This window comes from Zea mays, chromosome 4 (assembly GCF_902167145.1).
Source record: "Zea mays cultivar B73 chromosome 4, Zm-B73-REFERENCE-NAM-5.0, whole genome shotgun sequence".
Taxonomy (NCBI): Eukaryota; Viridiplantae; Streptophyta; class Magnoliopsida; order Poales; family Poaceae; genus Zea; species Zea mays.
The window spans coordinates 181653846-181724925 of NC_050099.1; the positions used below are offsets into that span (position 1 = coordinate 181653846).

The 71080-nt window shown below is 51.5% G+C and overlaps 2 protein-coding genes across 2 annotated transcripts; one reads left to right on the forward strand and one right to left on the reverse strand.

The window, feature by feature from the left end:
• Window positions 1–44871: 44871 nt before the first annotated feature.
• Window positions 44872–48361, forward strand: LOC100272705 (uncharacterized). Its single transcript, NM_001147158.1, has 5 exons — window positions 44872–45527; window positions 46157–46277; window positions 46760–47008; window positions 47227–47380; window positions 47541–48361. Exons 1-5 carry the CDS (start codon window positions 45090–45092, stop codon window positions 48064–48066), a joined length of 1488 nt encoding a protein of 495 aa, NP_001140630.1. The 5' UTR covers window positions 44872–45089; the 3' UTR covers window positions 48067–48361.
• Window positions 48362–49454: 1093 nt separating this feature from the next.
• On the reverse strand, window positions 49455–52218 carry LOC103654203 (subtilisin-like protease SBT1.4). Its single transcript, XM_008681035.4, has one exon. It carries the CDS (start codon window positions 51975–51977, stop codon window positions 49635–49637), a length of 2343 nt encoding a protein of 780 aa, XP_008679257.1. The 5' UTR covers window positions 51978–52218; the 3' UTR covers window positions 49455–49634.
• Between the last annotated feature and the right edge of the window lie 18862 nt (window positions 52219–71080).

The window sequence follows — 71080 nt, forward strand, 5'->3', positions numbered from 1 at the left end:
TTTATCATTTGCATTGCATGGGTTTATTATTAATTTTGTTCTATTACTTTTATTTAAGGTTTGGTATTTACTTACATTTAGTAACTGCTAAGAAAATTTTGACCAATTACTTAAAAGCAATGCTCAGCTTTAACCTCTTTCATTGATTAGCCTTACACATCACATGAACTCCCACCTTTATGAGTTCATGTCCACTGGTTCCCCACAACTTGTTGAGCTATGATCATGTGTGAGCTCACCCTTGCTATCTCACACCCTCCACAGGAGAAGAACAGGTGATTCAGGAGGAGCCACAAGGCGAGGAGTTTGATCTGATCTAGGTGGCGTTTCTCAGTTGACATTGGCACCAACGACGATCCTTAGTTCGTTTTTATCTTTTATTTTGTAATAAGACTTCCGCTATGTAATAATACTCTGATGTTTTGTGACATTTATCTCTATACACTCTGTTATTATATATGTTGTCTTCTTGGCGCATGTATGAGATGCACTTGGCTTTGTTCCTTAAAGCCGGGTGTGATAGAAGTGGTATCAGAGGAAATGTTGACTGTAGGACGAAACCTAGATAGAAATGGACAAAACCCTTACATACTTACCTTACTTTGATTCATTCTATACTTACCTCATCTTGATCCTATGTCATCTTTTGCTTCTCCACTCTGATTACTCTTATCCTTTCTACTCTAAGACAAGATGGATTTCACACCTTGGAATCCTACATTTATGACATTTCTAAGAGATAGGGAATCTAAGACACAAAAAATTAAAACTATTTTCTCTATTTAAAAAATGTTGGTTGATTGTTCTGATGATAAATGTCTGATTTGCTTCTTTGATTGATTGAAATATTATATATGGACATCTTAGCATGTACCACCATAATGTAATGAATTAGCTATGGTAGGTAAAATATTAATCGGCTTAGTTAATAAATCCCCCAAAAGTAACATGATTCGTAACTACCTGCCTTGTCTACTATTCTCTTACCATATGTATCTAACTCAGATGGTCAATACCAGGAGGGGTGGTGCAATTGATTTGCCTCCTAATCGACACACTCGGAGGATATTTAGACAACCCCAGCCACAACCAGCAGAGATGAATCCTCCTAATCCTCCACCAGGCGGGGTTGACCCACTGATTGCAGCTCAGATGAGGATGATGCAACAAATGGCGGACACTATGGCGGATATGTGTGCTCAAATGCAGCAAGAACGCTAGGAGATGCGCCAAGAAAGAGAAGAGATACGCCAGGAGCGAGAAGAGATACGCCAGGAGAGAAGGGCGCAACAGCAGCTGCAACAGCAATTTCAGCAACAGCAGCAACAGCAATAAGTACCATTGCCTCCACCTCCACCACCAGTTCCACCCCATGATAAGCATCGGGAATTCATGAGTCATAAGCCACCGACGTTTCCAAGCTCTCCTGATCCACTGGACGCAGATGATTGGCTGAAATCCGTAGAGAAGATGTTGAACATTGCTCAATGCACTGACCGGGAGAAGGTTTTATATGCTTCTGGATGTCTGACAGGTCCTGCTGCTGACTGGTGGGATTCATATACTGCTGCCCATGATGCTACTGATACTATTACTTAGGCAAAGTTCTGTACACAGTTCAGGAATTATCATATACCTGCTGGATTGATGAAGATTAAAAAGAAGGAATTTTTGTCGTTGAAGCAAGGAAGTATGTCAGTCAGCGAGTACCGCGACAAGTTTATCCAGCTATTCAGGTATGCTCCAGATGAGGTTGCTGAAGATGAGAGGAAGCAGGAGCATTTTATTGAAGGACTTAATGGACCTCTACAGCATGCTCTGGTGGCACATACATTTCCATCATTTCAGAGGCTTCTTGATAAGGCTCTAGCTATTGAACACAAGCGTGTTCAGCTAGGAGATTTGAAGAGAAAGGCTATATCTCAAGGACAAGGAAGCAACAATGTTCGTCCTCGCTACAGTTCACCCCAGGGTACACCAGTTCGCACTGATGGAGGCCAGCGCCCAGTTCAGCAGTCACCACAGAGGACTCCATTGCCTCGACAGGCTACCCCCACTGGCACCTCAACGAAGTTTTTAGGACAGAGTGCAGGCACCACTTGCTTCAAGTGTGGGAAGACTAGACACTATGCAAATGTCTGTCCACAGAGGATTGCTACTACCCCAGTTCAGAATAGGCAGCAAACTCCAGGATCTGGCAAGGGATACTCTATTGCCAAGGTTAATCAAGTCAACGTTGATGCTACTCCGGATGGTGCTGACATCGTACTTGGTATGTTTTACATTAATGCTATTCCTGCAACTATATTATTTGATTCTGGTGCTACACATTCATTCATGTCTGCTCGATATGCCAACACAAATGAGATACCACTACTAAAAATGAAAAAACAATGATAGTAATTACACCTAAAGGGCCTGTTGAGGCAGATCAAATTACACGTAGGTTGACATTAACAATTATGGGAAGAGAATTTGGAGCTACTGCTATACTATTAGAGGCAAGCAGTATAGATATGATCCTTGGTATGTCATGGTTAAGAAAGGCAAAGGCCATTATAGCATGTGGTAGAGGTACCGTAGAACTCACCAGCCCTAAAGGAGAAAGATTTCAAGTTAATATTGCAGTAACCACCTCATCCAAACGTGCAATGTTCTTCATACCTGAGGAGTTTGTTGGTGACAACATCCATGTGGTTAGAGATTTTCCGAATGTCTTTCCATAGGAGTTACCAGGGATGCCACCTGATAGAGAAGTTGAGTTTGTTATTGATCTCTTACCTGGAACTGCCCCTATTTCTAAACGGTCATACAGGATGTCCGTAGAGGAGTTAAAGGAAAAACAGTTAACCGAGTTACAAGAGGCTGGGTACATTCATCCGAGTTCCTCACCTTGGGGAGCGCCGGTTCTGTTTGTGCAGAAGAAGGATGGATCACAGCGGATGTGTGTGGATTATAGATCACTTAACGATGTTACTGTGAAGAACAAGTATCTGTTACCCCATATTGAGGATTTATTTGATCAAATGAGAGGTGCTAGGGTATTCTCGAAGATTGATCTCCGATCCGGTTACCATCAGATGAGGATTAGACCATCGGATATTCCTAAGACAACATTCTCGACCCGATATGGATTATATGAGTTCATTGTTATGTCGTTTGGATTAACCAATGCACCAGCTTATTTTATGAATTTGATGAACAAGGTGTTTATGGAGTATTTGGACAGATTCGTCGTAGTATTCATCGACGATATTCTTATCTATTCCAAGAGTGATAGCGATCATGAGGAACATTTGAGATTGGTGCTACAGAAGCTACAAGATAACCAACTATATGCCAAGTTTAGCAAATGCGAGTTTTGGATTGGCGAGGTGCCATTTCTTGGTCATATTATTTCTAATGGAGGAATTTCAGTGGATCCTACTAAAGTTAAGGAGATAATGGAATGGAGAGTACCCACTACGGTTATGGAGATTCAGAGTTTCTTGGGACTTGCTGGATATTATCGGAGATTTATTGAAGGATTTTCTAAGATTGCTAAGCCTATGACTTCGCTTCTGGAGAAGGGCAGAGAATTTAAGTGGGACGAGAAGTGCCAAAACAGCTTTGATCAATTGAAGAAGAGATTGATGTCACCACCAGTGTTGGTTATGCCAGACTTACAGAAGGGATTTGTCATTTATTGTGATGCATGTGGCCAAGGCTTGGGATGTGTGCTCATGCAAGAGGGACATGTGATTGCCTATGCTTCTCGTCAGTTGCGGAAGCATGAATTGAACTACCCCACTCATGACTTAGAGCTGGCAGCCGTTGTGCATGCGCTTAAGATTTGGAGACATTATATCATGGGGACCAAGTGTCAAGTGTACACGGATCATAAGAGTTTGAAGTATATATTCACTCAGAAGGATCTCAACCTTAGGCAACGCCGTTGGTTGGAGCTTATTAAGGATTATGATTTGGAGATTCACTATCACCCGGGCAAGGCAAATTTGGTTGCAGATGCCTTGAGTCGAAAGGAGCATGTTCATTCAGCTATTGTTGCCCAGCTTCCCGATGAGATTGTTGAGGATTTCAGGAGACTTAACCTGGGGATAGTTTCTCACACTGAAGGAGTTACTATTGATGTAGAACCTACTTTGGAGCAAGAGATCCGCAAAGGTCAGATTGATGATGCTAAAATACAAGAGATTAAGGATTTGATTACTGAAGGTCGAGGTCCAGAATTCACGGAAGATGAGGAAGGCACCGTATGGTTCAAGGACAGAATATGTGTTCCTGATATTGAAAGCCTTCGTGAGACTATTTTGAAGGAGGCCCATGACTCGGATTATTCTATTCATCCTGGAAGTACCAAGATGTATCAGGATTTGAAGTAGAAATATTGGTGGTATGGATTGAAGAGAGATGTGGCTGCACATGTGGCTATGTGCGATGTGTGTCAAAGAGTTAAGGCTGAACACCAGAGGCCAGCTGGACTATTGCATCCACTGAAGATACCCGAGTGAAGTGGGAAGAGATTGTTATGGATTTTATTACTGGATTGCCTCGCACCCAGAAAGGATATGATGCTATATGGGTGATTGTGGATAGATTGACTAAAGTGTCTCACTTCATTCCTGTCAAGACTACTTATAAAGGTTCTCAACTAGCAAAGTTATATATGGCTCGAATTGTGTGTTTACATGCAGTACCAAAGAAGATCGTGTCTGATCGAGGTTCACAGTTTACCTCAAGATTTTGGAGAAGTTTTCATGAGAATATGAATACGAAGTTGAATTTTAGTACCGCTTATCACCCTTAGACTGATGGACAGACTGAAAGGACTAATCAAGTATTGGAAGATATGTTGAGAGCTTGTGCCCTTCAGCATGGAGGAAGTTGGGATAAAAGTCTACCATATGCTGAGTTCTCATATAATAATAGTTATCAGGCCAGTCTGAAGATGTCACCTTTTGAAGCTTTATATGGGAGAAAGTGCAGGACTCCTTTGTATTGGGATCAGACTGGAGAAAGACAGTTCTTTGGGCCTGAATTAATTCAAGAGGCGGAAGAACAAGTCCGTATCATTCGAGAGAATTTGAGGGTAGCTCAAACCAGGCAAAAGAGCTATGCTGATAATAGAAGGAGACCACTGGAATTTGAGGAAGGAGATTATGTGTATCTCAAGGTGTCACCACTTCGTGGAATGAGGAGATTTAAAGTCAAGGGCAAATTGTGCCCTCGCTATATTGGACCATTCTTGATCTTTAGGTGAGTTGGGGAGATGGCATACCAACTCGAGTTACCTGCAAGTCTATCGGATGTGCATAATGTGTTCCACGTGTCTCAACTTAAGAAGTGTCTTCATGTCCCTGAGGAACAGTTACCAATGGAAGAGCTCAGTGTTCAGGGTGATTTGACTTACACGGAGTATCCAATCAAGATTCTTGACACCTTGACTAGAGTTACAAGGAATAAGGTGATAAAGATGTGCAAAGTGCAATAGAGTCACCATGGTGAAGATGAAGCAACATGGGAAAGAGAAGAGGAGCTTCGCATAGATTTTCCCCATCTTTTCCCTCGTTCCTCCTAAATCTCGAGGACAAGATTATTTTTAAGGGGGGTAGTATTTGTAATACCCAATTTGTAAATTGTAAGAGATATACAAATGGAGAAACAATTTCTCGTTAACTATAGTTGAGTTTGACCCTTGTGCATCATCACATGTGTACACCCTAGGTAAAAACAAATAATTAATAACATAAAAGCCACAAAAATATGCATCATGTTGGCTTTTATTTGTATGTGTATTTAATATTAATAAAAGTCATTAATAGAAATGAATTCGAGAATTAATGACTAACTTGAATATTTGAAAATGAGAAATAATCAAGAAAAGGAAAAGAGAAGGAAATAAGTATGGTGAGGATAAAAACAAGTAAATAAAAATATATTGTTCCAGCATTAGAGTATGAGGTTGTATAATGGACTCAAAGGTGAAATTCACATTTAAATTCAAAGTGGATTCAAAATAATCATGAATAAAAGAAAAGGAAGAATAAAACCTAAAAGAAAAAGGTAAAACAGAGAATTGGGTCGGCAGACTCGAATTCAGCCCACTAGGACTTCCCTGCGCGCGGCCCAAACCGACTGTGTGTGGCACGCTGACACCACGGGCCCGCTGTCCATACTCACACCGCATCGCGCGTTCGTTTTCTCTGCCACCGATCTGTGGGCCAATCTGTCAGCTCGTCTCTCCCCACGGGCGCGTTACTCCGTGATGCTCGGGTCTTCACCATGGAAACTGGGGGTGGTTGCGGGCGCCTCAGGACCGACCTCCCCTGGCGCTATAAAAAAATCAAACCCCCCTGCTGACCCGGACCCCTCCACAGACCCTCATCGCCAGAACCAGAACCTTGCCACGTCTCGCAGACCCGCCGTCGTGCAAGCTTATCAATCGGAGGAGAGAGAGGGATTGAGGTGCGCCGCCGTGTGGGATCCCCACTGGTGTTCTCTTTCGGGGCTGGCGATCGGTCAGGGGCTCCTATCAAGCATCTGTGCCATATTGTGGGGTTTGGCGGGGAGGACGGACGATATCGGCGACCGTAATCCTTCACCGACGTCGTGACTTCACCGCGCGCCGTAACCCGAGCTAGGCACTGCCAGAACCTGGGTAAGAAATCGCTCTTCGAGTTCGCCATCCACTTAATTTCAATTCGCACCCGAGATACATAGGAACCGTGTACCGATTAGTGTTGTAGGCATCTCAGCCATGGCGGGCCACCGTATCGCTAGGCACGATCGCCGGAGTTGGCAGCAAGGTAGAAGAACGCTCCCTCACCGTTGATGCGAGGATGGAGGGTTGAGATTAGGTCCCGCGTACCCTTTCACCACGTTTTGATCTGGTTCGTCGATCTGGATCGGACGGACATAGATAGATCTAGAGTAATAAAACCCTCACCGTTTGATTCGGATCCAACGGACGCGATTCCGTACCGGTTCGCATGAATAATGATTTAATCTGGCGCGCCCGTATCTAATCCAACAGCTAGGATCTCGCGATACCCCTTCGGCCTTGTAACTTTGCGTAAGAGACCTCGCGTTTACCCGAAATAAACCCGTCGTCCAGAGCAACAACGCTCTGAGTCTCGGGATTAGTTGTGGAATAGCCCCTGGGTTTCTCTGAAATTGAGGCCCAGTCCAGAGCTGACTTAAATTTGAATAAATGAATTGAAAATAGATTTTTAATATGAAAACAATTACTAGAACTTGATAAATTAATAGAAAATCCATACTTGGTCCAAATTGAGCCATTCCACTTTCTAAATTTTTGTAACTTTATTCTCTATCACTTAGAGCCTCTGTTTTGTCATAAAAACAGTAAGAAAAATAATCTCTCACTTAATCCTATTTTAAGCACATAAAACCTTTGGAAATTCATATCTTAAAATCTATAACTCCAAAAATTATGATTCCTGTTCCTAGGATTTTATTTTAATGTGTAGATTATTACTGTGTATTTTGTTTATATGTTTGGTGTGATGTTAATTTTCTCTATATACTATGCTTGTTTGTATTGTGGCGAGTAGAAGAGCCAATGACTGAGGATCCTGGTGAGCAGCAGATAGAAGTAGCTGAGCAGGAGCTCATTGAAGGCAAGTTGTGCCCTTGACCACTTTTATACCCAATAATATTCTTTAATATCATTTATTCATGTATAGGTTAATTTTGATGGGACCCAATAGGTCACCCTAGATTGTTTATCTCATTACCTTTTTTAACCCTGAATCACTTGGGTAGTTTGCTATTGCTTTAAATGGTTTTGGGATAATCATTTATTATATCTATGTTCCAATTCTTTTGTTATTCTATTTATGTTCATGTCAAGATCATTAATGTTAATTGGAACATAGATCTTAACTTGAGAAACACGTGCCACCACAAGGGTTTCATGGAACGCCCTTGGCTGACTAATTAGGAAAGCTAGTGGAAGACTACCTTACCCGAAAGGGGCAAGGGCAGTAGGGGAGTTGCATGCAAGGAGGTTCTAGGGTTGATTTTGCTGCGATGGCGGTCAGACGGGGGATTCTTGCAAGTGCTCTTCCCATAAACTGTAGTGGGTTTTCGGAAGCTAGTGGAACTTTGTAAAGGCCTCGTAGTGTTGCCCTGCCTCGCCTCCTAGGTAGAGGTGTATGGGAGTCGCGACCCCTTGGCAGATGGGTAACATGACTTGTGGGTAAAGGGTACAACCTCTGCAGAGTGTAAAACTGGTATACTAGCCAAGCTCACGATCATGAGCAGCTCAGGACTCTTTGATGATTAAATTATGGAACTTAAATTCAATTTGTCATTTGCATTGCATGGGTTTATTATTAATTTTGTTCTATTACTTTTATTTAAGGTTTGGTTTTTACATATATTTAGTAACTGCTAATAAAATTTTGACCAATTACTTAAAAGCAATGCTCAGCTTTAACCTCTTTCATTGATTAGCCTTACACATCACATGAACTCCCACCTTTGTGAGTTCATGTCCACTGGTTCCCCACAACTTGTTGAGCTATGATCATGTGTGAGCTCACCCTTGCTATCTCACACCCCCCCCCACAGGAGAAGAACAAGTGGTACAGGAGGAGCCACAAGGCGAGGAGTTTGATTTGATCTAGGTGGTGTTTCTCAGTTGACATTGGCGCCAATGACGATCCTTAGTTCGTTTTTATCTTTTATTTTGTAATAAGACTTCTGCTATGTAATAATACTCTGATGTTTTGTGACATTTATCTCTATACACTCTGTTATTACATATGTTGTCTTCTTGGCGCATGTATGAGATGCACTTGGCTTTGTTCCTTAAAGCCAGGTGTGACAAAGCCCAAGCTCGACAGAAGAGTTATGCAGACAAGCGACGTCAACCCTTGCACTTTCAAGTCGAAGATTATGTCTACCTAAAAGTTTCACCAATAAAGGGTGTATCACGTTTTGGGGTAAAGGGGAAGCTTGCACCCCGGTACATTGACCCTTTTCCTATGCTTGAAAGATATGGACTGGTAGCATACCGACTACAGTTACCCGAAACATTGTCTGCTGTGCATAATGTGTTCCACGTGTCTCAATTGAAGAAGTGTCTTCAGGTTCCCGATCGAACCATTGAAGTAACAGATATTGCCTTAGAACCAGACTTGACATATTCCGAACATCCTATTCGAGTCTTGGATCAAAAGGATAGGATTACCCAAAGGAGAACTCTCAAGTTTTACAAGATATAGTGGAACCAACACACGGAAGATGAAGCTACTTGAGAAACTCAAGACTTTTTAGATAAGAATTTCCCAGGCTTTTTAGCTTCGTGTAAATTGTAAGATGGGTACATTTGTTGTAATAGAGGAATAAACCCCATACCACCCCTGCTTTGTAACAAAAATAAGAAAATAAAAGTATGACACGTTTCCTTTTCCATTACTTGCCCTAGGACTTTTAATCTCGGGACGAGATTCTTTTATGGGGGGAAGGATGTAACACCCCTGGTGTCACTGCCACTAAAACTTGAGCATAACATCATAAGCATTGGCATATCATGTGTTTGTCACACCTAGAGTGCATTCACTAGGCAAAGATTTCAAATAAGTTGTATTGATGTGACATTTCATGGGTGAAACCCTAGGGTATAGTACTTAACCCTAAACTGGGCTTAGAAGAGTAAACAAAGCCTAAACAAAATAAAACTTCAAAACTTATTAGTAATGATCATAAAATGTCACCATTAATGAACTTAAGTGATATCCAAACCCTAGAAGTACCAAAAACCCTAAATAGACCCCTGGAAACCCCTGGACTGAAACCCTAGGGGGGTTATCTGTAAAAGTGTGCACATTTTGGACCCAAGTGCAAAAATCATGGAAAAAGGGTACCTCATGTCAAATGGTTCACATGTTTGAGGATTTACAAGCCAAAAGGTGTGAATTGGGCTTAATTGCAAAAAGCCATTCAATCCCTTTTATAAGACTAAGTCTGAATTTCAGTGAATGGGATCAAGTTTGAAGCCCTGTAATTTCAAAACTATAAGGATTTTGCCATAGGTCAGTACATCAAATTTGTAGAGCTATGTAAGGAGAACAACTTTGCTATAGGGATTAAGCCTTGGTCACATAGAAAATTTGGAGTAAAATGAGCCCAAAGTCGAGCTATCAGACTGCCCTAGGTCTGAACTCAGACTAACAGTGAGATTGGGCAATCTTTGGACTGGGATTCGACCATGATCTAGTGAGTGTTTGGCTATGGTTGCTATAGCAAGATTATAGCTGGATCATCGGGCAACAACTTTGTTGCAGGCAGATTAGCATGTTGTCATGAAAAGGTTTGAGATCCAGGCCCTGTAAATTGGGCTGTCACGCGCATTGAATAGGGATTCCATTGTACAGTGACTGAAAGAGATCGCAGGTTCACCCCCCCCCTTGCCGCCGGTGATCTTGCGCCCAGATCCATGCCAGCGTCGCGATTCACGCCTGGCCGAACACAGATAGCGCTCCTCGGTAAGAAATATCGCGCTGTAGATAAACTCCGGCCACTGTTCTCACCGGCCATCATGTCCCGCCATGGTCAATCGCGCTAGCATCACCGGCGTTCGCCATTATCCGACTAGGCTACGTGCCTCGACGCTTTACCAAGTCGCGGTGAGTCACCATAAACCGCTCTATAGTCCTGGCTCGTCGCCGGTGAGTCTCCCACGGTGAAGGCCACGAATCACCGCGCCAGTGACTAAGTTCCTTCTCCGGTCGCCGCGCGTTGCCGTTAAATTCACTGGTCACCGCTCAAGCATGCTATAAATTGAGCGCACCCACGGCTCCGCTAGGTAAATACGCATCCAGTGCACTAACACCTGCCTCCAATTGTTCACCAGAGCCGTCCAATTTCCCATTTCCCCCAAATCAGCCAAACCACCACCGCGTGAACACCTCGTCGTGGCTAGCTCGTCTCAGGTCCACTCATACCCTCTGCTCTTTTGTTTCAACGTCCTTGTGTGCCCCTGATGCTCCCCGACCCCGTCAATTAAGCTAGGAACCCTTAGATCGCCTGGAACGCGTTAGATTGTCCGTTAATCACACGGTCACCGTGGACAGAGCGCGTTAGAGCTCCGTTAGTGAAATTAATTGAGGGGAAACACTTGTTAAGGCTTGAATTAGGTCTAAGCCGAAGTAGAGCGCCGGTCATTGCATGACCCGGCCGATGGAAGCTCGCCGGAGCTCGGTTCTCCGCCGTCCGCGGTCATGGACTTTCTCTTGTGAAGGATTAGAACATCGGGGGTCTCTGTGTAAATGTTAGTGACCCCTAGTAATAGTGCACGGGACTTTTAATCAGATCTTCAAATAACCAAGGGCCTCTTCACAAAATGAACACCGCGACGCGCGCGGGCGCACGTTCTCCTCGCTTCTGGGTTGACTTAGGCCAGATTCGGCCCAGTACTGTTTATAATTTCTCTTTTTCTTTTTCTTCTGGACTTAGAAAATCCATAGAAAATTCTAAGAAAATGCTAAAAATACAAGACCAATTTTACTAGGTTCCTAATTTTTAATAGTAATTAATAAAAATAGATTCATGATTTTTAGTTCCAATAGGGAATTTTGGGATATTTAAAATAGCCAAAACCCATACTTCTGGAATTTTAGAGAATAATCAATAATTCTAAAATTCACCAATCTTTTAGATAAACTTTAAATATTATTTAGAAGCCTTGAGTAAAATTTGGTATGATTTGAACCATGTTTGGTACTTAGAACCCAAAACCCTAACCCCCTGCCCTATGAACATCACTATAGACTCCAAAAACCCTAGTTTCTCGGAGATCTGTGAAGGAAAGTTATATTCAAGACATTAGATAATATACTTTTATTATCTTTGCATTCTCATGAGCATTACATGAGCATTCATGATTATATATGGCTATGTATAGAAAATGAAGAAGAGATATCTACTACTTATTAAGGCTGCAAGAGTAGTCTTTCTGATTCCCCCTCCCCGCAAAGCCCATACCCATTCCCATTCCCCCGTACAGCCCACGTCTAGCTAAAATTTAAAAAACAAACATGTCCTCAAGGAGATTTGAACCCGTGACCTCTCAAGCAAAGGCCAAGAGTAGCTACCACTACACCACATGTGTGTTTATGTCTATATCTATGACAGGAAACACATCTACTACATCTCTCACTAAGCTCACTTGCTTCCCTTGCACAATGCGTAGTAGTAGATAAGTATCACCGAGATTCTTGAATTAAATTTTTGGATGGAGGTAATATTATTTAAATAAGAGCTTTGCATGCAATTTCTTGAGTTACAAGCGTTCGCGAGGGAGAGAGAGAGAGCCTGTCCGTCAGACCGTTCTCCCGCGCGGCCACCTTTTCGTACGAGGGCCCTGGACCTTCCTTTTATAGATGTAAGGAGAAGGCCCAGGTGTACAATGGGGGGTATAGCAATGTGCTAACATGTCTAGCAGAGAGGAGCCAGGGCCCTATGTACATGCCGACGTGGCTGTCGGAGAGGTGTTGGTGCCCTGTTCATGTGATGTCGTGGCCGTCGGAGGAGCACCTAAACCCTGTAGGAGCACAGCTGTCGGGGCTGTCGGGTCCTTGCTGACGTCTCCTTGCTTCCGTAAGGGGCTGAGAACCGCCGTCGTCATGGGAGCACGCGGGGTGCCATCATTACCTGTTTACCGGGGCGAGCCAGATGGGACGCTGGTCTTGTTCCCCGTAGCCTGAGCTAGCTAGAGGTAGGGTAATGATGTACCCCCCCTGTAACGTGGTCGGTCCGAGCCCAAGGTCGGGCGAGGCGGTGACTCCTCCGAGGTCGAGGTTGAGTCCAAGCCCTGGGGTCGGGCGAGGCGGAGACCGTCTTCCGAGGTCGAGGTGGAGTCCGAGCCCTGGGGTCGGGCGGGGCGGAGACCGTCGTCCGAGGTCGAGGTTGAGTCCGAGCCCGGGGGTCGGGCGAGGCGGAGACCGTCTTTCGGGGTTGAGGTTGAGTCCGAGCCCTGGGGTCGGGCGAGGCGGAGACCGTCGTTCGAGGTCGAGGTTGAGTCCGAGCCCTGAGGTCGGGCGAGGCGGAGCTTCCTATGGCGCCCGAGGCTGGACTTGGCTGCTGTCAGCCTCACCCTGGCGGGTGGCATAACAGTCGGAGCAGGGCAGGCGGCGCTGTTTTCCTGTCAGATCAGTCAGTGGAGGGGCGAAATGACTGCGGTCACTTCGGCCCTGTCGACTGAGGAACGCGCGTCAGGATAAGGTGTCAGGCAATCCTTGCATTGAATGCTCCTGCGATATGGTCGGTTGGCGTGGCGATCTGGCCAAGGTTGCTTCACGGCGAAGCCTGCCCGGGCTGGGCCTCGGGCGAGTCGAAGGTGCGCCCGTTGCTTGAGGAGACCCTCTGGCGAGACGTGAATCCACCTGGTTCTGCTGTCCTTGCCTGAGGCTAGGCTCGGGCGAGGCGAGATCGTGTCCCTTGAGTGGGTGGAGCTTTGACCTGTATTGCGCCCATCAGGCCTTTGCAGCTTTGTGCTGATGGTGGTTACCAGCCGAGTTTAGGAGTCTTGGGGGTACCCCTAATTATGGTCCCCGACAGTAGCCCCCGAGCCTCAAAGGGAGTGTTGGTACTCGCTTAGAGGCTTTGTCACACTTTTTTGCAAGGGGACCGGCCTTTCTCGGTTGCATTTCGTTCCGGTGGGTGCGCGTGAGCGCACCCGCCGGGTGTAGCCCCCGAGGCCTCGAAGGAGTGGTTTGACTCCTTCGAGGTCTTAATGCCTTTCGTGATGCCTCGGCCGGTCTGGTTGTTCCCTTATGCGAACTGGTCGTAGCCCGGGTGCATGGTCAGGTTCCGAGTTCTCGGGCTGGTATGTTGACGCTGTCAACGGTTTGGCCGGAGCCGGGTTTGCGAGAGCAGCCCCCGAGCCTCTGCACAAGGCGAGAGGACGGTCAAGGACTGACTCGGCTTTTTTCATACGCCCCTTCGTCGCCTTTCCGCAAGGAGGAGGGGGGGAAAGCGCCATGTTGCCCTCGGAGGGCGCCGAACATGGTGTCTCCAGTGAGTTGCTAACGGGGTGATCCGAGTGGACGCTTGTGCCCCGTTCGATAAGGGTCGGCTAGTGGCCCAGAGGCGTGCTCCAAAAGTACCTGCAGGTGATTTGCCAGACCCGGTCCCGTTTGATAGGGTCTGAGGGCTCGATGCCTCCCTCTGATGGGATTCCGTTACAAAATCGCTCCTACTGGTCTCGGAAATGTCCTAGGGTACCTCGGGAGCGTAGCCCAAGCCTCGGCCATGTATCGGACGTATCCAGAGTCATCCCTCGCTCTGCATGTTCTAAGGCGGCTGTCGAACCCTTCGGGGGGGCAGCCTTCGAACCCCTGATCAGTAGTGGGCGCGAAGCCCGAGTGGCCTGAGGCGGCTGTCGAACCCTTCCGAGGGGCCAGCCTTTGAACCTCTGACCAGTAGTGGGAGCGGAGCCCGAGTGCTCCGAGGCGGCTGTCGAACCCTTTCGAGGGGCCAGCCTTCGAACCTCTGATCAGTAGGAGGGCTCGGGGCCCGCTTCCTTCGTGGAGAAGGATCCCTTTCGGAGTATCCCCTTTCTCGGTCCCTGTAGCAAGAGAGAGAAAGGGGAAGAGGAAAAGGATACGAAATTGAACGACGTGGCGCACCTTTTTTGACGCGGTCATCATGGTGGAGGTGAAGCGGCGCCCGCTTCGCCTGCCAAAGGTGTCGCCTGCCCTGCCGCGGAGTTAATGCGACGGGACGAGTGGTTCGCGGGGCAGCCGTTGCGCGAGGCGTTCGAGGAACGGAACACAGGCGCGTCGTCTTCACGCCGTGGGAGAGGGCTCCTCTGCTGCTTTAGGAGGGGACGTGAGCCTGCAGACGATTTGACTGCTGCTTCCGCCCGCCTGTCGCCGCCATTACTGCCGGCCCACTTTTGGCCATATCGACCGTCGCGCCTTCTCCTGCGGCTGACTGACCCGTGACTGATGTGCTTGGTTTGGCACTGTTGGGCCATGCGTAGGGTTGCCTCGAGTCGCAGCACCGGTTCCGTAGTCGAGAAGGCGCGGTACTAGCGCAATAGGCGGTGCCGTTTTTCGCTCGTAGTAACCGGCGCGCCGGTTACATGACGTGTGGGCCTGGGCCTTCATGTTGGACGCGTCGAAGTCGAAAGGGTGCGCCCCTATGGTGCAGTTGCATGCCGTCTGCATGGCGGTCTGCCCTTTCACCCGTTGGTTTAGGTGAAGATGGAGGAGTGCTTGTAACCGCTGGGCGGTTACACGCTCCGCGCGCGGCGGTTTGGCTTCTTCTGTCCTAGGCCAGCTCGCATGACGCGTGGGACCCAGCCCCCGTGTCGTAGGGGGAGGACCTTGGAGCTTGTTGGTGAAGACTGAGTCCGTGACGCCTGAGGACGCAAGTGGGGAGAGACACCTTTAAAAAGGGGGCGACCCCCTTGGGTGGCAGCCATGCCTTTGCACTCTCCTCATGCATCGTGCCCTTCCGCCTTCCGAGCCCCTGGATGGGGGCGCCCGCGTTGCTTTCATCTTACTGTTGTTGGAGGAGTGCAACTTCGCAGAGGTTGGCACCTTTCAGCCATCGCTCGGCTTCAAGGATTTTCATCAGGCACCCCGGCTGCATCCCCTCACCAATGGTCACCCAAGACGGTGACCACCAGCTCAATGGTGGGGAGAAGCAAGTCGGCCTGCGACCTCTGCCCCGCCCTCAGCTTCAAGGATCTTCATCATCCTTGCTGGGGCGGAGGGCGAGCTGGGCCGGAGCTCTACCTCCCGTATGGGCCGACATGCCACCTCCTCCTTCAGCATTTAGGGGAGAGAGCTCTCACTGGCCTAGCGGAGGGGGCGGACTTCGACAACGCGGGGCCGGCTGGTCGCAAGCGTCGTCAGCTCCAGCGCGTTGGGCTCGCTGGCTCAGCTGGCTCTGGCTCAGCTTCCGGTGCCCCCTCCCACCGCCGGGCGGAGTATGGCTATCTGCCCACCGTACGGGCGGCTGTTGCGCCGCGCGCACCAGCGGACCGCCCAAGACGTCGCGCGCTGCTAGGGTGGCGTTCGTGTTCTTGGGCTGTCCTGCCCTTGCTCCGGCACGACGCCTCCACGCGGAGGTCGGTGCACGCTCGTCCGAGAGGACTTGAGTGGGGATCTGCCGGTGGGCAGGTGGTTGTCGTTGTCGGTGCTGAGGTGGTGGCAGCTGGAGAAGGCCTCGTCGCCGACGAGATCGTCGGCGCCATCTGCGCTCCGGGCCTCCGGCTCTTTGGCTTTGATAGCTTGTCCTTGCCCCTCGAGTGGGGACGTGGGCGAGGGCCTTGTCGCAGCAGCGTCTGCCCTGAGGTCATCACTGCTGCTGTTTGGCCGCCCGGAGCGGAGGTCGTTGTCGCTGCTGCAGGAGTGGGCGGCGGCGAGCCACCTGGAAATTGTCGTCCCGCAGGCCCTCCGATGTGGGGGGTTGTTCGTACCTGCGGGAGTGGAACCGGAGTTCTGTTTGTAATGGCACCTTGAGTGTCGGTGTCTGTTCATTGTGGCTGTCGGGGCCTGAACATCTGTGTATTCGGGCGTAAAGCCATGTTTCTTCCTCATTTCGAGCACCAGGTCTCGCCTGTCGACTAGCTGAACCGCTTAACCAAGTGTGAGTTGCCCTGCGCGGAATGTGACGAGTGAGGTATTCGTATCCCGGAGGCGTAGGAGTCCCTCGGCTCGGTCGGCCTTGCCACTCAAGGATTCTCTTGCTCAGTTAAAGAAAAACCCTTGGTCGTTCTGCGATGAGCCGGAGCCGGAGGCAGCGGTGTGAGCGTGGACAGAGGCGGGGTCTGCTCGAGAAGAAGCTTCGTCGGCCCAAGAGCAGGGGGCTTCCCAGGCCGAGGAGGCGTAGCAGCGGTGGCCGGAGCCTGGCCGGGTCGTCCACTGGCAGGACCAACCCTGGAGTCGGGCTGCCGAGGCCATGAGCCGGGCTGGTGTCCTCGGGGGACAGCTGGATGAGGCTACGGAGCGGCCGGTCCAGCCGTTTGCTTGTGCCGGGTTCCTAGAGGAGACCATAGCGGCGATGGCTCAGGCGCGGTGCTGACATCTTCCTTCGAGGTGGAGATCCTCCGACCGTGTCGCCGTCCGAGGCCGGGCCGGATTCCGCCGAAGGTGGAGTCGATGCCGAGGGTGCTTCTGCTCCCCCTATTGATGTCTGAACCTGCAGGAATAGTTTGCCTGTAGTGTGCGTATGTTTTTCGCGGCCGCCGAGGCCCAAACATATCGTCGTGTTGTAAAGTTGTGTTTCTTTTCCCCATGTTTCGAGTATCAGGACTTGTTTGTCGGTAGCAGAATCGTTTATCCGAGCGAGGGTTACTTATCGCGGAAGGTGATGAGTGAGGTATCCGTATCCTAGAGGCGTAGGAGTCCCTCGGCTCGGTCGGCCTCGCCGCTTACATGTATTCTCACTCGTCCGTGAGATTCTGTTATCGATATAGTCGAGAAGGCACGAAAAATCATTTCGGCAGAAAAGTTTTCGAGCGTTAAGACTTGTTCGGTCAGCAGAATCGCTTATCCGAGCGTGAGTTACTTATCGCAGAAGGTGATGAGTGAGGTATCCGTATCCCGGAGGCGTAGGAGTCCCTCGGCTCGGTCGGCCTTGCCGCTTACGTGTACTCCGTCATTTTCTGGATCCCGCTGTCGAAGTAGTCAAAAAGCGCGAAAGATGTTCTGGCCGAAAGACTTTTTCCGAGGAAAATTTTGACGCAGAGGGGGTTCCCCCCTTCTAGCCCCCGAGGGAGGGTCGGGCTTTGCTGAGGCAAGGCTGACCCTTCCTTGATGGTTAGACTATATTTGTGTATGTAAAGAGAACGAGGTATATGAACGACTTGAAAACATCTTAAGGGTAAAAGCGACGTAGCTGTCGGATGTTCCAAGCGTTACTGTAGACCTCGTCTTGACTGTTGGCCAGCTTGTATGTTCCGGGCTTCAAAATCTTGGCGATGATGAATTGCCCTTCCCAGGGAGGTGTGAGCTTGTGGCGCCCTCGGGCGTCCTGTCGTAGCCGAAGCACCAAGTCGCCCTCCTGGAGGTCTCGGGACCGAACCCCTCGGGCGTGGTAGCGTCGCAGGGACTGCTGATACCGCGCCGAGTGTAGTAAGGCTATGCCCCGAGCCTCTTCCAGCCGGTCCAGTGAGTCTTCTCGGCTAGTCTGGTTGTTTCGGTCGCCGTACGCCCTTGTCCTCGGGGAACCGTATTCTAAGTCTGTGGGCAAGATAGCCTCGACCCCATAGACTAGAAAAAACGGCGTGAAGCCCGTGGCCTGGCTTGGCATCGTCCTCAGACTCCAGACCACCGAGGGGAGTTCCTTCATCCATTGTCTGCCGAACTTGTTGAGGTCGTTGTAGATCCTCGGCTTAAGTCCCTGCAGAATCATGTTGTTGGCACGCTCTACCTGCCCATTCGTCATGGGGTGAGCTACGGCGGCCCAGTCCACCCGGATGTGGTGGTCCTCGCAGAAGTCCAGGAACTTCCTGCCAGTAAACTGGGTGCCGTTGTCGGCGATGATGGAGTTTGGGACCCCAAAGCGATGGATGATGTTGGTGAAGAATGCCACCGCCTGTTCAGACCTGATGCTGTTTAGGGGTCAGACCTCAATCCACTTGGAGAATTTGTCGATGGCGACCAGCAGGTGCGTGTAGCCCCCGGGTGCCTTCTGCAAGGGGCCGACGAGGTCCAGACCCCACACAGCAAACGGCCAGGTGATGGGTATTGTTTGCATGGCCTGAGCGGGCATGTGCGTCTGCCTTGTGTAGAACTGACACCCTTGGCAGGTGCGTACAATCCTAGTGGCGTCGGCCACCGCGGTTGGCCAGTAGAAACCCTATCGGAAGGCGTTTCCAACGAGGGCTCGAGGCGCTGCATGATGATCGCAAGCCCCCCGAGTGTATTTCTTGCAATAGCTCCTGACCTTCGGCGATGGATATGCATCGCTGGAGGATGCCTGAGGGGCTGCAGTGGTAGAGCTCCTTTCCGTCACCCAGCAAGACGAACGACTTGGCGCGCCGCGCTAGTTGCCGAGCTTTGACCCTGTCGAGGGGTAGCTCTCCTCGGTGGAGATATTGCAGGTACGGGGCCTACCAGTTTCGATTAGGCAGGACCCCATTCCGCTCTTCCTCGACGCGCAGTGCCTCACCCTCGGCGGCCGAGGCCTTCTCGGGCTCGGGTGTGTCGTCGGTCTTGACGGAGGGTTGATGTAGGTCTCGGGAGAAGACGTCCGGGGGAACCGTTGTCCGTCCCGAGGCTATTTTAGCCAGCTCGTCCGCAGTCTCGTTGTATCATCGAGCGACGTGGTTGAGCTCGAGCCCGTAGAACTTGTCTTCCAGGCGCCGAACCTCGTCACAGTAGGCTTCCATCTTCGGGTCGCGGCAATGGGAGTTCTTCATGACTTGGTCGATGACAAGTTGCGAGTCGCCACGAGCGTTGAGGCGCCGAACCCCTAGATCGATGGCGATGTGCAACCCGTTAACCAGGGCCTCGTACTAAGCCACGTTGTTGGACGCCGGGAAATGGAGGTGCAGCACGTAGTGGAGGTGCTTCCCGAGGGGTGAGATGAAGAGCAGGCCCGCGCCCGCTCCAGTTTTCATCAGCGACCCATCGAAAAACATGGTCTAGAGTTTCGGTTGGATCGGAGCTGCTGGAAGCTGGGTGTCGACCCATTCAGCCACAAAGTCCGCCAAGACTTGGGACTTTATGGCCTTCCGAGGGGCGAACGAGATTGTCTCGCCCATGATCTCCACCGCCCACTCTACAATCCTACCCGAGGCCTCTCGACACTCACTGATGAAGTAGACCGGCCTCTGGACGAGCAATGCATGCCCTTCTTCTCGTCTCTCAACTACGATCGCGGCGCTGACCACCTGAGTGGTTGCGGCTACGTAGATCAAGAGGTCCCGCAGCGGGGGGCACCAGGATGGGCGCGCTTGTAAGGAGCGCCTTTAAGTTCCCGAGGGCTTCCTTGGCCTCGGGGGTCCAAGTGAAGCGCTCGGTCTTCCTTAAGAGGCGGTACAAGGGTAGGCCTCTTTCGCCGAGGCGCGAGATGAAGCGGCTCAGAGCCACAAGGCATCCCATGACCCTCTGTACTCCTTTCAAGTCCTTGATGGGCCCCATGTTGGTGATGGCCGCGATTTTCTCTGGGTTGGCCTCGATGCCCCGCTCGGAGACGATGAACCCCAAGAGCATGCCTCGGGGGGCTCCGAAGACACACTTCTCGGGATTGAGTTTTACGCCTTTCGCCTTGAGACACTTGAATGTCGTTTCAAGGTCAGTGAGGAGGTCGGAGGCTTTCCTCGTCTTGACTACGATGTCATCGATGTAAGCCTCGACCGTTCGGCCAATGTGCTGTTCGAACACGTGGTTCATGCACCTTTGGTATGTCGCACCCGCATTCCTTAAACCGAATGGCATAGTAATATAGCAGTACATGCCAAAGGGTGTGATGAAAGAGGTCGCGAGCTGGTCGGACTCTTTCATCTTGATTTGGTGATACCCTGAGTAGGCATCAAGGAATGACAGGGTTTCGCACCCAGCAGTGGAATCCACGATTTGATCGATGCGAGGCAGAGGGTAGGGAACCTTCGGACATGCCTTGTTTAGACCAGTGTAGTCTACACACATCCGCCATTTCCTACCTTTCTTTTTCACAAGCACAGGGTTGGCTAGCCATTCGGGATGGAATACCTCTTTGATGAACCCTGCAGCCATCAGCTTGTGGATCTCCTCGCCTTTGGCTCTGCGCTTTTCTTCGTCGAATCAGCGCAGAGGCTGCTTCACGGGTCGGGCTCCAGCTCGGATATACAGCGAGTGCTCGGCGACATCCCTCGGTATGCCAGGCATGTCTGAGGGACTCCACGCAAAAACCTCGGCGTTCGCGCGGAGAAAGTCAACAAGCACTGCTTCCTATTTGGGGTCGAGCTCGGAGCCGATCCGGACTTGCTTGGAGGCGTCGTTGCTGGGGTCAAGAGGGACGGACTTAACCGTCTCTGCTGGATCGAAGTTGTCGGCGTGGCGCTTCGCATCTGGCACCTCCTTAGAGAGGCTCTCCAGGTCGGCGATGAGGGCCACAGATTCGGCGAGGGCCTCGACGTACTCCACGCACTCCACGTCGCATTCGTACGCGTGTCGATACATGGATCCGACGGTGATGACCCCGTTGGGGCCCAGCATCTTGAGCTTGAGGTAGGTGTAGTTGGGGACGACCATGAACTTGGCGTAGCATGGTCTCCCCAGCACTACGTGGTAGGTTCCTCAGAACCCGACCACCTCGAACGTGAGGGTTTCCTTTCGGAAGTTGGAGGGAGTCCCGAAGCAGACGGGCAGATCGAGTTGCCCAAGGGGTTGGACGCGCTTTCCAGGAATGATCCCGTGAAAAGGCGCCACACCGGCCCGGACCGTGGACAGATCAATCTGCAAGAGCCCGAGGGTCTCGGCGTAGATGATGTTGAGGATGCTGCCTCCGTCCATGAGGACCTTGGTAAGCCTGACGTTGCCGATGACGGGGTCGACGACGAGCGGGTACTTCCCCGGGCTCGGCACGCGGTCGGGGTGGTCGCCTTGGTCGAAGGTGATGGGCTTGTCGGACTAGTCTAGGTAGACTGGCGCCGCCACCTTCACCGAGCAGACCTCCCGGCGCTCCTGCTTGTGGTGCCGAGCCGAGGCGTTCGCCACTTGCCCACCGTAGATCATGAAGCAGTCATGGACCTCGGGGAACTCTTCTGTCTTGTGGCCCTCCTTCTTGTCGTTGTCGTGGGCTCTGCCACCTTCCGCCGGGGGCCCGGCCTTGTGGAAGTAGCGCTGAAGCATGACGCACTCCTCAAGGGTGTGCTTGACGGGACCCTGATGATAGGGGCACGACTCCTTGAGCATCTTGTCGAACAGGTTGGCCCCTCCGGGAGGCTTTCGAGGGTTCCTGTGCTCGGCGGCAGCGACAAGATCTGCGTCGGCGGCATCGCGTTTTGCTTGCGACTTCTTCTTGCCCTTCTTCTTCGTGCCGCGCTGGGCGGACGCCTCGGGGACGTCTTCCTGCGGGCGCCCCTGAGGCTGCTTGTCCTTATGGAAGATGGCCTCGACCGCCTCCTGACCAGAGGCGAACTTGGTGGCGATGTCCATCAACTCGCTCGCCCTGGTGGGGGTCTTGCGACCCAGCTTGCTCACCAGGTCGCGGCAAGTGGTGCCGGTGAGGAACGCGCCGATGACATATGAGTCGGTGATGTTAGGCACCTCGGTGCGCTGCTTCGAAAATTGCCAGATGTAGTCCCGCAGGGACTCTCGCGGCTGCTGGCGGCAGCTTTGGAGATCCCAGGAGTTCCCAGGGCGCACGTATGTGCCCTGGAAGTTGTCGGCGAAGGCTTTGACCAGGTCGTCCCAGTTGGAGATCTGCGCAGGAGGCAGATGCTCCAGCCAGGCTCGGGCGGCGTCGGAGAGGAACAGGGGGAGGTTGCGGATGATGAGGTTGTCATCGTCCGTTCCACCCAGCTAGCAGGCCAGCCGGAAGTCCGCGAGCCACAGTTCCGGCCTTGTTTCCCCCAAGTACTTGGTGATGGTAGTCGGGGTTCGGAACCGGGTCGGGAACGACGCCCGTCGTATGGCCCGGCTGAAAGCTTGCCGACCGGGTGGTTGGGGCGAGGGACTCCGATCCTCCCCGTTGTTGTAGCGTCCCCCACGCCTGGGGTGGTAGCCTCGGCGCACCTTCTCGTCGAGGCGGGCTCGACGGTCGCGGCGGTGGTGCTCGTGGCCGAGGCGACCCGGGGCTGCAGGCGTTGCGTCCCGCATGCGCCCGGTGTGGACCGAGGCTTCCCGCATGAATCGGTAAGTCGCGGCATGATGCTCCGGAGGGTACCCCTGCCTTCGGGAGGCAGAGCTTTCGGCCTGTTGGACCGCGGCTTCCTCCAGGAGATTCTTGAGCTCTCCCTGGATACGCCGCCCCTCGGTGGTGGATGGCTCCGGCATCGCTCGAAGTAGTATTGCAGCTGCAGCTAGGTTCTGGCCGACCCCACTAGAAGCCGGGGGCAGCCTTGCCCTGGCATCGTTAGCGATGCAGTGCTGGACGTCCTGGGGCAGATGACACGCTTCTCCGGCTGGTGCTCGGCCTGCCCACTCCTGCCCGATGTTCTGCCGGAGCTGCACAAGTTGCCCTGCTTCCTCGTCGAGCCTGGCCTGCATCTCGCGGATTTGCTCGAGCTGTGCGTCCTGACCCCCCGCAGGGACTGGGACCACAGCTAGCTCCCGAAGGATGTCAACGCGAGGCGCAGGCCTAGGGGGATCGCCGTCCTCCGGCATACCAAGGTGGTTGCCTTCGTCGAGACCCCCTAGATCGACGTGGAAACATTCGCGACTTGGGCCACGGTCCTCGTCACCGAGGCTGTGGCCACCATCGGAGTAATCGGAGAGGCAGTAGTCACATGCGGTCATGAAGTCCCGCATGGCAGTGGGGTTATTGAGCCCGGAGAAAACCCAACCAGAGTCGGGCTTGTCATCTTCCTCGGAACCCGGGGGCCCAAAGGTCGAGACGGCCGTCAGTCTGTCCCAGGTTGACCACATATGGTACCCCGAAAGGTTTGGATATGCCTTTATGAAAGTGTCCACCGAAGCGGGGTCGCTTGGTGGGTCGAAGCTGAATCTAAAAGGCACAGGATGGGAAACGGACGGTACCTCTTGATCGACGGACGGTGACGAAGTCGCGTCGGGGACGGACTGCACCGTTATCTCAGGTACAAGGCTAAAGCCCAGCAAGTCCTTCGCGAGCGTGCTGGCGCCATCCGTTCGCTTGGGGTTGGCGTGTTGCGGGGAAACGACGCTCGTCTTCGTCTCAGATGCGAGGTCAGCGCCCGATGTGTCCCCCGCTGGGGCGCCGGCGCCGTCGACTCGCTCGACAGCCAACGAGGTGCCGCCTCCTGCTTGGCCATGGTTGCCCCGCCTCCTCCTCCTACGGCGGGGAAGGTGACGGGACAGACCCGGATGCTGCTCTTCCGCCACGGGGGGGAAGACGTCGTCGATTCTGCCGCCGGCGGGCGAGCTGACGGTCGCCATTGTCGTTGTCGCGCGACGGAGGAAGGAGTACCATGTTGTAGCTGCCGTCGAGGGACATGAACTCAAGACTCCCAAAACGGAGCATCGTCCCGGATTGGAGAGGTTGCTAGAGACTACCCATCTGGAGCTTGACGGGAAGCTGTTCGTCAACACGCAGCAGGCCCCTACCTGGCGCGCCAACTGTCGACGTTTCGACCCCGGGGGGTCCCTGGACCGACGAGTAAATTGTCGATGCGTGTCCCAGCCCAGATGGGTCGGCGCGAGACGGAACACAAGGGGGAACAAGAAAGGGAACCGCGACTCGTGTTGTCCTGCGCCCAGGGCGGATGCGCTTGCAGTGGGGGGTTACAAGCGTTCGCGAGGGAGAGAGAGAGAGCCTGTCCGTCAGACCGTTCTCTCGCGTGGCCACCTTTTCGTACGAGGGCCCTGGACCTTCCTTTTATAGATGTAAGGAGAAGGCCCAGGTGTACAATGGGGGGTATAGCAATGTGCTAACGTGTCTAGCAGAGAGGAGCCAGGGCCCTATGTACATGCCGACGTGGCTGTCGGAGAGGTGTTCGTGCCCTGTTCATGTGATGTCGTGGCCGTCAGAGGAGCGCCTAAACCCTGTAGGAGCACAGTTGTCGGGGCTGTCGGGTCCTTGCTGACGTCTCCTTGCTTCCGTAAGGGGCTGAGAACCGCCGTCGTCATGGGAGCACTCGGGGTGCCATCATTACCTGTTTACCTGGGCGAGCCAGATGGGACACCGGTCTTGTTCCCCGTAGCCTGAGCTAGCTAGGGGTAGGGTAATGATATACCCCCCCTGTAACGTGGTCGGTCCGAGCCCAAGGTCGGGCGAGGCGGTGACTCCTCCGAGGTCGAGGTTGAGTCCTGTCGGTGTTTCGAGATCGGGGGGTCCCTGGGCCGACGAGTGAAATGTCGCCGCCTGCCCCAGCCCAGATGGGTCGACGCGAGGCCGAGCGCGAAGGGGGAAAAGGCGGCCGGAGACGGGCGTGAGAGAGAGGTGGAAATCCCGCGGCCTTCGTGTTCGTCCCGCGCCCAGGTCGGGTGCGCTTGCAGTAGGGGGTTACAAGCGTCCATGCGGGAGGGGGAGCGAGCGGCCTCACGCGAGCGCCTGACCCGTCCTCTTCCCCGTGTGACCAACCCTCTGTAAGAGGGCCCTGGTCCTTCCTTTTATAGGTGTAAGGAGAGGATCCAGGTGTACAATGGGGGGTGTAGCAGGGTGCTACGTGTCTAGCGGAGGAGAGCTAGCGCCCTAAGTACATGCCGTCGTGGCAGCCGGAGAGGTTTTGGCACCCGGTTCGTGTGGTGTCGTGGCCGTCGGAGGAGCGCTGGAGCCTGGCGGAAGGACAACTGTCAGGGCTGTCGAGTCCTTGCTGACGTCCTCTTGCTTCCGTAAGGGGGCTGAGAGCCGCCGTCGTCACAGAGCGTGCGGGGCGCCATCATTGCCTATCTGACGGAGCGAGCCAGATGGGACGCCGGTCTTGTTCCCCATAGCCTGAGTCAGCTTGGGGTAGGGTAATGATGGCGCCTCCTGTCGACGTGGTCGGTCCGCGCCCTAGGTTGGGCGATGTGGAGGCTCCTCCGAGGTCGAGGTCGAGTCTGTCTTCCGTGGCCGTGGTCGAGTCCGAGCCCCTAGGTCGGGCGAGGCGGAGACCGTCGGCTGAGGCCAGGGCTGAGTCCGAGCCCTGGGGTCGGGCGAAGCGGGGTTCGTCGTCTTCTGGGGCTGAGCCCAAGTCCGAGCCCTGGGTCGGGCGGAGCGGAGTTCGTCGTCTTCTGGGGCTGACCCCAAGTCCGAGCCCTGGGTCGGGCGAAGCGGAGTTCGCCGTCTTCCAGGGCTGAGCCCGAGTCCGAGCCCTGGGTCGGGCGGAGCGGAGTTCGCTGTCTTCCGAGGCTGAGCCCGAGTCCGAGCCCTGGGTCGGGCGGAGCGGAGTTCGCCGTCTTCCGGGGCTGAGCCCGAGTCCGAGCCCTGGGTTGGGCGGAGCGGAGTTTCCTATGGTGCCTAAGGTTGGGCCTGACTGCCTGTCAGCCTCACTCTGTCGAGCGGCACAGCAGTCGGAGCGACGCAGGCGGCGGTATCCTTCTGTAAGGCTGGTCAGTGGAGTGGCGAAGTGACTGCGGTCACTTCGGCTCTGTCGACTGGAGGACGCGTGTCAGGATAAAGGTGTCAGGCCACCTTTGCATTAAATGCTCCTGCGATCTGGTCGGTTGGCGCGGCGATTTGGTCAGGGTTGCTTCTTGGCGAAGACAGGGCCTCGGGCGAGCCGGAAGTATGTTTGTCGCTGGAGGGGGCCTCGGGCGAGACGGAGATCCTCCAGGGTCGGCTGCCCTTGTCCGAGGCTAGGCTCGGGCGAGGCGCGATCGAGTCCCTCGAATGGACCGATCCCTGACTTAATCGCACCCATCAGGCCTTTGCAGCTTTATGCTGATGGGGGTTACCAGCTGAGAATTAGGAGACTTGAGGGTACCCCTAATTATGGTCCCCGACAGTAGCCCCCGAGCCTCGAAGGGAGTGTTAGCACTCGCTTGGAGGCTTTCATCGCACTTTTTTGCAAGGGGACCAGCCTTTCTCGGTTGCGTTTTGTTCCGGTGGGTGCGCGCGAGCGCACCCGCCGGGTGTAGCCCCCGAGGCCTCGGAGGAGTGGTTTGACTCCTCCGAGTTCTTAATGCCTCGCGTAATGCTTCGGCTGGTCTGGTCGTTCCCTCATGCGAGCTGGCCGTAGCCCGAGTGCACGGTCGGGTTCCAAGTTCTCGGGCTGGTATGTTGACGCTGTCAACGGTTTGGCCGGAGCCGGGTTTGCGAGAGCAGCCCCCGAGCCTCTGCACAGGGCGAGAGGACGATCAGAGGCAGACTCGACTTTTTTACATACGCCCCTGCGTCGCCTTTCCGCAAGGAGGAGGGGGGAAAGCGCCATGTTGCCCTCGGTGGGCGCCGAACATGGTGTCTCCGGTGAGCTGCTGGCGGGTAATCCGAGCGGACGTCCGTGCCCCATTTGTTAGGGGTCGGCTAGAGGCCCAGAGGCGCGCCCAAAAGTACCTGCGGGTGATCTGCCGGACCCGGTCCCCTGTCGACGGGGTCCGAGGGCTCGATGCCTCCCTCTGATGGGATTCCGTTACAAGATCGTTCCCGCTGGTCTCGGAAATGTCCTAGGGTACCTCAGGAGCGTAGCCTGAGCCTTGGTTATGTATCGAACGTACCCATGGTCATCCCTCGCTCTGTGTCTGAGGCGGCTGTGAACCCTTCGAGGGCCAGCCTACGAACCCCTGATCAGTAGTGAGCGCGGAGCCCGAGTGGCCTGAGGCAGCCGTTGAACCCTTCCGAGGGGCCGGCCTTCGAACCTCTGACCAGTAGTGGGTGTGGAGCCCACGTGCTCTGAGGCGGCTGTTGAACCCCTCCGAGGGGCCAGCCTTTGAACCTCTGATCAGTAGGGAGGCTCGGAGCCTGGTTCCTTCACGGAGAAGGGCCCTTTTCGGGGTATCCCCCTTTCCCGGTCCCTGTTGTAAGAGAGAGAAAGAGGAAAAGGAAAAGGAAAAGGACACGAAATCGAATGACGCGGCGTACCTTTTTTGACGCGGTCATTATGGCGAAGGCGAAGCGTCGCTCGCTTCCCCTGCCAGAGACGCCGCCTGTCCCGCCGCGGAGTTAATGCGACGGGGCGAGTGGTTCGCGGGGCGGCCGTTACGCGTGCGCGAGCCGTTCGAGGAACGGAACACGGGCGTGTCGTCTTCACGCCGTGAGAGAGGGCTCTCTCACTGCCCCAGGATGGGACGTAAGCTTGGCTGACGACGTGACCGCCGCTCCCGCCCGCCTGCCACCGCCATCACTACTGGCCCATTTTTGGCCGCATTGACCGTCGCGCCTGGCTGGCACTGCTGGGTCGTACGCAGGGTTGCCTCGAGTCGCGGTACTGGTTCCGCAGTCGAGGAGGCGTGGCAGTGGTGTGAGTGGCGGTGCAGTTGCTTGCACGTAGCGACCGGCACGCCGGTTGCATGACGCGTGGGCGTGGGCTTCCATGCTGGGCGCGTTGGAAGTCGGAGAGGTGCGCCCACTTGGCGCGGTTGCATGCCGCCTGCATGGCTGCCCGCCCTTTCGCCCGCTGGTCTAGGCAAAAGTGGAGAACTGCTTGTAACCGCTGGGCGGTTGCATGCACCGCGCGCGGCGGTTTGGCTTCTTCTGCTCTGGGCCGGCTTGCATGACGTGTGGGACCCAGCCCCTGCGCCGTAGGGGGAGGACCTTGGAGCGTGTTGGAGAAGACTCAGCCCACGACGGCTGGGGACGCAAGTAGGGAGAGTCGCCTTTAAAAGGAGGGTGACCCCCTTGAAAGGCGACCATGTCTTCGCGCTCCCTTATGCATCGTGTCTTTCCACCTTCCGAGCCCCCGGATGGGGGATGCCCGTAGTCCTTTCGCCTTGTCGTTGGAGGAACGCAACTCTGTGGGAGTCGGTACCTTTCAGCCATCGTTCGGCTTCAAGGATTTTCATCAGTCAGCCCGGCTGCATCCCCTCGCCGGTGGTCACCCAAAACGGTGACCACCAGCCCCTAGGTGGGGAGAAGCAAGCCGGGCTGCGATCTTGGTCCCACCCTCAGCTTCAAGGATGTTCATCATCCTCGCTGGGGTGGAGGCCAGGCTGAGCTGGAGCTCTACCTCCCGCGCGGTTTCGTGGGTCAGCCTCTCCTTCATCATTCGAGGGAGAGGGCGCTCACTGGCCCTGCGAGAGGGGCGGACTTCGACAACGCGGGGCTGGTCGACGGCGGGCGTCGTCAGCCTCAGCGAGTTGGACTCGCCGGCTTGGCTCCCGGTGCCCCCTCCTGCCGCGAAGGCGGTTGTCGCGCCGTGCGCACGGGAGGACCACCCAAGATGTCGCGCGCTGCCAGGGCGGCGTTCGTGTTCTGGGGCGGTCCTACCTTTGCACCGGTACGGCGCCTTGACGCGGAGGTCGGTGCCCCACTCGTTCGGGAGGATCTGAGTGGGGATCTGCCGGAGGGCTGACGGCCCCTGTCGTCGGTGCCGAGGTGGAGGCGGCTCGAGAAGTCCCCGTTGCCGACGGGATCACCGCCACCATCCACGCTTCGGGCCTCCGGCTCTTTGTACTTGTCCTCGCCCCTCGAGCGTCGGCGTAGGCGAGGGCAAGGTTGCAGCAGCGTCCGCCCTGAGGCCATCGCTGCTGCAGTTCAGCCACCCGGAGCGGGGGTCGTTGTCGTTGCTGCCGGAGCGGGTGACGGTGAGCCGCCCGTCGGTCTTCTGTTGCTCCGCAGGTCCCCCCCATCGAGTGGGGTTGTTCGTACCTGCAGAGGTGGAACCGGAGTTCCATTTGTAATGGCACTTTGAATGCCGGTGTTTTTGTTCATTGCGGCTGTCGAGGCCTGAACATGTATGTATTTTTGGCACGGAGCCGTGTTTTTTCCTCATTTTCGAGCACTAAGACTCGCCTGTTGGTCGTCTGAACCGCTTCACCAAGCGTGAGTCGCCTCGTGCAAAGGTGACGAGTGAGGTATCCGTATCCCGGAGGCGTAGGAGTCCCTCGGCTCGGTCGGCCTTGCTGTCCGAGGCTTCTCTTGCTTAGTTAAAGGAACCCCTCGTCCGCTCTTCGATGAGCCGAAGCCAGGGGTAGCGGTGTCAGCACGGACAGAGGCAGAGTTGGCTCGAAAAGAAGACTTGGTCGGCCGAAGCCTGGCTGGGTTGTCCGTTAGCGGGACCGACGCCGGAGTTGATCTGCCGAGGCCTCGAGCCGGGCTGATGTCTTCGGGGGACAGCTGGCCGAGGCCTCGGGGTGACCAGCCGAGCCGCCTGCTCGAGCCGGATTCTTGGAGGAGACCCGGGCGGCGATGGCCCGGGCGTGATGATGAAGTCGTCCTTCAGAGTGGAGACCCTCGGACCGTGTCGCCGTCGGAGGCTAGGTCGGACCTCGCCGAAGGTGTAGTTGACGCCGAGGGTGCTGCTGCTCCCTTCAACCGTCAAGATCCGAGCCTGCAGGATCGGATTATCTTGTAGCGTGTGTTTTCTGTGGCCGCCGAGGCCCAAACACACCCTCGCCGTGTTGTAAAGCTGCGTTTCTTTTCCTCTTGTTTTGAGTATCTGGACTTTTTCGTCGGTAACAGAATTGTCTGTGCGAGCGAGAGTTGCTTCTCACGGAAGGTGATGAGTGAGGTATCCGTATCCCGGAGGCGTAGGAATCCCTCGGCTCGGTCGGCCTTGCCGCTTACGCGCACTCTTACCCGTCCATAGGGTTCTGTCACCGACGCAGTCGAGAAGGCTCGAAGAATCGCTTCGGCAGAGGAGCTTTCAAACGTGAAGACTTGTTCGGTCCGCGGAATCACTTATCCGAACGTGAGTTACTTATCGCAGAAGGTGATGAGTGAGGTATCCGTATCCCGGAGGCATAGGAGTCCCTTGGCTCGGTCAGCCTTGGCTGCTTACGTGTACTCCGTCGTTTTCAGGATCCACTTTCGAAGTAGTCGAAAAGCATGAAAGACATTCTGGCAGAAAGGATCTTTTTTCGAGGAAAATTTCGACGCAGAGGGGGTACCCCCTTTTAGCCCCCGAGGGAGGGTCGGGCTTTGCCGAGGCAAGGCTGACCCTTCCTTGATGACTAAACTTTGCGTGGAAGCAAGGTATATGAACAACTTGAAAACATCTTAAGGGTAGAAGCGACGTAGCTGTTGGACGTTCCAAGTGTTGGTGTAGACCTCGCCTTGACTGTCGGCTAGTTTGATTGTTCCAGGCTTCAGAACTTTGGCGATGACGAGTGGCCCTTCCCAGGGAGGCGTGAGCTTGTGCCGCCCTCGGGCGTCCTGTCGTAGCCGAAGCACCAGGTCGCCCACCTGGAGGTCTCGGGACCGGACCCCTCGGGCGTGGTAGCGTCGCAGGGACTGCTGGTACCGCGCCGAGTGTAGTAGGGCCTTGTCCCGAGCCTCTTCCAGCTGGTCCAGCGAGTCTTCTCGACTAGCTTGGTTGCTTTGGTCGGCATAGGCCCTCGTCCTCGGGGAACCGTATTCTAAGTCTGTGGGCAAGATGGCCTCGTCCCCATAGACTAGAAAGAACGGCGTGAAGCCCGAGGCTCAGCTCGGCGTTGTCCTCAGGCTCCAGACCACCGAGGGGAGTTCCTTCATCCATCGCTTGCCGAACATGTTGAGGTCGTTGTAGATCCAAGGCTTGAGTCCTTGTAGAATCATGCCGTTGGCACGCTCTACTTGCCCATTCGTCATGGGGTGAGCCACGGCGGCCCAGTCCACCTGGATATGGTGATCCTCTAGGAACTTTCTGCCGGTGAACTGGGTGCCGTTGTTGGTGATAATGGAGTTCGGGATCCCAAAACGATGGATGATGTTGGTGAAGAACGCCACCGCCTATTCGGACCTGATGCTGTTTAGGGGTCGGACCTCGATCCACTTGGAGAATTTGTCGATGGCGACCAACAGGTGCGTGTAGCCCCCGGGTGCCTTCTGCAAGGGGCCGACGAGGTCCAGACCCCACACAGCAAAAGGCCAGGTGATGGGTATGGTCTGTAGGGCCTGAGCGGGCAGGTGGGTCTGCCTCGCATAGAACTGACACCCTTCGCAGGTGCGGACAATTCTAGTGGTGTCGGCCACCGCCGTCGGCCAGTAGAAACCTTGCCGGAAGGCGTTTCCGACAAGGGATTGAGGTGCTGCGTGGTGGCCGCAAGCCCCCGAGTGTATCTCTCGTAGGAGTTCCTGACCTTCGGCGATGGAAATGCATCGCTGGAGGATGCCCGAGGGGCTGCGGTGGTAGAGCTCCTTCCCATCTCCCAGCAAGACGAACGACTTGGCGCGTCGCGCCAACCGCCGAGCCTCGGCTCGGTCGAGGGGTAGCTCTCCTCGGTGGAGATATTTCAGGTACGGGGTCTACAAGTTTCGATCAGGCGTGACCCCGCTTCGCTCCTCCTCGACGCGCAGTGCCTCGCCCTCGGGGGCCGAGGGTACCTCATGCTGAACCGAGGATGCCTCGGGCCGAGCCGAGGGTGCCTCGGAATGAGCCGAGGGTACCTCGGGCTGGGCCGAGGGTGCCTCGAGCTCGGGCGTGTCGTCGATCTTGACGGAGGGTTGATGCAGGTCTCGAGAGAAGACGTCCAGGGGAACCGTTGTTCGCCCCGAGGCTATTTTAGCCAGCTCGTCCGCAGTCTCGTTGTAGCGTCGGGCGATGTGGTTGAGCTCGAGCCCGTAGAACTTGTCTTCCAGGCGCCGAACCTCATCGCAGTAGGCCTCCATCTTCAGGTCGCGGCAGTGGGAGTTCTTCATGACTTGGTCGATGACGAGCTGCGAGTCACCACGAGCGTCGAGGCGTCGGACCCCTAACTCGATGGTGATGCGCAACCCGTTGACCAGGGCCTCGTACTCAGCCACATTGTTGGACGCCAGGAAGTGGAGGCGTAGCACGTAGTGTAGATGCTTTCCGAGGGGCGAGATGAAGAGCAGGCCTGCGCCCGCTCCTGTCTTCATCAGTGACCCGTCGAAGAACATGGTCCAGAGTTCTGGCTGGATCGGATCTGTTGGGAGCTGGGTGTCGACCCATTCAGCCACGAAGTCCGCCAAGACCTGGGACTTGATGGCCTTCCGAGGGGCGAACGAGATTGTTTCGCCCATAATTTCCACCGCCCACTTTGCAATCCTACCCGAGGCCTCTCGGCACTGGATGATCTCCCCCAGGGGAAAGGATGACACCACAGTTACTGGATGAGACTCGAAGTAGTGTCGCAACTTCCGCCGCGTCAGGATCACCGCGTACAGCAGCTTCTGAACTTGTGGGTAGCGGATCTTGGTTTCGGACAGTACCTCGCTGATGAAGTAGACTGGCCTCTGAACGGGCTATGCATGCCCCTCTTCTCGTCTCTCGACCACAATCGCGGCGCTAACCACCTGAGTGGTCGCGGCGACGTAGATCAAGAGGGCTTCTCCGGCAGCGGGGGGCACCAAGATGGGCGCGTTCGTGAGGAGCGCCTTCAGGTTCCCGAGGGCTTCCTCGGCCTCAGGGGTCCAAGTGAAGCACTCGGCCTTCCTTAAGAGGCGGTATAGAGGCAGGCCTCTTTCGCCGAGGCGCGAGATGAAGCGGCTCAGAGCCGCAAGACATCCCATGACTCTTTGTACGCCTTTCAAGTCCTTGATGGGCCCCATGCTGGTGATGGCTGCAATCTTCTCCGGGTTGGCTTCGATGCCCCGCTCGGAGACGATGAACCCTAAGAGCATGCCTCGGGGCACCCTGAAGACACACTTTTCGGGATTGAGCTTCATGCCTTTCGCCTTGAGACACCGGAATGTCACTTCAAGGTCGGAAAGGAGGTCGGAGGCTTTCCTCGTCTTGACTACGATGTCATCGACGTAGGCCTCGACCGTCCGACCAATGTATTCGCCGAACACATGGTTCATGCACCGTTGGTACGTCGCGCCCGCATTCCTCAAGCCGAACGGCATGGTAACATAGCAGTACATGTCGAAGGGTGTGATGAAAGAAGTCGCGAGCTGGTCAGACTCTTTCATCCTGATTTGGTGATACCCTGAATAGGCATCGAGGAAAGACAGGGTTTCGCACCCAGCAGTGGAATCCACGATTTGATCGATGCGAGGCAGAGGGTAGGGAACCTTCAGACATGCTTTGTTTAGACCAGTGTAGTCTACACACATCCGCCATTTCCCTCCTTTCTTTCTCACAAGCACAGGGTTGGCAAGCCATTCGGGATGGAATACCTCTTCGATGAACCCTGCCGCCATTAGCTTGTGGATCTCCTCGCCTATGGCTCTGCGCTTTTCTTCGTCGAATTGGCGCAGAGCCTGCTTGACGGGTCGGGCTCCGGCTCGGATATCCAGCGAGTGCTCGGCGACATCCCTCGGTATGTCGGGCATGTCCGAGGGACTCCACGCGAAAACGTCGGCGTTTGCGCGGAGAAAGTCGACGAGCACTGCTTCCTATTTGGGATCGAGCTCGGAGCCGATCCGGATCTGCTTGGAGGCGTCGCTGCTGGGGTCGAGGGGGACAGACTTAACCGTCTCCGCTGGCTCGAAGTTGCCGGCGTGACGCTTCACGTCTGGCACCTCCTTAGAGAGGCTTTCCAGGTCGGCGATGAGGGCCTCGAACTCGGTGAGGGCCTCGGCGTACTCCACGCACTCCACGTCGCATTCGAACGCGTGTTTGTACGTGGGGCCGACGGTGATGACCCCGTTGGGGCCCGACATCTTGAGCTTGAGGTAGGTGTAGTTGGGGACGGCTGTGAACTTCGCGTAGCATGGCCTCCCCAGTACCACGTGGTAGGTTCCTCGGAACCCGACCACCTCGAACGTAAGGGTTTCCCTTCGGAAGTTGGAGGGGGTTCCGAAGCAGACGGGAAGGTCGAGTTGTCCGAGGGGCTGGACGCGCTTCCCAGGGATGATCCCGTGGAAAGGCGCAGCGCTTGCCCGGACCGAGGACAGATCGACACGCAGGAGCCCAAGGGTCTCGGCGTAGATGATGTTGAGGCTGCTGCCTCCGTCCATGAGGACCTTGGTGAGCCTGACGTCGCCGATGACGGGGTCGACAACGAGCGGGTATTTCCCTAGGCTCGGCACGTGATCGGGGTGGTCGGCTTGTTCGAAGGTGATGGGCTTGTCGGACCAGTCTAGGTAGACTGGCGCCGCCACCTTCACCGAACAGACCTCCCGACGCTCTTGCTTGCGGTGCCGAGCCGAGGCGTTCGCCGCTTGCCCACCGTATATCATGAAGCAGTCGCGGACCTCGGGGAACTCTCCTGCCTGGTGATCTTCCTTCTTGTCGTCGTCGCGAGCCCTGCCACCCTCCGCGGGTGGCCCAGCCCTGTGGAAGTGGCGCCGAAGCATAGCGCACTCCTCAAGGGTGTGCTTGACGGGCCCCTAATGATAGGGGCATGGATCCTTGAGCATCTTGTCGAAGAGGTTGGCACCTCCGGGGGGTTTCCGAGGGTTCTTGTACTCGGCGGCGACGACAAGGTCCGCGTCGGCGGCGTCGCGTTTCGCTTGCGACTTCTTCTTGCCCTTCTTTTTGGCGTCGCGCTGAGTTGACGCCTCGGGGGCATCTTCCGGTGGGCGGCCCTGGGGCTGCTTGTCCTTCCGGAAGATGGCCTCAACCGCCTCCTGGCCAGAGGCAAACTTGGTGGCGATGTCCATCAGCTCGCTCGCCCTGGTGGGGGTCTTGCAACCCAGCTTGCTCACCAGGTCGCGGCAGGTGGTGCCGGTGAGGAACGCGCCGATGACATCTGAATCGGTGATGTTGGGTAGCTCGGTGCGCTGCTTCGAGAATCGCCGGATGTAGTCCCGGAGAGACTCTCCCGGCTGCTGTCGGCAGCTTTGGAGGTCCCAGGAATTTCCGGGGCGCACGTGTGTGCCCTGGAAATTACCGGCGAAGGCTTGGACCAGGTCGTCCCAGTTGGAGATCTGCCCCGGAGGCAGGTGCTCCAACCAGGCGCGAGCGGTGTCGGAGAGGAACAGGGGGAGGTTGCGGATGTTGAGGTTGTCATCGTCCGTTCCACCCATTTGGCAGGCCAGCAGGTAGTCCGTGAGCCACAGTTCCGGTCTCGTCTCCCACGAGTACTTTGTGATAGTAGTCGGGGGTCGGAACCGGGTCGGGAACGGCGCCCGTCGTATGGCGCGGCTGAAAGCCTGCGGACCGGGTGGTTCGGGCGAGGGACTCCGATCCTCCCCGCTGTCGTAGCGTCCTCCACGCCTGGGGTGGTAGCCTCGGTGCACCCTCTCGTTGAGGTGGGCCCGACGGTCGCGGTGATGGTGCTCGTTGCCGAGGCGACCCGGGGCCGCAGGCGCTGTGTTGCGCGTGCGCCCGGTGTGGACCAAGGCTTCCCGCATGAATCGGGAAGTCGCGGCGCGATGTTCCGAGGGGTATCCCTGCCTTCGGGAGGCGGAGCTTTCGGCCCGTCGGACCGCGGTGCCCTCCAGGAGATTCTTGAGCTCTCCCTGGATTTGCCGCCCCTCGGTGGTTGATGGCTCTGGCATCACGTGGAGAAGCATTGCCGCTGCAGCCAGGTTCTGGCCGACCCCACTGGAAGTGGGTGGCGGCCTTACCCTGACATCGTCGGCGATGCGGTGCTGGATACCCTAGGGTAGATGACGCATTTCTCCGGCCGGAGGCTGGCCCGCCCATTCCTGCCCGACGTCCCGGCTGATCGGCTCAAGTGCTCCTACTCCCTCGTCGAGCCTGGCCTGCACCCCGCGGATTTGCTCGAGCTGTGGGTCATGACCCCCCGCCGGAACGGGGACCACAGCTAGCTCCCGTAGGATGTCAACGCGTGGCACAGGCCTAGGGAGATCACCGTTCTTCGGCATACCGAGATGGTTGCCCTCGGAGGGACCCCCTAGATCGACGTGGAAACATTCACGACTTGGGCCGCAGTCCTCGTCGCCGAGGCTGCGGCTACTGTCAGAACAGTCGGAAAGGCAGTAGTCGCATGCGGTCATGAAGTCCCGCATGGCACTGGGGTTGCCAAGTCCAGAGAAATCCCAACAGAAGTCGGGCTCGTCATCTTCCTCGGACCCTGAGGGCCCGTAGGTCGAGACGTCCGTCAGCCGGTCCCAGGGTGACCGCATACGATACCCCAGAGGGTTTGGACTCGCCTCTACGAGAGCGTCCGCCAAAGCGAAGCCGCTTGGCGGGTCGAGGCTGAATCCAAGGGGCGTGAGATGGGAAACGGTCGGTACCTCTTGGTCGACGGGTGGTGATGAAGTCACGTCAGGGACTGACTGCACCGTCGTCTCAGGTACGAGGGTGACGCCCAGCAAGCCTTTCGCGAGCGTGCTGGCGTCGTCCGTTTGCTCGGGATTGGCGTGTTGCGGGGAGACGGCGCTCGCCTTTGTCTCAAACGCGAGGTCGATGCCCGACGCGCCCCCCGTTGGGGCGCCGGCGCCGTCGACTTGCTCGACAGCCGACGAGGGGCCGCCTCCTGCTTGGCCTTGGTTGCCCCGCCTCCTCCTCCGTCGGCGGGGGAGAGGGCGGGGTGAGCTCGAATGTTGTTCTTCCACCACGCGGGGAAGACGTCGTCGATTCCGCCGCCGGCGGGCGGGCTGTCGGCCGCCATTGTCGCTGTCGCACGGCGGGGGAAGGAGTATCATGTCGTAGCTGCCGTCGAGGGACATGAACTCAAGACTCCCGAAACAGAGCACCGTCCCGGGCTGGAGAGGTTGCTGGAGACTGCCCATCTGGAGCTTGATGGGAAGCTGTTCGTCAACACGCAGCAGGCCCCTACCTGGCGCGCCAACTGTCGGCGTTTCGAGACCGGGGGGTCCCTGGGCCGACGAGTGAAATGTCGCCGCGTGCCCCAGCCCAGATGGGTCGGCGCGAGGCCGAGCGCGAAGGGGGGAAAAGGCGGCCGGAGACGGGCGTGAGAGAGAGGTGGAAATCCCGTGGCCTTTGTGTTCGTCTCGCGCCCAGGTCGGGTGCGCTTGCAGTAGGGGGTTACAAGCGTCCACGCGGGAGAGGGAGCGAGCGGCCTCACGCGAGCGCCTGTCCCGTCCTCTTCCCCGCGCGGCCAACCCTCTTTAAGAGGGCCCTGGTCCTTCCTTTTATAGGCGTAAGGAGAGGATCCAGGTGTACAATGGGGGGTGTAGCAGGGTGCTACGTGTCTAGCGGAGGAGAGCTAGTGCCCTAAGTACATGCCGTCGTGGCAGCCGGAGAGGTTTTGGCACCCGGTTCGTGTGGTGTCGTGGCCGTCGGAGGAGCGCTGGAGCCTGGCGGAAGGACAACTGTCGGGGCTGTCGAGTCCTTGCTGACGTCCTCTTGCTTCCGTAAGGGGGCTGAGAGCCGCCGTCGTCAAAGAGTGTGCGGGGCGCCATCATTGCCTATCTGGCGGAGCGAGCCAGATGGGACGCCGGTCTTGTTCCCCGTAGCCTGAGTCAGCTTGGGGTAGGGTAATGATGGCGCCTCCTGTCGACGTGGTCGGTCCGCGCCCTAGGTTGGGTGATGTGGAGGCTCCTCCGAGGTCGAGGTCGAGTCTGTCTTCCGTGGCCGTGGTCGAGTCCGAGCCCCTGGGTTGGGCGAGGCGGAGACCGTCGGCTGAGGCCAGGGCTGAGTTCGAGCCCTGGGGTCGGGCGAAGCGAGGTTCGTCGTCTTCTGGGGCTGAGCCTAAGTCCGAGCCCTGGGTCGGGCAGAGCGGAGTTCGTCGTCTTCTGGGGCTGAGCCCAAGTCCGAGCCCTGGGTCGGGCGGAGCAGAGTTCGCCGTCTTCCGGAGCTGAGCCCGAGTCCGAGCCCTGGGTCGGGCGGAGCGGAGTTCGCCGTCTTCCGGGGCTGAGCCCGAGTCCGAGCCCTGGGTCGGGCGGAGCGGAGTTCACCGTCTTCCGGGGCTGAGCCCGAGTCCGAGCCCTGGGTCGGGCGGAGCAGAGTTTCCTATGGTGCCTGAGGTCGGGCCTGACTGCCTGTCAGCCTCACTCTGTCGAGCGGCACAGCAGTCGGAGCGGCGCAGGCGGCGCTGTCCTTCTGTTAGGCCGGTCAGTGGAGCGGCGAAGTGTCTGCGGTCACTTTGGCTCTATCGACTGGAGGACGCGTGTCAGGATAAAGGTGTCAGGCCACCTTTGCATTAAATGCTCTTGCGATCTGGTCGGTTGGCACGGCGATTTGGTCAGGGTTGCTTCTTGGCGAAGACAGGGCCTCGGGCGAGCCGGAAGTATGTTCGTCGCTGGAGGGGGGCCTCAGGCGAGACGGAGATCCTCCGGGGTCGGCTGCCCTTGTCCGAGGCTAGGCTCGGGCGAGGCGCGATCGAGTCCCTCGAATGGACCGATCCCTGACTTAATCGCACCCATCAGGCCTTTGCAGCTTTATGCTGATGGGGGTTACCAGCTGAGAATTAGGAGACTTTAGGGTACCCCTAATTATGGTCCCCGACAAGTCCGAGCCCTGGGGTCAGGCGAGGCGGAGACCGTCTTCCGAGGTCGAGGTGGAGTCCGAGCCCTGGGGTCGGGCGGGGCGGAGACCGTCTTCCGAGGTCGAGGTTGAGTCCGAGCCCGGGGGTCGGGCGAGGCGGAGACCGTCTTCCGGGGTTGAGGTTGAGTCCGAGCCCTAGGGTTGGGCGAGGCGGAGACCGTCGTCCGAGGTCGAGGTTGAGTCCGAGCCCTGGGGTCGGGCGAGGCAGAGCTTCCTATGGCGCCCGAGGCTGGACTTGGCTGCTGTCAGCCCCACCCTAGCGGGTGGCACAGCAGTCGGAGCAGGGCAGACAACGCTGTTTTCCTGTCAGGTCAGTTAGTGGAGGGGCGAAATGATTGCGGTCACTTTGGCCCTGTCGACTGAGGAACGCGCGTCAGGATAAGGTGTCAGGCGATCCTTGCATTGAATGCTCCTGCGATACGGTCGGTTGGCGTGGCGATCTGGCCAAGGTTGCTTCACGGCGAAGCTTGCCCGGGCTGGGCCTCGGGCGAGTCGAAGGTGCACCCGTTGCTTGAGGAGACCCTCTAGCGAGACGTGAATCCACCTGGGTCTGCTGTCCTTGCCCGAGGCTGGGCTCGGGCGAGGCGAGATCGTGTCCCTTGAGTGGACGGAGCTTTGACCTGTATTGCGCCCATCAGGCCTTTGCAGCTTTGTGCTGATGGTGGTTACCAGCCGAGTTATCTGATGCTAACTAACTCTCCACAATTCTCTCATCTCAATCTTATTCTCTAGCCTTATCCCAGCTCATCTTAATCTTATTCTCTAGCCTTATCCCAGCCTGGCTGTTGCCTCTCGCTCCCTATGATGCCCATGACATCTCCCCCTCCCTTGAGGACCAGCTCATCCTCGAGCTGCCATAGACTTACCTGACACGACTTAAGGTTAAGCCTTTTACATCTCGGCTTACCTTTATTATTTAAGACGAAAATACAAAATAATTGTGGAACTAAAATATAAATTTGAACTGCAGCTATGTCCTCCTGTCCTCCTGGATCCCAAGGAAAGAGCTGAACTGCGGACTTCACGTTGGATGAAAGGTGAAGGAGGAACCAGCTCGTCCTTATGTTGGGTCTGTCCAGCACCAAGACAGTTGCCCAAATGAAGGAGACGACCCTCTTTGGCCGTGCAGGGGGGCTGCATACCCAGATCTCTACTTCTGCAGGGGGTTCAAAAAGTATAGACGAGACCTGGTGGTTGGGCGCGCAGGCTGCGAGTTGGTGCAGCGATGAGCTAATCAGCAAGTGCAGCTTCCGCACCGCCCGCCTAACAAGGAAGCCGCGCACTGCGGCTTGCAGGCGCACCACAGCCTGCTCATGTGATGACGGCATGGGGTGGCCCTGGAGGCCACAGCAAGGTGCTTCTCCCCACGAAGGGACTGTACCTGGCGGCGTGCCAGGAACCCTCGCGCTGCCGCCTGAAGCCGCACCGCTGCTTGGAGTTCCTTTTCTGTCTTCTCCTTGTAGCGGTGGAACATCACAACGAATTGATCCCACTTCTCTTCGAGCCGAGTGAATGCATCTGGAGTTGTTGAGGGCGGGTGGGAGGGAGTTGCGGCGGCAGATGGCGCGGCGGCTGGTGGTGGTGAGGATAACCTGGAGCTGATACCAGGTGTCATGGACCTTCGGTCCATGGGGATAGCTATCTTCTCCGGCGAGGTTATACCCCTCTGCCGCAGGCTTGGTTCTAGGGTAGCAGCCCTAGGCGCTTGAGAGGGTCATTGCAAGGGAGAGAGATTGGTTTGATAATTGAGCTTGCTTGATTTATTCCCTGCTGCCATGCGGCTTATAAATAGCCCTATGGCTAACCAACTTCTCCTACAAACTCTCAACTAACTCCTACTTTCTTGGACTTATCTGATGCTAACTAACTCTCCACAATTCTCTCATCTCAATCTTATTCTCTAGCCTTATCCCAGCTCATCTTAATCTTATTCTCTAGCCTTATCCCAGCCTGGCTGTTGCCTCTCGCTCCCTATGATGCCCATGACACTTGGGGGTACCCCTAATTATGGTCCCCGACACATAGCTACACCCCCATTGTACACCTGGACCCTCTCCTTGCATCTATAAAAGGAAGATCTAGGGCCTCCATGCGGGAGGGTCGCGCGGGAGAACGAGCTGACGAACAGGCTCACCCTCTCTCTCGCGAACGCTTGTAACCCCTACTGCAAGCGCATCCCCCTGGCGCAGGATAACACGAGCCACGTTTTGCCCCCTTGTGTTCCATCTCGCGCCAACCCATCTGGGTTGGGACACGCAGTGACAATTTTACTCGTCGGTCCAGGGACCCCCCGGGGTCGAAACGCCGACAAATATAACACACATTTTGTATATAAGTTATCGTAGTATACTGGTATTATATATTCCCATTGCAACGCACGGGCATTCAGCTAGTAGAAGTTGAAGAAGCCAGGACTACACCACCGCCACCTGAAGAACCTCAGGCAGGAAACTGCTTTTACTTTGATATCTGCGGAGCAGAGCCTGATTCACCTATCACACAAGGCAAGCTCCAGTGCATTTACCACCTCCTTGCTATTTTGAAATCTTTCTCACTTATTTGATGCATTAGGTAATAGGAGTTGTGTGCTAAACCAGTTGTTGCATTCCCTTCCCTGGATTTGATTACTTCTCCTTAAACCCCTGTTTTACAAAAAGGTTTTTCTTATGCTTAGCTTTGCTCTAGAAAAACAATTTTTTTTGTTTTGACAAAAGATGATGCTTCAAAGTGGGTGGGATGTTTTCAAAAATAAAACTTGATGGTGGATCCATCATGGCCATGATGGGTTCAACATCGAAAAAGATGTACCTCTGCCAGGTACCAAACTTTGGGTTTGAAATGATAAAGCTGAGACCGGACGGGTGACTTGCATGAGAAGAGAGTCTCGGTGTAGTGTCTTCGTCTGAGTCGATTAAGGACCTTCTCGATGTAGGCTTGCTGATCGAGGACCCTTTAACTGATCACATGCCTCGTCATGGGTAAGCTTTGCCTCTGGCAGACTAATACCAGAATAAGATAACACGCAATGGGAGTGGAGAGATGGCGAGAGTAGCGTGTACACTACGTGGCAAGAGGCTGGACGGTGGTGTATCTGTGCTCTCGGTTGGCGTGAACCTGATCTGGTCTTAAGAACCCCGGTGACGAGTTGACATATGCAAGGGTTAAGTGCTACATATGTCATGTGATCGAAGATCCTCAGCTGAGTATAATCTATTCGGATCGCCGTAACTTCGCGGACATGATGACTTGGTCACTGCCCTACACGTAGCATTCCAGTGAATAAGAAGGGTTGTTAAGAAATTGGCTAGTATAGGTCAAGTGATTGAACTAGGGTAGAAAGAACTCTAGAGCTCAGGTAATGACTTAACTTGCTAATAAAACTGGACTTTTAAGGACCCAGTAATAGTAAGCATTTCTGCAAACAGAGTCATTGATTATTGAAAAGTCATACCTTGATCCCCAAAGGCCAGCATATCCTTGAGAGTTTTTTATTCTGACGGGTAAGACTTGCGAAAGTACACTTCGTACTCAGGGCTTTGTCCCATGTTGTTTTAGGTGAAGAAGCAGCAAATTTTTGTTGCTTCTGTTATAAGGTGGTGCCTAAAGAAGAAAATCAAGAGTGAAGCTGCGGGAGGAAAGGTCCTCCGTTAAGAAAAACTTTTTACTGTTTATCGGGAGGGGTTTTTGCCTCCTAGATTATGTAATAATATTACTTCAGCACTCCTATATTTACTCTAGTCTGTAATAATTCCACTCTTTCTTACTTTAAAATAAAGTAAGTTATTGTACTTGCTTCCGCATTCTCGTACCTCCAATGTGTTGTAATGTCTACGTGACGGGTGAAACGCTCTTGGGCAAGGTAAAGAATACGGATACTTGTCAAGTGATCAGGGGCACCTGCAGGGTTGTCTGAGGTCCGTTGAACAAGGACAACTGTACGTGGGCCTAATGACTTGGGAGGTTCTGTCACAACTTCTATTTAGAGTTAGTTTGAAAACTCCATTTTTCCAATGAATTTCCATTTTTCCAAAAAGAAATTAGTTTATTTTCTCTTTAAAAAATAGAAACAAAAATAAGTTCACAAACTAGCTTTTAGATTATTTTTCCATCAGAGCCCATTTAAAAAAATCAATTTTATATTGTTCGTGATCGTAAGCGTATATGCAAAGATGGTAAAAATTTTGGCGGTATGATTTTAAGAGAACCGCCATTATAAAAACTTGATTTCTACTAACGCTAGACTTAAGAAAACCGTCACTAAATATGTATTTGCATTGGTGGTTCATAACTATGGTCGCATAACTTTATTTTTACAAGCGCCTATGCATTATTAACCGTTGGTACAAAAAAAAATCGTAACCATCAATAAAAAAATCGACTGTATACGGGTGTATGTCGTAGAAAGATGTATAGTGCCATAAAAAGTTAAAAGGTAGTAGATCCATATTTTCAATTTAGGTCTTGTTCGTTTCCGTCGGATTGCACCCGGAATAGTTCCAATTAATCAAAGTTTATATAAATTAGAGAAGCAATCCGGTCAAGAATCGTTCCGACCCACCAATCCGACAGAAACGAACAAGGCCTTAGAATTTGGATCTTTTTTTTCCCTCGGAACGAATACATTCTGTCGATCTACACAGTTCATGTTCTAGAAACTAAAGTTGATGACGAGAAGCTCGTCGCCTCTGCTGTACTGGCCCCCTTGCCCCTCATCCGCAGCATTTGCAATCGATGCATCTGTAACGTCAGGTAGGTGCACAGGATAACCCAAAGGACGGGCGTTGTGTTTTCCCTGACCCGCTGCAGTGGTGATGCTGATCGGCGGCGAGCTTTATTCGCCTAACGACGACAGGAACGGCTCACCCGTCCGTCTCCGTCACCAAAAGATCGAGCACGAGCACCTGCTATGCTGGCTGCGTCAAACCCAAGTCAGGAGGAGACGGCGAAATGGCCACCAGCTCACACCAAACTATCCCTCTGCAAATCTGCAATGTGGATGAGCTGCAGGGAGAAAAAAGGCCTTGTACTACGATGCTGCCGTGAGTAGCCTAGCCGCCAGCAGCTGCCACCTGAATGAAGAACAAAAGCAAGAACGGAGACCTTTGCTGTTTTGCATGTCTTGTTGTCCAACTACAAGAAAATTTGTTTGGGGGGTGGGGGGTAGAGACGATTTTTTCGAACTTCCATCATATTATAAATCATTTTCATTTTAGTGGAACACGACATATCCAGTGACGGAGCCATAATTTTTTTTAGAATGGATTGAACTAAATCGTTGTAGTATAGAAGTACCTTCTACGTTATATATATACGCTTAAAATTTTAGAAGAAGCTCTAGCGAGATTTCGTAGACTCGGCAGCGGTAGAGGGGCTTGAAGCACTACGAAACTTTGTCAGTAATTCAGTTAAGCTCGCCAACAAACCTAATCCATGTATGTCAAACGAACAACACAAGCAAAAAAAAAAACTCGAAAATATACAGCGCAATGAAAATGGCACCAACAGATGTATAAATGAGATCACAAACGTAAGTTTTCACAACCGATAACAATGGTTGTTCAATTAAAGGTTGATCTAAAATAAACTCAAACCTTAGTGTGGGGGGACAACTACGTATTGTATGTATAGTTTAAGGGGCAGCCAAGGACCCCTACTCGTACCGCCTGCACCAAGCAGGTTAATCCATCATCATCAACAAGAACAAAGTATACGTATCTTTCACCGTTCGATCTCCATCCAAGGGCCCATACGTATCCAGGGTTCACAGTGGCAGCATAGTAATTTTGGCCATCTTCTTCCACTGCCCGGCGGCGCACACAAGTACACAACCACCCAAGATGGGGAGGAGCCAGGAGCACAGGCCCAATGCGGCAGCCATCCCACCACCTATCGCGTCGGCTTCACTCAAACGGCTTCTGCCGCATCCTATAAAACCTCCTCACCAACCTCCGATGGCGGAAATTCTTGCCCTCCCACACCGACCCCCTCCCCCACGGCCCGCCTTCCCCCGGGAGCACGAGACCCTCGTTCCCTGCGCCACCGACTGAGCCAAGGCCGCGCTTTGCCGTTTCCGACCTAGGTCGCGAGATCTCGGAGGAGCGGAGCCCCGCCGTGCCGCCGCCTGCTACAGGGGGGCACGCAGGGACCGCACGGCGCGATGGTGGACACGGGCGGGGGGAGGCTCTACCAGCGCCGTGGCGCGGTCGCTTTCGTCGCGGCCAACAAGGCGCTGCTCGCCGCTGCGTGGGTCGTCGGGTTCGCGCTCGTGTTCCTATGGCAGAGCGCCTCCATGTCCTTCGGCAGCGCCGGCGGCGGAGGGTACCTCAGGCTCCTGTCGGTGCCGCCTCCGCCGCCGCGCCCCGCGCCGCGGCTCCGCCCCACGGCGTACAACATCACGGACTTCGGCGCCGTCGGGGACGGCCGGGCGGTCAACACCGCGGCGTTCGAGCGTGCTGTCGAGGCCATCGCGGCGCTCGCGGAGCGAGGCGGCGGGCAGCTCAATGTGCCACCCGGGCGCTGGCTCACGGCACCCTTCAACCTCACCAGCCACATGACGCTGTTTCTTGCCGAGGGCGCGGAAATCCTTGGCATTACGGTAAAGAGTTTACTGTTTCTATGAACTTATCCGTGGGGCTTTAGTAATTAGATAGATCTTCTCGTGTGCATTTTCTACGCTCCAAGCCTCCAACCAAAAGTTAATGCTGCTTTCATGTCGTGCGGAAATTGCTTAGTTATTAACTTATTCTCCAGTAGAATAGTTTATGATTTGGCTAGTTGACGACAAACATCATGAATTGATTGCTGCTGGGTTTACCAGCATGCGAAAACAAGAAAACACTCCTCCAAAACGTCAGAAACCGGCCCTAACGGCAAGCGAACTATTACAAACAAAAACCATAGAGCAACTAACAACAAAACTAAAGGACGCCCTCCACATCTAAATCTTGAGTCCTTTTCCAGAAATCCTTCGACCAGTTTTTCATTCTTCCCATTTTGTCATCCAAATATTTTGCATCCTACTCTCTCAGAAGAACTCACCACTTCTGCAAAAACATAAAGATTTTATGAAACAAAACGGCGATACTTTGTGCTGAAAACATCTTGACTCTAGACTAGCATGCATTCAGAGTTTGGTAGATGCCTATGGTGCTTATTTGGGGGCACAAATGCCCACATTTCAGATTGTGAGCTTATTTAACTGGCATTGTGATGTTTTCTGGACAGGATGAGAAGTACTGGCCATTGATGCCAGCATTACCGTCATATGGGTATGGGCGGGAGCGCAAAGGACCACGATTTGGGAGCCTCATTCATGGACAGAATTTGAGAGATGTAGTCATTACAGGTTTGCAATTTATCTCGATACCTAGCAATCTAGCATTTAAGCGCCACAATACACAGCATCTTGCATAATTGTGGATTAAGCAACATCAGTGCAAAAGTGCATCATGTTCATCTTAAACAATAAGTGTTGCAACTCTGTAGCATCATCTGTTTGTAGCATAAAAGCAACTATTTGACGCCCAGTCTATAATGTACCCTTGTGCTTCCCATATTAATATACGGAGGTCCTGCAATTCTGTTGAAATAGGATCTAGCATTTTACAACTTGAACTGCCATATTCTGTAATGATATTTTGCTGATTAAACAGGCAAATTCATTAAAAATGCAACAAATGCACTTCTGTCACAAATCCAATGCTGTAGCTGTAGCTAGCTTATTAAGCTTGTTTGCTCCCCAATCTTATGCTGCTAGAACAATGAGATTCTATTTCACTGACTAATTGAATATAGTTATCTGATCTCCTTCTTCGGTGTGTTAAATAGGACATAATGGGAGCATAAATGGCCAGGGTGAAGTTTGGTGGATGAAGCATCGCAGAAGAATTCTGAATAACACAAGGCCTCCTCTTGTGCAGCTGATGTGGTCCAAGGACATTATTGTTGCAAACATAACACTGAGGAACTCACCTTTCTGGCACTTGCATCCTTATGATTGCACAAATGTGACTGTTTCGAATGTTACTATCATGTCTCCTGTTTCTGGTGCTCCAAACACAGATGGCATAGATCCAGGTATTCTTGCTACATCTGTATTTAACAGCTTTCGAGTACATCATTCATGTTTTAAACGCTTTGGCACTGTACCAAACACTTGAAGTACCAGTAGATATACACCCATTTTTCTATAACATCCTGTCTATACTAACTCTTGCACTAGTTACAGGTAATGTTGAATTGTTGACCACAAATCATAATGTAGATTCCTATTTCTCACATATAAGTGTATGCAGATTCTTGTCAGGATGTGCTTATTGAGAATTGCTACATATCGGTTGGCGATGATGCAATAGCTATAAAGAGTGGTTGGGATCAGTATGGTATTGCATACGGTCGTCCATCTTCTGACATTTTAATTCGCAATGTAACCGCCCGTTCTCTTGTGAGGTGAGAATTGAGATATGTTGGCTACATTGTGTGTCTACAATAATCTACTTTTGTGCATAGTCCTTTGAAGTCAAACCTCAAGAGTAGTAAATTACGACTATGGTGTGTATTGCTGAACATTATCAATCAGGCTTACACTATCTACCCTATCTTTGTGCAGTGCTGGAATTTCAATAGGCAGTGAGATGTCTGGCGGAGTTGCAAATGTTACTGTGGAGAATGTGCGCATCTGGGAATCAAGGAGAGGTGTGAGGATAAAGACTGCCACAGGAAGAGGCGGCTACATCCGTAACATCTCATACCGCAACATAACTTTCGACAATGTCCGTGCTGGGATTGTGATAAAGGTTGACTACAACGAGCACGCTGATGATGGATACGACCGGACTGCCTTCCCAGACATCACAAGCATATCATTCAAGGGAATCCATGGGCAGGGTGTTCGGGTGCCTGTCCGAGCTCATGGCAGCGACGTCATCCCCATCAAGGACATCAGCTTCCAGGACATGTCGGTAGGCATCAGCTACAAGAAGAAGCACATCTTCCAGTGCTCCTACCTCGAGGGGCGTGTCATCAGGCCTGTGTTCCCGAAACCATGTGAGAACCTGGACGTCTATGATGAGCAAGGGCAGCTTGTGAAGCGGGCAGTGGCCCTAAACAGCACAGAACTTGACTACGATATATGAGGTGCACATATCATACCACAGCTTTGATAGTTGTAGTGGAAATTGGTGCTCTCTACCCTCAGAAATCAATTTTCTCCGATTGTCCATGGCTTTTTGGGTCTAGAATTGTAGATAGAGAGGAGATTCTCCTCTTGATAGGTTTGCTGCTTACAGTGGCTGAATGTATCTCACCGGCGATTTACTGATTTGTCCATGAACATTTGTAATCGCCAGAACCTTCCTGGCGACAAATGTATGCTGTCAATATATTGTACACCTGAAGATTGTATTGGAGTATACACAGTACATGATCTCTAAATATCTGCCAGCAGATTTTTCTAAAACAGAATATATGAGGTCTTCTCGGCACTACACATGAGGAAAGAGATGTTGTTAGTTTGGAAGGTCAGGTAGTGCCTACTGGCTAGTAAGATCATCTTTTAAGTATTTAGGATTAATGGCACAGAGAGATGGAGATACATGTTAGCTATAGTATCAAAGTGTGATAGATAAAGTAGCGTCAAACGTCTGCCTCCATCATGCTTTAAAGTACCCCGACACAAATAAAAAGTTCTAGCTTCAACGAGTACAAAATTCTAGTTTAAATAATAAATATTGAAGATATTTAATCAAGGCAAAAGAAAATGGTGAAGTAAGAGGTTTTTTGGGCTCATGTTTAAGCTTCTCCGAAGAGAATCGTTCCTAATCAGCCAAACATTCAAAATACCAATCAATTCATCTGAGGATCAAGAGAGAATCACTTCTCATCAGCTCTCTCCTAGCAATCCAATAAAATTACTCTACAAAGAGCAGAGCGATCCCAAACGGAGCCTGGCTTAATCAAAATGTCGGCTATACTTGAAGCAAAAGAGAAAGGGAGTGCTACCATTACAAAGCTGTTGTCGGTCGTGGCGGTTTGACAGTTGACCGAATTTGTGGGTTCCTTGGCTTCCCTTCTTCAGTCGCCTAGAGCCCTAGACAACACAATGCCGTGGACAGAAAAGATGGACGTCGTCATCGCAGCATGCCAGCATGGCCTCTTTGAAAAGTTCGAACAAGATACGTCTTTTCCATTTTGTAATCTTCTCTATTTTTTATAAATTTTATGGCAAAAAAATGCACCAATATCTACATCATCATATTTTTTTAAGTAAAAATAGGCTATGGGTATGACTTGATAGTGTATTTTAAATCCGATCAAAATTAGAGACGTTTGATTTAAGCAAATGGAATTGTTTAAAAAAATGGTCACTATGCCAAAGGGGATAATGTTGTTTAAAGAGAATAAAGTGTAGTAGTACAGATGTACGGTGACAAGGTACCATCTCCACCTGCTCCCTACACTCCTGACATACGTAATTAGCCTAGTTGACAAAAAAATAGCTTTGTTTTGGTTCATTAGCCTGCTGTAACGATCGAAATCCGTTGAGAAACGAAAGTCCACGTAATAAAATACGGTAGTTTTTGTTTACAGTAAATTATGCTACAACTTGTTGGTAGGATGGATCAGTGTCGAAACAACGCAACTTATTCTGCAACAGGAAGCACACAGAGCGCACACATGGTAGCTCGACGTGGACCGGATCGGATCACATCGCCGCTGCTTGGCTCGCCGACCAGGCGATGGCAATGGGGCTCGTGACCTTGTGCTCACCGTCGCTCCACACGATGGACCCGAACGTGTACTTCTCGGCCACGCTTCCCTGCTCCGGCGCGAAGGTGACCGCGTACTCCTGCGTCTGCTGCGCCGCGCTGAACTCCAGCGTCGGAGGCTCCACCGTGACGCGCACGCCGGCCGGGCTGGCGACGCTGGCCGTGTACGTGGCCCTGGCGTTGCTCCCGACGTTTCGTACGACGCGGCGCTGCGTGACCTCGTCGTCGCCGGAGCCGAACACCACCGAGAAGGCCGGGTAGTTGAGGTCGCCCACAGAGCCCGGGCGCGTCGAACAGTCGGTCACCGAGCCGTCACGCGTCAGGACGGCGATCTGCCTGGCCGTGTAGCCGAGCGCGCAGAGGAAGGAGACGTAGTCGTCAGTGCCGGCGTCGTACACCAGGCCTGGGTTGAGGGCGCGGTTGGGGTCCACGTGGCCGGCCCCGCGCACGAACGGCGTGGACGCCCCGCCGGTGGACATGTCCCTGATGACGTCCCCGGCGCTGTCGACGTTGAACGCGGTGGTCATCAGCGCGGACTTGATCGCGGCGGGGCTCCAGCCCGGGCGCGCCTGCCGGAGCATCGCGGCGATGCCGCTCACGTGAGGGCACGACATGGACGTGCCGGATATGATGTTGAACTTCACTCGCCTCGTGTCGCTGTCGAGCTCCGAGGGCGAGTTCTCGCCGGTCCACGCGGCCAGGATGTCCACCCCGGGGGCGGTCACGTCCGGCTTCAGGATCTCCGGTGCGAGGAGGTTTGGGCCGCGGCTGGAAAAGGATGCCATTCTCGGGGAAGACGGCGTCCCGCCGACGACGGTGCCGAGAAACACGATGGTCGCAACGGGGGACGCGCTGGTTCTGATGTACCTCTTGATCTTCTCGGCAACGGCGAACGTCACGGCCGTCGCTGGGTGGATGTGTGGGGTGGTGATGGGCTGCTCGCCGAACGCCTTTGCGCTGACGAGGATCGCTCCAGCTCCTCCGGCAAGCTTTACGGCTTCACCTTTAGCAGCTCGACCGTTAACGCCAGGGTCGCACACCACGATCTTGCCGGCGACCTTGCTGGCGATCAGTTTGCCAGCTTCACAGACGCTTGAGCCCACGTCACCTCCGTAGACTAGCGGGATCTTGCTTGGACCGAGCGGCGTGCCGGCATAGAGGGAAGTGCCGGCGAAGGTGTCGCCACTGCCGAGAACGACGTTCGCTGAGAACCGGCGGTTGACGGTTGACGCGCCCACCGTCAGGATCCATGGCGCGACGTTGACGGCGGTGAACTCGCCGGGGCCGGAGTTGCCCGCGGAGGCAGAGACGACGATGCCCCTGCGGACGGCGCTGAACGCTCCCACGGCCGTGCTGTCGCTGTAGAACGGGGGCGCCTGGCCGACGGCGCCGAGCGAGACGGAGAGGACGTTGACCCCGTCCTTGATGGCCTCGTCGAACGCCATGAGGATGTCCGAGGACGTGCACCCCCTCGCCCAGCACGCCTTGTAGGCAGCGATGCGGGCGCGCGGAGCCATGCCGATGGCTGTGCCTTTGGCGTAGTCGAAGAAGGCGGCGTTCGGCACGGCGGAGCCCGCTGCCGTGGACGAGGTGTGCGTGCCGTGGCCGTTGGTATCGAGCGGGGACCTGGAGTCCGTCTCGTCCACCGCGCCCCCGCCGTGCGCGGCCTCGTACCCCAGGCCAAAGAACTTGGCGCCGACGAGCTTGTTGTTGCAGTACGCGGAGGCGTTGAACGCCGGCGTCGAGACGCAGCGGCCGCGGAATGTGCTGGGCGGCGGCGGCAGCGACGGGTCCGCGGCGAAGGACGCGCGGTCCTTGGGGTACACGCCGGTGTCGATGACGCCGACCACGACGTCCGTGGCGCCGCCGGACGCCTGGAGCAGCCCCGACGAGTCCGAGAGGCGCAGGAACGACGGCGTCAGCGTGGTGTGCAGCTGCTGCGTCGCGTCGGGCACGACCGCGAGCACGGCGGAGCGCCGCGAGGCGAGGTGCGCGGCCTGGGCCCCCGTCAGCCGCGCCGCGAACCCCGTCGCGGCGTGCGCGTACGAGTAGAGCAGCCTCGGCGCCGGGCGCGCCACGCGCGCGGGGAGGTGCTCGCGCAGGAAGGAGCGGTACGCACCGGAGAGCGCGCGGGGGCGGGTCGCCCGCGGCGCGTGCGCCGGCGCGACATGCACAATGTACGTGGACACAGGCTCCTCCGCTTCGGACTCCATGGTCGCCACCGCCGCGGAGACAACGACGGCGGCGGCCAGCAGGGCGCATATAGCGAGCCTTGCCATCGGTGGCGTCTGGGTTTCACGTGCACGTGCACGTGCAGTGGGAGAGATGGATGTGTTGTGGGAGGGGATCCGTGGCGTGGTGGAATCGGCGGAAGGGGGCGCCAATAAGTAGGCGAGCTTGATCGGATTCGGACGAACTGCTCATGTGCCGGCTCGGCTTGTTGTCTGCACCACACCTTACGGAGGTTGGGGTCACTCACACCAACACGGCAAATAGGCGGAGGTTGGCATTAGCACGTTACTATCACTGAAGCACGACCTGCGCGCGATGCTTTAAAATTACAAAGCGCCTGGAAATGTCCCTACGCGTGTTGATTATATTACGACTATTTTAATGGATCTAGATACAAAATAGAATATATAGACGAATCTTTTAGTTGGAGTCATAACAATACATGATCATGACTCGTACTCTCTCAGTTCATAAATATATAACACTGTTAACATCTTTTAAAAACTTTAAATACTCGTCTTATTTAAAAAAATAATGAATTATCATTTATTTATTTTTTGATTTGTTTTATCATTTAAGTTAGTTTGTGCTTGACTTAAAATTTTATATTTTTGAAAGAGTATTTTGAATAGGACAAGTGGTCAAAGTTTTCGAAAAAAATCTGTATCATACATTTATGAACGGAGGTAGTAGTTACGTGAGGCACAAGGCCTAACAAAGTAGTTTCCTTTTCTAACAGCTCGTCAATCATATATTCCCTCCGTACGAAACTAAAATTCGATTTAGATTTTTAGTGGGTTCATACAACAATTAATGTATATGTTTTACATATGTGTCTAGATTCATCAACATCCATTTGAATATAAACATAAAAATAGGAAATAAAACTAATACTATTTTGAAACGGAGGAGGTATCACTAAGTTAAGATTATTCTTAAAATTTTGCATCTGTTATGTGTAAACAAAGTTTTCATGAATCCGTCAGCTATTTGATCTTTTGAAGCAATCAGTCAAATTTTCAACTGTTTTTGCTATTTTTCAGACATAAAGATAATCATTTTCAATATGTATAACTTGACCATGAAACATTGGATTTACAACAAGATATGTGGCTCCTAAATTATCACATCATAAGCATGGTTTATCATCTTCCATAATGCGAGGTTTCTTAAGATAGATTGCACCTAGAGAAATTTTGTAGTAGCATTAGTCATGTCTTTATATTAATCCTATGTACTTGACCTAGATACATTTTGGGATCCTAAGTGTGCCTTGGGGACGGCAGGCCACCCCAAAACATCTCTAGATGACACAAGACTGAAGAGAGGTGAAGAAATAGGTCGAGGAAAACTAATACTAGAGCTAAACTAAGCCTAGATTACTCATACTCCTAAGGAATATAAAGTACAATGCAAATAAGGTAAATTTGATAAGTATGTTTAGTTGGATCTATTGTGAGGGTTAATCGACCGTACCCATTTATTTATATATGGAAGAGGTCTAAACCTGCTAGAAATCGGTTCTCAAGTTAATTCCGCAGAGTTTATTAACAAATCCATCATAGAACCAGAAACTCTAAACGATTTTGCGCACGCGTGGACCATCCGCGCCTCCACGATAGACTGTTCAGATGCGGATCGTTCCACCTTAGGACTGGACCATCCGCACGGTCAAAAATGGTGATCAATAGTAAGCTTCACTGCTCCTATTGTATTTTAGTCTACTTGGTACCAGGATTATATAGCTTGTATTTATTCATCGAACAGGGACGCGTTAGTTTGGTGTATAAATGCGTCCGTATAAAATCGTATTACGCTCAATTTCTAAATGGCGCGACGACGCAGCCCTCTTGCATCACTATGACTTAATCAACAGCGACATCTCTCCAGGCCATGCATGTATCTGTATCTCCGTGGTCATCACAGCACATCACACGCAAGGGTCGGGACGGAAGCAAGTGCGTCCTTGTTGTCCGTTGCTGTACTCTTGTTCCGTATAAAACCCAAGTGGGCATGCAAAAACCGAATCTGTAGCGGACAAGGTAAACTATTAGGAGCACTAATAATGGTGGGGCCTGACATGGACTGTCGACCTGTGATTTAAAAGTTGAAACTTCGACGAAACATGGAGAGAACCCTAAGCTAAGAAAAAAAATACTCCCTTTTTGGTTCGTTTTTATTTATCACAGTTTATTTAAAAAATGAACTAGCGATCGATAAATATTCGATAATGTGATAATACAGAAGAAGAAGAAGAATGAAGGAGATGTTTCTCAAATGAATAATCTACTTAAACGAGCCGGCCAAATGTCGACTTGATATGGTTACTCTTTAATAATTACTCCGTCAAAAAGAAAAACTATTCAATGGTTTCCACGCTTTCCTTTCGGGGTTCTCTTAGGGTTCCCGATCGATGAAGCAGGCCAGGCCAAGATGCATGGCCTCGTCTTCTTCAGGACGACAAGACCCAGGTCGCCAAATGTGGGCTCTCGCAACGTGATTCCTTCCCTATTGACTTGCGTGCACTATTGCATTGCATTACTTGATGGTGTACAACACGGGGGGGGGGGGGGGCTCTTGTCCTCATTACTTTTGATCATTAGCGTTTGGTCATAGGATACCTCTAAATTCTTGTTGGTCATCGCCCACTCTAGTGAAATTTATCCCTTTGTCTACGTTGTGATCTGCACAAACCTACGACGCACCTGTCAAGAACTACGCTAACAGAAGTTCCAGCTTGTCTTCTTTGGGGGATATGTCTGCTATTTTTTTTAATAAATATTTTGCAATTTGCAACCTTTGCTCCTGGCTTTATCTGCTAATATATCACTCTTACGTTGAATGGAACTAGTAGAAACTCTGGGTTCCGGTGGTGGAGTTTGATGTCTGGCCCATCTCAATGCCAACATTCACCTCTGGAGGATGAAGAATTAGAGGCAATGGTAGTTTGTTGGTAGTCAGAGCAATGAAATGAAATCCAGCTGTCGTTTGGACTAAAGCCAGCTATTTGGCCAGATCTCTGCCAGTCTAGCTTCCTGCCCAACCATTATCATGGCATCTATGGGAATGACTTGATTGTATTGCATAGAGGTGGTTGTTACATATATAAACATATAACCCTAACACTATTGGACCGACAGCCCAACGTGGTGTCGGCCTATACACAAAGTCTAACATCCACCGCAGTCGCAACAGGGCCACCACACACGATGAGACTAAAATAGAAGCCAAAGGTAGGAGACGACTGGTTGAAATCCCCCGCAGTCGCAGTGACGTGAGGGTGCGAATGTTGCGGCTGGAATAGAGACCGGTGTGCTCTCTAAAAAGACAATATCCCAAAGATGCTGAGGTAGACGAAGTCGAGGTGGTCGTGGTCGGGAGACACGCAACAGTAGCCTGTTCTTCGGGAAGGATCGACGTTCGAGCGTCAACGATCGGTGAGGCAACGCAAAAGAAACAACAACAGCCTCGAGGAGCCCCGCCGTGGAGGCCGGCGGAAGCACATGCGCTTGCGTCGGTCAGGGTGGCTGCGTCCACGATAGAAAAGAAGGGGTATCGACGGATCTGGTCGGGAAAGCCACGATAGCGACGGATCCAGCCATGAAGACGACGATCCGGTCAAAGGGACGATGGATCTGGCCGGAAAGGTCGCGACAGCGGTGAATCCGACCGGAGAGGCCACGGCAGCGATGAATTCAATGAAGGCAATGAAGGGGAGGGCGACGGGGCGGTTCCATCGGTGCATAGGTCTGCGCTGGGCCTGGCAGGGGGGTCGACGACAGCGACGAGAGGAGCGTGAAGGGGAGAGAGGCGCTGCAATGACAGCTCAAGCGAGGAATGCTAGCAGTCGGTGCGCCGAAAAAGAAAACACAGTGTGGTGAAGAGCACGCGGGTAGGGAGGTCACAGCGTGCGCAGTAGGGGGAGGACGCGACGTGCGCAACAGGGGTTTATGCCCATCGGAGCTGGAGGTCCCCAGGAGGAGACCCGCAGGGGAAACCCACCAGAGAGGCAACGGTGACGGTGCCCAAAGCGCTGGCGGGCAGATATGCGCCCATGGTGGCGGCGGCGGTGCTGGTGCCCAGGGTCGCGACGGTTAGCTGGCCGGGAGCCGGGCGAAGGAGAGGGGGAGAGAGGATACGCCGGAGTAGAGGGTTCATGGCTGCGACACGGGGGAAGAGGGGCGAGCCACACGGCCCGCGACCTGGGGCGAGCGTCGCTAGCAGCCGCGCGTGCGATCGTGGGCGCGAGATGCGGACGTGCCAGGGGAGCAGGAGAGGGGGCCCGCGGTGCTGCCGGACGCGGCCACCTCCAGCCATGGCGAGAGCATGGAGGAGCTCGGAGCTGAGGCCCGGGCGTCGACGATTGTGGAGGCACGAGTAGGGGCGTGCGTTAGCCATGGAGGGGAAACGTCGAGCTGCTCCATGGACAGGAGGGCAGCGCCGCAGTTGGGGAGATCCGGCGGCCATGAGAACATGGAGGTGGTGTCAGGCTCCAAGGAAGGCTCCTGTGTGCTGGGAAGCAGAGAAGGGGTCTGGTGGTGTGAGGTGCCAGGGAAAGGGAGGGAAAGTGGCGGCTGGGGTGGTGGCCGGCCCCGAGAGGAAAGGATGAGCCTCCCGGGGACGACGGCGCAGGAGCAGATGGTGGATGTTGGAGGTAGGAGAAAGGGTGGCAGCTGCTGGAGGTAGGAGAAGGGGTGGCGACGTTGGGATTGGAAAAGAAAACCTAGCCCTCTGATACCATATTGGAATGACTTGATTGTATTGCATAGAGGTGGTTGTCATATCTATACTATCTATTAAGAGGCTAATGTAGACCAGATTCGTGCTCCCGCCCCGCCCTCTGGGTACATGCAAGCCTCTGCATACATGCAAGCTCCGTCCTCTGTGTACATGCAAGCTCCACCAGCCGCGCATGCAACGAATGCAACTAAAGCTGCGCATGCAACCGTGCATGCAAATGCCACCACTACATGCAAAGCCTGCATGTGCACAAGCGTGAATGCAAAGCCTGCTGCGCATGTGTTTGATACCCGGTAGGAATTATATGTTACAAATAAATGCGCTAATCAGCACATGTGTTTGGACAGTTTCAAGGAACTAAATGGTAAAAATAAGATAAAATATATGTAAATAGGATTTGAACCATGGTTATTTGCTTTAAACTCACGTTCACATCCACCTAGCCACGAGACCACACACATTTTTTTATTTTAAACTCTATACTCAAATATAATATATAGACTTTTATGAACAATAGGGGAAAAATAAAACCAGGTCATGCTCAGGCCAACCATGATACTTTTTACGTGAATTTGCTGCCTCGATGATCTGTATAATTTTCTTTGTATTTAATATCAGATATAACTATGACAACTAATTTGTAGTCGTTTTAGACCGAAAAATATAGATTGGTCAAGCCGTTTAGTAAAGCAACATATCCCACATACTTGCAAATTGTTTTCACGTCTTAATGAAATACTAGGTGAGTGCCCATGCGATGCGACGGGAGTAAAAAATTTGTATGAAACATATTATGTTACGTTGCAAGAAAGGGACTAAATCAAACTGCATGAGCTCCATCTTTGTTGAAGAAAAGATAGTTCATCCAAGGCGCCCAACAGCATGAATGGCTCTGTTATTGTGAATAGCATATATACATAGTGTCAACATAAGGCAATTTTGAATGATAACATAGACCATTAAAAGGCAATTGGTTTCATCTGTCTCGTCCTCATCAAAATCATCGTCATCCTTGCTCTTCTTGGAAGTCGGACTTGATTTTGAAGCTGCTATATTAAATAAACATGAAAAGTCAGATGAGTTCTTATGTGACGATCTCAACCATTTCAAGCCCTTGAAGATGCATTCTCAGCAACCTTTGTATTCACATCTTGTGTATTGATTGAAAGAGAGAACACTGTGGTGAAGCGAAGCAAGCGCTAACTGTGCTACTACTACTACTAATCTTTTTTTGTCTATAGACAGAAAATAACTGAAATTGCATTCTATTTCCTATCGGATTAGCAGGGTTTGGAAGGGAGAAGGTACTGAATGGTGAATAGTACAACAGTTTTGGCGGAGGAGGCCTAGAGAGATCAGGCTGGCTATGCTGAGCCTTTGGACCCAATGAGCAAGCCAGTTCTTGTGATCATGAGTCTCCTGGCAGATCGAGCTTGGCATATTGTCGAGTGTGCCATCTCTGTCAAGGACACTCTTAAACTTCTCCAGTATCAGAATAATTTGAGAGAAGTCAGTCCTAGTATAACTCACACGTAAAAAAGCTAGTTATTAAAAAGCATATCAAAGCTATATTCTCATGTCAAAATTCTCTGATACCGAAATCTCTAATCCAGAAATATAAACAGAAAACGAATGCTCGGGAATCATAATTGGGATGGATAAATTCATGCATAAGTTCTTGAGTTATGGCCATAGGTTACAGAATAAAAGCATCAACAATCAGCTAACAGATTCGTCAGAACACGTGATCCAAAATTACTGCTCTTAAAAATGAGCTTCATTACGCCAACAGTTCTTCAACATTAAGATCAGTACTTGAACTCTGAGAAAACGAAAATAATAAGTCAGTACTTTGTATATTAACATACTCCTGGCTTCTCCATATGCCATCTCGCACACGTTTGGTCCGCAAATAGTTTTTGTGATCAAGACAGGTATTGCTCATATTAAATGATTGAAAGGGAAATAGGCTTACACCTTTTCCTAAATCGATTTTGGTGGTTGAATTGCCCAACACAAATAATTGGACTAACTAGTTTGCTCTAGTCTATAAGTTTAACAGGTGCCAAAGGTTCACAACAAGCCAATAAAAAGACCAAAGATGAGTTCAAACAAAGAAAGCTAAAGACATCCCAATAGGCGCCCTGGTCTGGCGCATCGGACAGTGTCCGGTGCGCCACCGGACAGTGTCCGGTGCGCCAGAGAACTCGACGCTGAACTCGCTACCTTCGGGAAAATGGGAGGCCGCTCCACTATAATTCACCGGACTGTCCGGTGTGCCAGCGGAGCAACGGCTACTTCACACGCAATGGTCGACTGCAACGCATTTAATGCGTGCCTGCGCGCGCAGGGGACAGAGCACGCGCAGAAGGCGCACCGGACAGTCTACAGGACCTGTCCGGTGCACTACCGGACAACCCAGAGGCCCCACCAGTCAGAGCTCCAACGGTCAGAACCCAACGACCGGCTGACGTGGCTGGCGCACCGGACAGTGTCCGGTGGCGCATCGGACTGTCCGGTGCGCCATGTGACAGACAGCCTTCCAACGGCCACTTTTGGTGGTTGGGGCTATAAATACCCCAACCACCCCACATTCAATTGCATCCAAGTTTTCCACCTTCAACACATTACAAGAGCTATATCATTCAATTCTAGACACAACCAAAGAGATCAAATCCTCTCCCAAGTCCAGAATCACTCCAAATCAAATAGTGACTAGAGAGAGCGACATTTGTGTTCATTTGAGCTCTTGTGCTTGGATTGCTTCTTTTCTTTCTCATACTTTCTTGTGATAAACTCAATTGTAACCGAGGCAAGAGACACCAATTGTGTGGTGGTCCTTGCGGGGACTTTGTGTCCCATTTGATTGAGAAGAGAAGCTCACTCGGTCTAAGTGACCGTTTGAGAGAGGGAAAGGGTTGAAAGAGACCCGGTCTTTGTGACCACCTCAACGGGGAGTAGGTTTGCAAGAATCGAACCTCGGTAAAACAAGTCATCGTGTCTCACTCTTTATTTTCCCGCGATTTGTTTTTCACCCTCTCTCTCAGACTCGTTTATATTTCTAACGCTAACCTGGCTTGTAGTTGTGCTTAAGTTTATAAATTTCAGATTCGCCCTATTCACCCCCCCTCTAGGCGACTTTTAATTGGTATCAGAGCCCGGTGCTTCATTAGAGCCTAACCGCTCGACGTGATGTCGGGAGCATCCGCCAAGAGGGAGATCGGGACCGGCGAGAAGCCCGCCACAAGCCATGGGAAGGCTCCATCCGGGGAGTCCGCCAATAAGGTGAAGGGATCGCATTCACACGACAAGTCGCGTCGGAGCGGTGACAAGAAGAAGAAGATGAGGAAGGTGGTCTACTACGAGACCGACTCTTCGTCGCCATCCACCTCCGGCTCCGACACGCCGTCCGTAACTTCTAAGCGCCATGAGCGCAAGAAGTTTAGTAAGATCCCCCTACGCTACCCTCGCATTTCCAAACGTACTCCATTACTTTCCGTCCCATTAGGCAAACCACCTATGTTTGATGGTGAAGATTATAATATGTGGAGTGATAAAATGAGGCATCATCTAACCTCACTCCACACTAGCATTTGGGATGTTGTTGAGATTGGAGTACAGGTACCATCACCGGGGGATGAAGACTATGATTTGGATGAGGTCGCCCAAATCCGACACTTCAACTCCCAAGCCACCACTATACTCCTCGCCTATCTAAGTCGAGAGGAGTATAACAAGGTGCAAGGACTAAAGAGCGCCAAGGAGATTTGGGACGTACTCAAGACCGCGCACGAAGGAGACGAGGTAACCAAGATCACCAAGCGGGAGACGATCGAAGGGGAGCTCGGTCGCTTCCGGCTTCGCCAAGGAGAGGAGCCACAAGAGATGTACAACCGACTCAAGACCTTGGTGAACCAAGTGCGCAACCACGAGAGCAAAAAATGGGATGACCATGAAATGGTCAAGGTTATTCTTAGATCACTCATTTTTCTTAACCCTACACAAGTTCAATTAATTCAAGGTGATCCTAGATATACGCTAATGTCTCCCGAGGAGGTCATAGGTAAATTTGTGAGCTTTGAGCTAATGATCAAAGGCTCCAAAAAGATCATCGAGCAAGGCGGCCCCTCCACGTCCAAAGCACAACCGGTCGCATTCAAGGCAACGGAGGAGAAGGAGGAGGAGTCTACATCAAGTAGACTACCCATCGACGCCTCTTAGCTCGACAATGAGGAAATGGCGCTCATCATCAAGAGCTTCCGCCAAATCCTCAAACAAAGGAAGGGAAAAGATTACAAGCCCCGTTCCAAGAAGGTGTGCTACAAGTGTGGTAAGCCCGGTCATTTCATTGCTAAATGTCCATTATCTAGTGATAGTGACAGGGGCGACGATAAGAAGGGAAAGAGGAGAGAAAAGAAGAGATACTACAAGAAGGGCAGCGATGCCCATGTGTGCCGCGAGTGGGACTCCGACGAGAGCTCCTCCGACGAGGACGCCGCCAACATTGCCGTCACCAAAGGACTCATCTTCCCCAACGTCGGCCACAAGTGCCTCATGGCCAAGGACGGCAAAAGGAAGAAGGTAAAATCAAAATCCTCTACTAAATATGCAACCTCTAGTGATGAGGATAATTGTAGTGATGAGGAGGATAATTTGCGCACCCTTTTTGCCAACCTAAACATGCAACAAAAAGAAAAATTAAATGAACTAATTAGTGCTATTCATGAGAAGGATGAACTCTTGGACTCCCAAGAGGACTTCCTAATTAAGGAAAATAAGAAGCATGTTAAGGTTAAAAATGCTTATGCTCTAGAAGTAGAAAAATGTGAAAAATTATCTAGTGAGCTAAGCACTTGCCATGATATTATTGCCAACCTTAAAAATGAGAATGCTAGATTAATTCCTAAGGTTGATTCAAATGTTGGTGATGATTCAATTTTCAATCTTAGAGATGATAATGTTAAATTACTTGCTAAGATTGAAGAATTGAATGTTTCTCTTGCTAGCCTTAGAAATGAAAATGAAGAATTAATTGCTAAGGCTAAAGAATTAGATGTTTGCAATGCTTCCATATCCGATCTTAGAGATAAGAATGACATTTTACGTGCTAAGATTGTTGAACTTAATTCTTGCAAACCCTCTACATCTACCATTGAGCATGTTACTATTTGCACTAGATGTAGAGACATTAATGTTGATGCTATTCATGATCACCTAGCTTTAATTAAGAAACAAAATGATCACATAGCTCAACTTAATGCCAAAATTAATGAGCATGACTTAGAAAATGAAAAATTTAAATTTGCTAGAAGCATGCTCTATAATGGGAGACGCCCTGGCATCAAGGATGGCATTGGCTTCCAAAAGGAAGACAATGTCAAACTTAATGCCCCTCCTAAAAGATTATCTAACTTTGTTAAGGGTAAGACTCCCATGCCTCAGGATAACGAGGGTTACATTTTGTACCCTGCCGGTTATCCCGAGCACAAAATTAGGAGAATTCACTCTAGGAAGTCTCACTCTGGCCCTAATCATGCTTTTATGTATAAGGGTGGAACATCTAGCTCTAGGCAATCAACCCGTCCAAAATTGTCTAAGAAGAAAACTCCTATTGCATCAAATGATTCTAACATTTCATTTAAAACTTTTGATTCATCCTATGTTTTGACTAACAAATCCGGCAAAGTAGTTGCCAAATATGTTGGGGGCAGACACAAGGGATCAAAGGCTTGTGTTTGGGTACCCAAAGTTCTTGTATCTAATGTCAAAGGACCCAAAACCGTTTGGGTACCTAAAATCAAGAACTAATTTTTTTTGTAGGTTTATGCATCCGGGGGCTCAAGTTGGATCATCGACATCGGGTGCACAAACCATATGACAGGGGAGAAGAAGATGTTCTCCTCCTACGAGAAAAACCAAGATCCCCAACGAGCTATCACATTCGGGGATGGAAATCAAGGTTTGGTCAAAGGATTGGGTAAAATTGCTATATCTCCTGACCACTCCATTTCTAATGTTTTTCTTGTAGATTCTTTAGATTATAACTTGCTTTTAGTTTCGCAATTATGTAAAATGGGCTACAACTGTCTTTTTACGGATATAGGTGTTACTGTCTTTAGAAGAAGTGATGATTCAATAGCATTTAAGGGAGTGTTAGAGGGCCAGCTATACTTAGTAGATTTTGATAAAGCTGAACTCGACACTTGCTTAATTGCTAAGACTAACATGGGCTGGCTCTGGCATCGCCGACTAGCACATGTTGGAATGAAGAATCTTCACAAGCTTCTAAAGGGAGAACACATTTTGGGACTTACAAATGTTCATTTTGAGAAAGACAGGAATTGTAGCGCATGTCAGGCAGGGAAGCAAGTTGGTGTTCATCATCCACACAAGAACATCATGACGACTGGCAGGCCACTCGAGCTCCTACACATGGACCTATTCGGCCCGATAGCTTACATAAGCATCGGCGGGAGTAAGTAATGTCTAGTTATTGTGGATGATTATTCTCGCTTCACTTGGGTGTTCTTTTTGCAGGAAAAATCTCATACCCAAGAGACCTTAAAGGGATTCTTGAGACGGGCTCAAAACGAGTTCGGCTTAAGGATCAAGAAAATAAGAAGCGACAACGGTGAAAGCATCTAGGCCCCTGGTTGGTTTTAGTGATCAATGACAACGTAATATTATATGTGACTAACGTGTGTTTTGCAGAGACAAATGGTAAGTTAGGTCGCATGACAGGTAGAAGGACTACAACGGTGAAAACAATCCCGGAGATAAGAACTCAAAGCAACGGCTAAAACGACGAAACAAAAGGTGAAGGTCTACGGAGTCCGAGTGTCAAGGAGATGTGGACACTCGCGATTTAGTTAGGTCTTTTATTCTCTTTTAGCCGTACTATAAAGAGGGGTTGTCAATGAGTAGTTTGACCAAGAGAGTTCTAGTGTAGTGTTGGTGCACAATCACACTCATATACAATGCTAGGTGTCACTCTAGAACTCACACACAAGTTAGAGCGAAAACCGATTTGAAAATCAGCTGAAAAACAAGAGTTAGTGTTTCTGGCTTTGGGGCACCGGACTGTCCGGTGTGCACCGGACTGTCCGGTGCACCCTCTGCCAGGTGGGGCCAGGCTGGTCCACGGCAGAGGCTTTCCCCCTCAGAAACCCGAGAGCGCAGCTTTCAGAGTTGAATTTTAGTGGCACACCGGACACCGCACCGGACTGTCCGGTGTGCACCGGACAGTGGACTGTTCACTGTCCGGTGCGCCATGAGTCCAACGGCTCTCTGTCAGAACTAGCCGTTGGAAACGACCGTTGGCGCACCGGTGGCGCACCGGACTGTCCAGTGCGCCATCGCGCAGTGAATTGCCTGTAACGGCTAGTTGGTGGGTGAGGGCTATTTATACCCCCTCCACCCACCATATTCAATGTCTTGCACTCCACATTTATTCCAGCACATTGGTAAAGCATTGCAAGCACCAAAAGCCTAGTGAGGAGATTAGAGAATCATAATCCGCGCTTGTTCCTCATTAGCGCTAGTGAGAGCCACCTAGAGCACACACCACTTGCATTAGACTTCTCTTGGTCAAGCGAAAGTCTACGGCTTGTTACTCTTGGTGATCGGCATCACCTAGACGGCTTGGTGGCGTTGGGAGCTCGGTGATCACCGTGAAGATCTTGTTGGTGACCCGACTCAAGTTTGTAAGCGGTCTCGAGGGATCCACCGCGCCGGAGTGGCAAAGGATCATCTCGTAGTGAGCACTTGGTTCTTGCGAGGACCAAGGGGGAGCGATACCCTTGCGCGGGTGCTCCAACGAGGACTAGTGGAGAGTGTCGACTCTTCGATACCTCAGAAAAAAAATTGGAGGAGTCTTCTAAACTTTGCTTTACATTCCACACTTAATTCAAGCACTTTACATTGTGTATTTGTTTAGCAAGTATTTGAAGTATTATCTTAGCTTTGTTGTATTCCTAGTATTATATTCTTAGTACTATTTGTTGGGGTGAAGTTGGGCTCTTGCTTAGCTCTTGCTTAGGTTTTAATTAGTGTTGATTTTTAGAAAAGCCCAATTCACCCCCCCTCTTGGGCATCGTGATCCTTTCAATTGGTATCAGAGCCTTGTTGCTCATAGATTAGCTTAACCGCTAGAGTTACGATGTCCGGTGGGGATGGACCTCCTCCCGTTTTTGACGGTGACGATTTTCCTTATTGGAAAATTCGTATGGAAGCATACTTAGAGGCTATAGACATTGGTGTCTATAAAGCCACCACACAAGGGTTCCCCGAACCTAGAGATCCCACAAATCTTGTAGGTGATGAGTTCAATTATGAGAAATGGAATGCTAAGGCCAAAAACACCCTTTTTAGAGGCCTTTGCAAAGATGTGTTCAATAGAGTAAGGAATCATAAAAATGCTCATGATTTGTGGATGGACATTTGTGCTCTACACGAAGGAACTAGAAGTGAACGTGAGGAAAGATATCACATAGCCATGCGAAAGTTAAATTATTTTGAAATGCTTACTAATGAAAATGCAAACGCTATGTACTCACGACTTAATATTCTTGTAGATGAAGTCAATGGATTGGGGCTTACTCAAATCTCACAACCGGATGTTGTGAGGAAGATTCTCAGTGTCCTCCCAATAGACAAATATGGACACATTGTCACTGTGCTACATCAAATGGATCTTTCAGTTACCACACCTACACAAATTTTGGGAAAGATCAATGCCCATGAAATGTACATGCACATCAACGACAAAGAAGAATCATCTTCCAAAAGAAAGGATTTGGCTCTCAAAGCAAATCATGAAAGAAAAGGAAAAGCAAAAATACAAGTTGAGGAAGAATCCTCAAGTGATGATGACCTTGATGCAAACATTGCCTTGATGGTAAGGAAGACCACCAAGATGTTGAAGAAGCTAAATAGAGAAGGCATCAAATTTGATTCAAGAAAGAAGAAGTTCTTTTCCAACAAAAGAAAGCCCATTTCTGAGATGGACTGCTACAACTGTGGTGAGCTTGGTCATCTTGCTCATCAATGCAATAAGCCCAAGAAGAACAAGTTCAAGGGCAAGAAAGAAGATGACAGCGATGATGAAAAGAATGAAAAGAAATTCTTCAAGAGAAAGGATGGGAAGCAAAAGAGGTTCCACAAGAAGAAGAATGGAAAGGCATATATTGTTGGCGACTGGCTCACCGACATCGAATCATCAAGTGGGTCTTCTTTAAGTGAAGAAGAGAATGATGAAAAAGTTGCGGCCATCGCCGGGGACTTCTCTTCACCACCACCATCGCCATCATCCACTTCTCACCTATGCCTCATGGCTAGGGGTGAACGGAAGGTACAAAATGATATTAATATTGCTGATGATAGTGATAGTGATAGTGATGAAGAATTTGCTTCACCTTCATATGATGAGTTAGCTGACTTACTTAAAGAATATACTCAAATCATTAGAAAGTCAAAAGCTAAATGTGATAGGTTGAAAAATGAAAATGAATCTTTAAATGCCAAGTATGACATAGTTATAAAGGTTAGTGATGAAATAAAAGAAGAAAATAAAACTATGTCATCAACTGTAAATGAGCTCACAAACTCCCTAAAAGATGCTAAGGAAAAATATGACAAATTAAATGAAGCTAATAGGGAGTTGCAAAATAGACTAGTAAAGATCAAGGAAGACTATACTCAAATTAAATTTGATCATGACAATCTTCTTGTTGAAAATGAACTTTTATCTTGCAAAACACATGAGGCTATTAACCCTGTTGTTAAGTTTGATGTAGCAACCTCATGTGATGATTTGATTCAAGAAGAGCAAACTAGTCTACATGCTGAATTGACTGAAAAAGTTGAAGTCCTGACTTTAGACAACCAAAAATTGAAGAATTACTTGACTGATGCAACTACTAGAGGAAAAGTTGCTATTGAGAACAATGATTTCAACAATGAGTTGGCAGTGGATAATCAAAGGCTTAAGAATGAGGTCAAGAAACTAAAAAGTGAAAATGAACATCTTGCAACAAGTGTGCAAAAGTTCAACAAGGGTCAATACCTCCAAAATGAGCTGCTTATGAACACTGTTATGAAAAATAACAAGAGTGGTATTGGATACAATGCTTTTGTGCAAAAGAAAGCTATCACTCAATACAAGCCAAAGCAGACTCACAAGCCTATCAAATGCTTTGAGTGTGGAAATGAAGGTCATTTTGCCCACAACTGCAAAGCTAAACCACCAACTCCCTTGCCTAAGCACTCAAGACCATTTGCTTTCAATGCTCACTATGTTCTAAGAAAGGTTGCAAATGGAAAGATTAAAGTTACATTCCTAGGTCCACCAAATAAGAGTAGACCTAGACAAATCTGGGTGGCAAAGTCCTTAATTGAGAGAGTCACTGGTCCTATGCAATATAGGGCTCTCAAAACTCAAGCTTGAATTGTCTGTGAATGTAGGTGAACTACAAGACCGGTGGGAGCCATTGGGTTATTGACAGTGGATGCACACAACATATGACAGGCAACCCACGGATGTTCACCTCACTAGATGAGAATGTTGATGGTCAAGATAAAATCACATTTGGAGACAATTCAAAAGGAAAAGTGCAAGGACTTGGCAAGGTGGCAATCTCAAATGATTTATCAATATCAAATGTTCTCTTAGTTGCACCTTTGAGCTTCAATTTATTATCAGTGGGACAACTCTGTGATCTTGGACTTCAATGCTTATTCACTCCATCAGAGGTTATTGTAACAAAAATGGATGATGAATCAATGGTATTCAAGGGATTTAGATACAACAACCTCTACTTAGTGGATTTCACTTCAGAAGAAGCAGACTTAAGAACTTGCCTCTTCACCAAAGCTTCTCTTGGATGGCTTTGGCATAGGAGACTTGCACATGTTGGGATGAGCACACTCAAGAAGGTATTAAAGAAAGATATGGTTAGAGGATTAAAGGATGTGGTGTTTGAAAAAGACAAGCCATGCAGTGCATGTCAAGCTGGAAAGCAAGTTGCTAATACACATCCCACTAAGGCTTTCATGTCAACATCAAGGCCACTGGAACTACTTCATATGGATTTATTTGGACCTACAAATTATGTCAGTGTTGGTGGCAACCTCTACTGTCTAGTGATTGTTGATGACTTCTCAAGATACACTTGGGTGTTCTTTCTCCATGACAAATCTGAAGTTGCATCTATTTTCAAGAAGTTTGCCAAGAAAGCACAAAATGAATTTGAGTGCAAGATTAAGAAGATTAGAAGTGACAATGGCAAAGAATTTGACAACACCAACATTCATGAGTACTGTGATGAAATTGGGATCAAGCATGAAGTATCTGCCACATATACACCTCAACAAAATGGAGTTGTTGAAAGGAAAAATAGGACCTTGATCACCCTTGCAAGAACAATGATTGATGAGTATAACACACCGGAGAGGTTTTGGGCCGAAGCTGTCAACACTGCTTGTTATTTATCAAACAAGCTATTTCCTCACCGGCTACTTGCGAAGACTCCTTATGAACTGCTAAATGGGAAAAAGCCAGACGTCTCTTTCTTCCGGGTATTTGGGTGCAAATGCTACATCTACAAGAAACGCCATCACCTAGGGAAGTTTCAAAGACGTTGTGATATTGGTTTTCTTTTGGGTTATTCATTAAAGTCCAAAGCATATCGAGTATTCAACCATGCCACTGGCATGGTAGAAGAAACATATGATGTGGAATTTGATGAGACTAATGGCTCCCAAGGAGCACTTGAAAATCTTGATGATGTAGGTGATGAGCCACTTAGGGAAGCAATGAAGAACATGCCTATTGGAGCTATCAAACCAAAAGAAGATGAAGAAGAGGTGCAAATCATTGACAGGCCTTCTTCATCAAATGTACCACAAGATGATGAAAAAGATGAGAGGCATGCAAATGAAGATACATTTGTCTCTCATGAACAAGCAAGGGTACAAGCCGAAGATATTGATGCTCCAGGATCTTCTTCCCAAGTGGTTGATAGGAGAAACTCATCACTACTTCAAGCTCATCCTCAAAACCAAATCATCGGGAGTCCTTCACAAGGGGTTATTACTCGATCACATAGACATGCTACTTTCATTGAACATCACTCTTTTGTTTCTTGTGTTGAGCCTACTTGTATAGATGAGGCGCTACAGGATCCGGACTGGGTGAATGCCATGCATGAAGAACTTAACAACTTCACCCGTAACGAAGTTTGGACCCTGGAGAAGCCCCCACAAGATGCAAGAATCATTGGAACAAAGTGGGTGTTCAGAAACAAACAAGATGATCAAGGTGTGATTGTAAGAAACAAGGCAAGACTTGTCGCAAAGGGATTCTCTCAAGTTGAAGGCTTAGATTTTGGAGAGACCTTTGCACCGGTTGCTCGACTGGAAGCCATCCGTATCCTACTTGCATATGCATCATGCTATGATATAAAACTTTATCAAATGGATGTAAAAAGTGCATTTTTAAATGGCTTCATAAATGAACTTGTATATGTTGAGCAACCGCCTGGATTTGAAGACCCTAGATATCCTAACCATGCTTACAGGTTGTCCAAGGCGCTTTATGGGCTAAAGCAAGCTCCAAGGGCTTGGTATGAGCGTCTTCGCGACTTCCTCATCGAAAAGGGCTTCAAGATCGGGACCGTCGACACAACTCTCTTCACAAAGAAACATAACAGTGATATTTTCATTTGTCAAGTATATGTTGATGATATAATCTTTGGCTCGACAAATGACTATCATTGCAAGGAATTTGGTGAGTTGATGTCGAAGGAGTTCGAGATGTCAATGATTGGTGAGCTAACATACTTCCTCGGCTTTCAAGTCAAGCAAATGAAAGATGGTAACTTTCTCTCACAAGAGAAGTATACCAAAGACTTGTTGAAAAGGTTCAACATGGAGAAGTGCAAACCAATCAAGACTCCCATGCCTACAAATGGACATCTCGACTTAGATGAGGGAGGTAACCCGGTTAATCAAACTCTCTACCGTTCTATGATTGGTAGTTTATTGTACCTTACCGCATCTAGGCCCGATATTATGTTTAGTGTTTGCATGTGTGCTAGATTTCAATCTAATCCTAAGAAAGCTCATCTTCGCGCTGTTAAGAGAATTCTTAGGTATCTCAGGCACACCACAAGCGTTGGTCTGTGGTATCCCAAAGGAGCTACTTTTGATTTAATTGGCTATTCCGATTCGGATTATGCCGGTTGCAAAATTGATAGGAAAAGTACTTCTGGGGGATGCCATCTGCTTGGTAGATCACTAGTTTCATGGACATCCAAAAAGCAAAATAGTGTTGCCTTGTCAACTGCCGAAGCGGAATACATTGCCGCAGGTGCTTGTTGCACACAGATTTTATATATGAAACAAACTCTTCTAGACTATGGCGTAGTTCTAGAAAAGGTACCTTTGTTGTGTGATAATGAGAGTGCTGTTAAAATTGCTAATAATCCTGTACAACACTCTCGCACCAAGCACATTGATATCCGTCATCACTTCCTTAGAGATCATGTTGCTAAAGGAGATATCATTTTAGAAGGAGTGAGGTCGGAAGATCAATTAGCGGATATTTTCACTAAGCCACTTGATAAGACCCGCTTTTGCATGTTGAGGAATGAACTAAATATTCTTGATCTCAGAAATTTTATGTAAAATGTCAAATGGTGTTGTCAAGCCTGCATTGCATGTTTAAATTCCTTGTATTGCATCTAGGACTTGTCTAACCTAGTTGAGATAACCGCCAACAAAGCGAGTGAAAAAGCTTAACTCGGGTCAAACCTGACAAGTCTTAGTTTTAAGCTTTTAGCACTTAAATTCTTACTTTTTATGCAATTATTGGTTCTTGAAATATGCATGAGGTACTGCACTTAGGTGGAGTATTCAAAACTCAAATCACTCATGAAAACCCCTAATGCAAACCAAGATGCAAATTTCACCATTTGCCTATTTTCTCTAAAAATTATCTAGCCTATGGCGAAATATTTTGAAAAGTCTATGAGGGTGCCAATACCTGTCCCAACAAGTGTTATTTTGTGTGATTATAAGTTGGGATTTGGTTTGGTTGGGAGTTAGATAGAAAAAATTCAAATTTTTCCAAACTCTCCTCTGTCTGGGCTCACCGGACAGTCCGGTGTGCACCGGACACTGCACTGTGCAATGTCCGGTGCACCGGCAGCCGCGCGCTAAAATTCAATTTTCCTGTGCGTTGTCCGGTGGTTCACCGGACAGCTACTGTGCGCTGTCCGGTGTGCACCGGACAGGCACTGTAGACTGTCCGGTGCGCCCATATCACGTTTTAAAAAAAGGGCCTCCAGCCCGACCGAGCCAGAGGCTCCCTGCTCTCCCCTCGCCAGACCTCCTCTCTGTCCAGCGGCGATTC

What these genes read in the sequence shown, in the direction of transcription:
- LOC100272705 (NM_001147158.1), top strand. Translation starts at nt 45,090, where the DNA reads ATGGTGGACACGGGCGGGGGGAGGCTCTACCAGCGCCGTGGCGCGGTC. An exon ending in CACAGATGGCATAGATCCAG is followed by an intron (nt 47,009 to 47,226) that starts GTATTCTTGCTA and finishes AAGTGTATGCAG; the next exon opens with ATTCTTGTCAGGATGTGCTT. An exon ending in ACCGCCCGTTCTCTTGTGAG is followed by an intron (nt 47,381 to 47,540) that starts GTGAGAATTGAG and finishes ATCTTTGTGCAG; the next exon opens with TGCTGGAATTTCAATAGGCA.
- LOC103654203 (XM_008681035.4), bottom strand. Translation starts at nt 51,977, where the DNA reads ATGGCAAGGCTCGCTATATGCGCCCTGCTGGCCGCCGCCGTCGTTGTC.